We start from the raw sequence: 68,464 nt of genomic DNA, 5'->3' as shown, positions 1-68,464 counted from the left end.
ATTTTGTATGAAGATAATGCAGCATGCATAGCTCAATTGAAGGGAGGATTCATAAAAGGAGATAGGACAAAGCACATTTCACCAAAGTTATTTTTCACACTTGATCTTCAAAAGAATGGTGATATTAATGTGCAACAGATTCGTTCAAGTGATAATATGGCTGATTTGTTCACAAAATCTCTACCAACGTCAACCTTCAAGAAGCTAGTATACAAGATCGGGATGCGAAGGCTCAAGGATCTGAATTGATACTCTCATCAGGGGGAGTTAATGCGCGTTGCACTCTTTTTCCCTTACAAGGTTTTTAACGAGGTAACCAATAGGCGCATTTCTAAACATGTGTACTCTTTTTCCTTTTCTAGAATTTTTTTCCCATTGGGTTTTCTTTTAGTTAAGGTTTTAACGAGGCACATTATCTATTGAAGAGACATTCAGGGGGAGTGTTATAAATAGAATTCTATTTATGGTGAATGTCCATATTTAGAGAGATTCTAGGGTTTATTACTTAGTAGCTAAGTCACCATCTCCCTATAAATAGAGGGTTCTATTCCATTGTAGTTCATCCCAAAATTCAATAAGAATTATCTCCCTACTTTTTTCTGCAATATACTTCCTCTTCTTTTATTGTTCATAACACTATATAGATTTTGCTCTTATGCCACTTTTCTTCCGTAGGCTTTTGTTGGTTACATTTGCAAGTTGATCTTCATTCAGGGATAGTAAGACAGAAGGTAACTTAAATCTTGAGTTAATTATTATCGTGATTATGTACACGTTCGCGTGACATAATTATGATTCCCAAAATAAATCAAAGTATGCGTTCGCGCGACTTTGGCCAAAACAATCTTCATAATTAATAAAGCGTGATTAATCGTGTACACGTACGCGTGACATGATTTTAACGCCCCAAATAAAGCGAGTTTACACACAGGTGATCCGTTTCAAAGATAAATCCATAAACGTCTTAATTAAAAAGCGGTGAAAGCTAAAATGTATATAGGTTCTAAAATGCATAATTAAATAATTGATCAAGCCATGTATGATTAAAGGGACCGTGCTAAAACCACGGTACCCGAGAATGCCTAACACTTTCTCCCGGGTTAACAGAACTCCTTACCCGGTCTTCTGGTTTCGCGACTTTAAAACAGAGTCAAATTTCCTCGATTTGGGATTTAAAATAAACCGGTGACTTGGGACACCATAAATTATTCCAAGTGGCGACTCTGAAATAAATAAATAACCTCATTTCGATTAATGTCACTTAAATTGGAAAAACTCCCTATTCCTATCGGGAAAAAGGAGGTGTGACAGCTTTGGCGACTCTGCTGGGGGCAGTAACCCAGAACTTCTAGTTCAGGGTTCAGAATTCGAGCTTGTTAATGTGATTTATACTTGGCTTTCTTGATTGTTGATATTACTGTGTTTGTGGGCCTAATGTGCTAATTGCCGTTTATTTACCGCTTTAATATTTTTTGAACTGTATTAAACTGTCTTCTTACGCCTCCCTTCTGAGTCTTCTAAAAATATGGTGCACACGTACGCGTGGCCCACTTTTCTATTAGATGTCATACCAAATAGATCAAGACTGGATCAGCAACTAGGCCGGGTAGACTTTGTGCTCCCGGTACATTGCCCCCACCTCGACTCGAGCTGTCCGCTTAGGTAATCCAGGTCTAGAACACACCCCAAGGTTTAAACCTAGAATAACATAACCTCACGCCGGATCCCTAGTAGGTACGCTTGTTTGCATCACGTGCATTTGACTTTGGGGACTCAACACAGGGGTTGGGTCCGTCTAGGACATGTGCATCCAAATTAAAAGACTACCCTGATGCATCCTACGTGCTACTTGCGCATCTGTTTGTTTCGGCTTGCATGTTGAGTGGCTTAAAGAAAATCAAAAAAAGAAGAAGAAGAAGAAGAAAAAATCAAAATAAGAAAAAACAAGAGTGAACGGTAGGTATTTTGAAAATTTCCGAAACTCTGCCGATATTTTGAAAAAAAAAAAAGAGAAAGAAAATAAGCCAATATTTTCAAAAGTCATGCTTCCCCTGTTCCGTCAAAACTGCCGAACTACGCGGATCTGATTCTCACCGGATGTGAGATACGTAGGCAAACTTCATCGGTTCCGGCCCACAATTTTCAAAAATTCAAAAAATATTTTTCTTTACTTCTTTCTTTAGAAAAGTCTTTCTTTGACCCCAATACAAAAATATTTTCTTTTAATCTCTTCTCAAAATCTAAAATATTTTCAATTTTCTTTCAAAAAATGAAAAGAAAATTCAAGATTCAAAAATATTTTCTTTTTTCTTTAGAAGTATTTCTTTCATAAATTGAAAATAAAAGTCCAAAAATCCAAAATATTTTCTTTCTTCTTTAGAAGTCTTTCTTTTAAAAAAATTCTTAAAAAAAATAACAAACAAATCAAAATCTTAAAATATTTTCTTTCTTCTTTATAAGCATTTCTTTTGGAAATTTCAAAAAAAAAATTCAAAATCCAAAAAAAAAAAGTTAGTTTATTTACTTTATTCCTGAACTTTTCGAACTACGCAAGATCTAATTTATGTTCCCACATGATACGTAGGCAACCCATATCAGGTTCGATCGAATGGTTTTTAAAAAACAAGAAAAAAAGGAGAGAAAAGAAAGAAAAAAAAAAGAGAAATAGGGAAAAAGAAAGAGAGTGTTTATTCTAACATGCTTGTTGTTTTGGAATAAAAGCTAGGCAAAGATGGTCGGTTTGTTGGTTTGCAATGGTAAGTCATAAAACAATCAAAGATCTCTCAAAAATAAAAGCAACTTCTCAACCAATGGAACAAGCACCATTGTTGTTGATCCAAGGTCACAAAAAGGCAATTAGGCAATTTGGCGGTGAAAAATCAAAAATGACGGTAAAATGAGGTTGACTTTACCAGATTTGAGCAATAGGACATGGCATGCTCGGGATAATTGTCAAAATTTGAGTGTTGAATCCAAAACAATCAAAATGGTTAAATGTCGTAGTAATGCTGATGTGCGAATGTGTGGTTAAGATGTCGCTTAGTAACTGAAAAGTCACTCCTCTTTTAGCCATGGTAGCTTATTTTGTCATCTTTTCTTCTTCTTTTTGTGTTATCGGACCCTGCTATCCTTTATTCAATAAAAAGCAGTCAGTCATTTTGTGTTCATTTTGTGCATAGTCTTTTTCACGCCAGTTCTAGTGACATGACATGCATGCGCAAATTTTGGCTTGATCCTAGAAAACTGATTTAGTCTTGAATTGGATAAGTGAGAAAGAGACATTTTTTAAGATGAATAGGGACATGAAACATTTGAAAAATAAGCATGAGCCAAGTTTACATGGAACCAAAGCAGTTATGCTCATAGAAGTATCTCTACCTTTTGAATCATTAAGAAGATCGGGCTTAAGGATGATCGGACGGGTTGAAGTCTGTTTAGCACTAAGAGATAGAAAGTGTTTTTCAAAAGAAGGTGTATCCCAGTCAACTTGAAATGGGTAATTTTATTGGCAAAATGCATCTTCTACATCAAGACAAAATCCAAGAAAAGTCACCCAAATTGACAACGGTCATTCACAGCGAGGAAAATATTCCTTATACAGCTTTGCACTGAAAAGACTCAGAAAGCAACATGTCCATCAATGTCGTAATTGTGAAGGGCTAACATGATTGGCATTCTCGAGGCTAGGAGACCCTTTTTCTGCTACCCAAACACTCTATACCTTTTGTTACCTCTTTTGAGCATGTGTTATTTTCTTTGACCATCCTCTTTTGGAATCAAGTTTAGATTCAAAAGTCCAAAAAAATATAACAATAAAAGTCCATGCCCCAAGAGTACAAACTGGGGCAGTTCTTAGAAAGTTCAAGTAAAAAAAAAAAGAAGAAAAGAACTGTCATAGGTCCATGCCCCAAAAAATAGAAGTTGGGGCAACTTGTTTTGAAAACAAAAAGAAAAAGAAGATAGAAGAAAAAGAAAAAAAAGAAGAAAAAAACAGAAAGATGGATGAAAAAAATTATTAGTTAGGTCAGATGTTTGAACTACGTTTGACCTAATTCCTTTAAAAAGGATACGTAGACAGCCTTACACGGTTCGGTCCAACCAAATCAAAAAAAAAAGGAAAAAATATCCTGTATCTAAAACTGGGGCATGAGTTTGTTTTAATTTTGAACGAGTCGATTTCAAGAGTTGTAAGTATACAACCCCGTCATCTTGAGTCTGTTTTGAGCTTTCATGCCGGCATTTCTTCCTACCGATATCCAAAAGCCTTCCAAATAAAGACCTCCTAATCAGTCTTAAGAATGCCAAGAGAAGCATGCAATGAGCAACGGTTGTCACGCGACATAGAACGCTGTCAAGTTGCTCACACAAGAAGTCAAAAGAAAAACAAAAGAAAAATGAGAGAGTCTTACTAGTGAAAACCCTCGCGGGCACTGTAAGGCGACGGTAAGTAGAGATAAATAAATGAGAGAGACGTGTTGGTTAAAACTTTTCGGGGCACCACTAGTCAAAGTGAGTCGTGAGGCAGATGCAAAGAATTGACATGAACAAGCCCGACTTCAATGGTCATAAGAATGGTAAAAAGGAAGATTGGATCAGTTTGATAGATCAAGCCGTTAATCCAAAATGCATGTCATGATCATTACGGCTAGTTATTGAAAAAAAAACCCTTCCTTCTATCCTTCCCGACAGGGGCATTTCTTGTTAATATTGTTTCTTTGCATCATTGTATCCTTCACTCTAAGTCCGTCCTTGTCAAAACAAGTAAGAAAAGATTTCAAAATCTGTTATCAGCTTTTCAGTTGCATAAAGTAAATTTGGCCAGCACACTCAGTTGTTACTGTCAACATGCTTTGAGGATTCATGCAAAGGCTCCCCCAAAAGACTCTTGTCAGCCTACTTGGCACAAGCAAAGATAACTTGTGATTCTCTATGACAGATAAATTGCTCAAAAAGTAGTAAGTCATTCAAGATATCAGAAAAGGTCACCTAAGCAAAGATCTCCAGTTGGGATAAGGCTGATTGAGCCACAAATACACATGGTACTGGCTGTAAAACAATCAGGGTTGATGCAGAGCAAAAGTCTCTTGAGATTGACTGAAGCTGATTGAGCAAAAGCCAAGCTGCCCAAGACTCAAGGCCACAAATCGACTACCACTTTCAAATCTGACAAAATTTTCTTTGTTTGGAACAGGAACAAAGCAGTACAAGGAAAGTGGTTCAAAAAAAAGAAAAAAAAAGAAGAGAAAAATAAGAGAAGAGGAGCCGGCAAAGGGAAGTTTCTCAAATCTTTGCCTTTATTTGTCTTGCTAGTGTGCATAAAATCTTGTCATTGTTCCTCACCTTTTCCTCCTAGGGTAATACATCCTAGTCTGATGGATTTTCTTCCCAATAGAAATCTTAGTCTGATGAATTTTCTCCTAGGATAGAAATCTTAGTCTGATGAATCTTTTTCCTAAGATAAAAAACTTAGTCTGATGAATCTTTCTCCTAAGATAAGAAAACCTAGTCTGATGAATCTTTCTCATAGGATATATGTCTTAGTATGATAAATTTTCTCCTAGGATAGAAATACTTAGTCTGATAAACCTTTCTCCTAAGATAAGAAAGCCTAATCTGATGAATTTTCTCCTAGGATAGAAATCTTAGTCTGATGAATCTTTCTCCTAGGATAGACGTCTTAGTCTGATGAATCTTTCTCCTAAGATAAAAAACTTAGTATGATGAATTTTCTCCTAGAATAATTTTTTTTTCTAAAAAAAGAAAGAAGTTTTGATTAAGAAAAAGAAGAGAGAGGGTCATTTGTTCATGCCCTCGAAAAATAAGCATTGGAGCAATTTGTTTAAAAGAATGATTATCTCAACAACAAAAAAGAAAAAAATGAAAATGATTTAAAAAAAAAGAAACTGTTATGAAACAATAAAAGAAGAGGAGTATTGCAGAGAAAAGTAGAGAGAGAGAATTCTTATTGATATTGGGATGAATTACAATGGAATAGAACCCTCTATTTATAGGGAGAGGGTGTCTTAGCCACCAAGTAATAAACCCTAGAATCTCTCCAAATATAGATATTCACCATAAATAAAATTCTATTTATAACACCCCCCCTTGAATGTCTATTCAACAGATAATATGCCTCGTTAAAACCTTAACTAAAACAAAACCCAGTGGGAAAAAAATTCTTAAGAAGGAAAAAGAGGACACATATCTAATAATACGCCTTTTGGTTGCCTCGTTAAAAACCTTGCAAGAAAAACCCAGTGGGACAAAATTTTGTAAGGAAAAAAGAGTACAACGCGTATTAACTCCCCCTGATGAGAGCATCAATTCACATCTTTAAGCATTTGCATTCCAATCTTGTGCAGCATCTTCAAAAGATCTTTGGTAGAGATTTGATGAACAAATCAACCATATTAACTTGAATGAATATATTGCATCTTGAAATCATCATTCTTGATAGAGATGAAATATCTTCATATGATCTTGTTGGAATCGTCAGTTCAATATCTTCACATAGAGGTGAAACTCTTGCTAACATATTATCATGCCTATAGTTATAGCAAGATACATTTGTGCACAAATTGCATTGAGGAAGTGGTACTTCAAGATCAAGAATTGTATATGCTTCAAGCAACTTAAATCCTTCACGGATTGTCATATAAGTTAAGTCATATAAGCCATATAGTAGATTTTAGATGCATATCAAGTTTTCATGTCATGCTAGACATATAAAATTCGAAAACTAATTGCACATATCATTGACTTCATACTTTCAAGTGTTTGAACTGAAGGCCCAAAACTATATGTCTTTCGTATGAAACAAATTCTATTCGAATTGTGTCTCTTTCATTTGGCCAGTATTTTTGTGTCTATATTCGACATACTTAAGATCCTCATCTATACTTAGCGCTAACATAGATGTCGGTGACGAATATTTTATATCGGTTCCAGCTTTATTTTCATAAAGACATGACATAGAGATCTCTTCATTCATATTTTCAGGTACCTCAATCTCTCATGAGATTTTATGAAGTGTTATGTCATGTGATCTTCTAGAACACTTGTCCCTTTATTATGATCATTTTGATCATTTGCTCATCTTCTTTATCAAAAAGTTTATTTGAAACTGATTTGTCTATATGCTTCAAGCGTACCATAGACTTTGTCCTTCTAGGACTTAATATGAGCATTTGCAATGAGAATATAGTTACTTTCTTTGGGTCAGCAAATGCGTCTGGCATGCTTTGCAATATATTGCAAATGAATTATCTTTTTATGAACTTCAAGTTCATATTATTTTATTCGAGGATCTAGATGTACACATGATAATTCATTCCACGTAACCTTTTCTCAACAGTTTATCGTGTCTCCCCCTCATGTTAGAAAAACTAACTTGTTACCTCAGCTTTGAGAATCCCCCTTTGTGCGTTATGGTGTTAATCAAAATATACACCACACATCAATAACAATAAGATGAAATTATTTGGTTCCTGACCCTAAACCACTTGTGAGGGGAGAAAATAATATACTTTGGTATATAACGTATATCAAACTGATATAGATAACTTTGTTCTCATAAGCAATAGTTTAGCTATTAAGTGGAGACACCTCAATAAATTATTTTGCTAAACCAACTGTGATGTAAACCAACTTATCAAGATGAACTTCTTGAATAGAAAATCTAGAAATTATGCTCGAAATTAAATTATTGAGCAAGTTACCTCGCAAAATACCATGTTGCGGGTTAATAATAATTGCACATGTAACTATCTCATAGATGCTTCTTATGTGGTATACATGACATGTGAATAGGCCCATATTCACCTTTGAGATTTCCAGCATTCATGGGATTCAATCCCAAGTTTAGTTGGTCAATTAATTAATGAGAACAAGCAATATAAGAGAATTCGTAAAGAACTTTCTAGTTCCTTAATATTTACCCATGTGAATTCTCCATTATTTTTGCACATCATACTTAAATTGATATGGCTAAACCAATTATGCCAACTGAATAAATTATCAATATTGATAAACTTCAGGTTTACACCATGACGTGTGCAATTATCAATAAACTCCAAGTTTATTATGATATGGGTTTTTATATCAATAACCACTTTAGTGTGGTATTCTTTTATTTGTGTAGTACAAATTGGAGAATAAAGCGGGTAGCTTTTCACATACATATTACCCCGCTACAAGTTGTAGTAATAGAAGATATTAAATCTTTCCTTTATTTATAGTCTCAATATAATCAACCGCTTTCGCGTATAATTTGGAAACTGAATTAGTTTCTTTGAGACTTACTACAACACGATACCTTATTTGTATTTCTCCAAAATAGTATAATTGGCTCTTGTAGAGTTCTCAATTAATTTTGTAGTACCACATATTCATCAACACCTATATGGTGAATATCTCTTTTAAAGAGAAAGTTATACCATTATGGTTATGGTCAAAATTATATGCAAGATCTGTTTCTTGCATTACCGTTGTCTTTTAACAATCACAATGTCAAAATATTTTGGCGTACAATAAGTACGTGACCAGTGACCATTTATGCCATAATAATGACATTATTTTCTTATATCATCTCAAACCTCCTCCTAGAGGTGAGTGCGTGGTATATTCATTACCACTAGCACGTTCATATTCTTTCAAGAATGAATATGTATTTATAAATCAGATGTTGTCACATTCACATCATGAATTGACCATAGTCATCTGTATGTGCTTTACGAAATCTTATGTCAAATCGATGACAAACATTACTTTCACAGAGTGAAGGATTATTTTGACAATCCTTATTATTCTCATTATCACAATGATGACGATTATAAGTCCGTCTATTGCCACGTCCACATCCATTGATACCTTCACGGTAATAATTTTATCTTCTTTCAGACTTATCATATATTGCTATCACATTCTCTTAAGGGAATGACAATGAAGCAATTTCAATGGGACGGGTTTCCACCTCTTTGCCCACAATCATACATGAATTTGATCATGGCAAGGCATAGAAATTTTACCACTTCAGGTGGTTATAATTTCTTACAAACTCCGTTAGAGTTATAATCAAACTTTGTTGTCTTTGCTTGTATATAAAATCAAATTATAGAATTTTAAGAATTTAAAAGAGAAAAATAAAGTAAAATACTTACCTTAAATCCAAAATTTAATCATGAAGGAAGTTCATGGAATAATTGACAATCATTATGCTCAATCCCAAAGCTTCTACTCAATTGGTTAGAGTCTCGTGCTGATAACGTGTTATGAAACAATAAAAGAAGAAGAGTATTGCAGAGAAAAGTAGAGAGAGAGAAATCTTATTGATATTGGGATGAATTACAATGGAATAGAACTCTCTATTTATAGGGAGAGAGTGACTTAGCCACCAAGTAATAAACCCTAGAATCTCTCCAAATATAGACATTCACCATAAATAAAATTCTATTTATAACAGAAACCCTGAAAAATAAAAATCCTTCTTGGTTCGTTTTAGCATAGGGTATATAATTCCCTAGTCTCGTTTTCCAACATGGGATCTCTACTCTCTAGTTGATTTTATTTTAGACATAGGGTCTCCACTCCCTAGTCTCCTGATCCAACATAGGGTCTCCACTCACTAGTTGATTTTATTTTAGACATAGGGTCTCCACTCCCTAGTCTTCTTCCAACATAGGGTCTCCTATGCCTAGTTGATTTTATTTTAGACATAGGGTCTCCACTCCCTAGTCTCCTTTTCCAACATAGGGTCTCCACTCCCTAGTTGATGTGAGCGTAAATGCAAGGTACACCACTCCCTGATCTCCTTACGAGTATAGGGTACACCAATCCCTCTGTGTTTCCAACATAAGGTACACCAATCCTTAGTTGAGACATCTTTTTGACAAAAGGAATACCATCCAAAACACACACGCACAAAAAAAAAAATCATCATGATCTTTTCAGGGTAAACCATTCCCGACCTTTTATTGCTTTCAATAAAGAAGTAGTTTAGAATTTATTTACAATAACTCACAAAATTTTCCTAGTGAAAACTGGGGCAGAAAATTTCGTTCATTTGCTTGTTTTGGTGTCTAAGCAGGTTTTACCTCAAGACACGGGGTTCGAGATGACCAAAAGAAGAAGTCACAATCCAGAATGCAGAAAAAAAAAAGAAAAAAAGAAAAAGAAGTGAATCAAAAATGAAGAAGAGAATGAAAAGATGTGAACTGCTCAAGACATGACTGAATGAAAAGATGTGAACTGCTCAAGACATGACTGAAGTCACGAGCATTGCATTTTCCGATTTTATCAGAAGAGGCCGTAGAAGAACGAACTAGCACCTGCAACTAGCAAGCATCAATGTTCAAATCAAAAGTCTGCATGAAGAACCATTCAAGACTCAAGATGAAGCTTCAGAAGACTTATAGATAGTAATCTTGTAACTCATAGCTGATAGACTTGTTTAGTTTCTTTTTTTTTTTATAATTTTGATTTTGATGTAACAAACAGGACCGCGGACCGGAGCCTCGACGGAACCTCACTCGACTCTCCAACTCAGCATTCCATCCTTCTCCTTGAACTACACACGACCTGATTCCCTTATAATTCGGGATATGTAGGATGTCCAAAACCAGGACTCGGTTGCACTCTTTTCTTTTAGTTTCTTCCCTTTTTAAAAAAATAAAAATAATAATAAATAATGGCTTGGTCAATAATTAGTCATATTGCTCATTTTTTTTCTTTGCCTGAAAACTCTTCATGTTTCCAAGCAAAGAGGGGCATGCTGTGAGCACCTAATTTTTTATCATATTTTAATTCCTCACCATTTTTTAGAATGTAAATATATTTTAAGTTTATCTACATATTTTAGCATGTATTTCACTTTTTAGTAGGTTTATTTGATAAAATAAAAAAATACAAAAGATTCACATTTTTAGAGTATTAATTTTGTTCTAATTTACAAAAAGAAAGAAAATTCACAATTTTTTCTTTTTCCTTTTAATAAGTAAGTGAGCAACTCTACTTCTTGCAATTTTATCTTTTTCCTGAAAAAACAAAAAAAATCATTTACGTTAACTCACAAGAACCCACTTTGCACTAAAAAATTATTTAATACATCATCTGCACTATGCCAATTTGATAAAAGGACTCCACTCGTTCCATCTTTCACAAGCACACATTTTCGTACCAATTTTTATCCACATCACCTCAACTAACAAACTTTGATTCCCCAAGAATATTCTCTCACAAAATTCTCATCTAGCTTGCTCTCCAAGATCACTTGTCCTTATATATCTAGAGAGCATATGCTAATTGGCAGGAAGGGCACTCTCTCTCACTTGATCTCACAAAAACACACATATTTTCTTGGGCTTCAAGCACACACCTGTAACCATATATAATCTCACTCAGTCACATAATAGAGGAGGAACCCTGGAGCCCAAAAGAAAAAAAAAACTGCGTAGACAAAAGAAAAAAAACGCAGCTGCTTCATGTGGGAAAAACGCAACAACTGCTGCCTTTCTTCTTCCTCCGAAAAAAACACTCTCAATCACCCTAAACACACCTGAAAATGCCACCCTAAACAGCCCAAATCCCAGCTGAAACCTCTATCATCTCTTTCTCTAAACTAAAAAGAAACACACAAATACAGAGAAAATGAGGGGCTTTTTTCTTCTTCTTCTTCTTCCTAACCACACTCCATCTTCTTCCTCATAAAATACCACCATTTTTATCTCCAAAACCAACTCAAAAATCATCCCTTTCTCAGCCAAAAACGTAACTGAAAATCATCTCCATCTCTATTGTTCGAGGTTGTCGTCCAAGTCTTACGACGAGGTCTCTGGTCCGGATTCTATTGATGAAGTTTCACTTTGGCTATCAGAATGATACTCTGCTGTACAAATTCTCCTTTTGAATATTGAAGAAAGTTTATTGATTTGAGTCAGGATGATTTTGTAGTTTGGGGCATTTCCTGTTTTTGTCGTGGATGGTACTGCGTCACCGCTTAAGTCTCAGGCAAGGATTGCACGATTTTTTTCGGGCATCAGAAGGAATAAGGCATTTCAGAAATGCGAACAAGAATGTGTTGTGAGTTAGTATTAATTAATTTCTTTGACTTTGAATTGATCACTCTCTTAATAGCCGGTTTCTTTGGGTATCTTTTGATTCCTAAATTTCTCCCTTGCAATTCAGTATTCTACTTACTTGCCTAGGGCTCTATCATCTATAAAAAGTAGTTGTCACCTGCAAGTCTTTGTTATTATAGCAAGGGTGGGCATTGAGGAATTTATGGATAACATAATGTCGAGAAAATTGAATTTTGGTGGTAGGATTAGGAGACTAACATGCATGGTTAAGGAGCTATTCACATACTTTCTTTTGAAGCACCATGTAAGATAAGCAATCATATTCTTTTATAGTATTGCACCATGCCTTAATGTCTCAAATTTACACCGAAAAACATAGGGCAAAAATTGCAAATTATAGTGTGTTCCTTTTGACTATTTTTCCAAAAAAAAAAATGCAAATACTTTCTATATAGATTTTCCTCTTATGCCACTTTTCTTCAGTAGGCTTTTGTTGGTTACATTTGCGAGTTGATCTGCATTCAGGGATAGTAAGACAGAAGGTAACTTAAATCTTGAGTTAATTATTATCGTGATTATGTACACGTTCGCGTGATTATGTGATTCCCAAAATAAATCAAAGTCTGCGTTCGCGCGACTTTGGCCAAAACAATCTTCATAATTAATAAAGCGTGATTAATTGTGTACACGTACGCGTGATATGATTTTAATGCCCCAAAGCGAGTTTACACACAGGTGATCCGTTTCAAAGATAAATCCATAAACGCCTTAATTAAAAAGCGGTGAAAGGTAAAATGAACCTATGTTCTAAAATGCATAATTAAACAATTAATCAAGCCAGGTATGATTAAAGCGTCCGTGCTAAAATCACGGAACCGAAAATGCCTAACACCTTCTCCCGGGTTAACAGAATTCCTTACCCGGTCTTCTGGTTTTGCGGACTTTAAAACAGAGTCAAATTTTCTTGATTTGGGATTTAAAATAAACCGGTGACTTGGGACACCATAAATTATTCCAAGTGGCGACTCTGAAATAAATAAATAACCACATTTCGATTAATGTCACTTAAATTGGAAAAACTCCCTATTCCTATCAAGAAAAAGGAGGTGTGACAACGTCGATCCCATGCAGCCATGCACTTGATTGCATATCTTCAATGGTGATTCCCAACCTAATTGAACCTAGGGCTCATTGCCCCTTGGTTAAATCATTGGATCATCACACGACTTTCCGAGAGTCGTTCATGGGGATACCAAATTCTTTCACAGAGCGAATTGGAAAGATGTTCACTGAGGATCCTCCATCAACCAAAATTCGATTTTCCCTTTCATCACACATATAGCCAACCAGGTACAATGGGCGGTTATGAAGACTATCACCTAGTAGAAGATCGTCATTTGTGCACGTAACTTTTTCCTCGCACGTATTAACTTCTTGAGGAATAGACTCGATGAGCTTTTCTGAAGATGGTGACAACGGTAGGTCATCACTCTTTCCTTCCCCTTTATCAGCATTGCAACAAGAGGCCTCAATACCATTACGAAAAATATTCATGCGGAACCAACATGGCAAGAAATCCTCCAAGGTCACTGGATGTCGTGGCTTTTGAGGGTGGTGCACCTCTATTTTTGTTTTCTTCAAACGCCTAACTGGATTCTGTTTCATTGGTCTTTTTACCATCATTTTCCTTATTGGTTGTTCTATCGATTCTTTTCATGGTCTCCTTCTGTGGCGCCTACGACGAGTCACCAACGTCCAACCTTCATCATCATCCGGTTGATCGACTTCAGCTTTGTTGTTCTCCAATAATTCTTCATCTTTACTTTCTTTAAAACCACATAATTCATCCGGGCTGAATGAGCCAAAGGTGATAGAGACTTGGTTTGCGCTTGCTTTCTTATCTTCAAGCACGATCTTCTTTTCATGAGCCAAGTCCATAACTTTGTCCTTGAAGACAAAGCACTTCTCTAGAGGGTGGCTCACAAGTCGATGGTATTTGCAGTGATTTGGGTCGTCCGTTTTACCAGCTTCATTTGGCCGCTTCATCTCCGGAAGTTCAATGAGATTTAACTCGAGGAGTTCTTCAAAAATTGTTAGCACATCAGAATCCAGAAATGGGTACTCCTTCTCTTGCATTTATTTTAAGGTCAACTTCCCATTTGGTTTATCTTGAAAAGAAGTGGATTTCGTACTCTGCTTCTTGCTCACCTTCGTTGTGAACTTCACAGGTGATGTTTTGAAATTCATAGCTTTTTTGTTTTCAGACCTTGGTACAAAGTTGCTCCATTTCTTGACTTTTTGCTTGTCGTTCCCTTTGCAAGGCTCATAGATAGGCAGCCTTTCATTTCCAGCGGAGGCCATGCTTAACTCCATATCGTTGGCACGACTCGCAAGTTCTTCAAATGTGCTAGGCTTGATACCTTGCAAGATGTAGCGGAGTCCCCAATGCATGCCTTGGATGCACATCTCTATGCCAGAAGCTTCACTAAGCCTCTCTTTGCAGTTGAGACTTGCATTTCTCCAACGATTGATAAAGTCGATAACTGGTTCACCCTTTCGTTGACGAGTATTTGTAAGTTCTATCATATTCACAGTACGACTCGTGCTATAAAAGCGATTGAGGAACTCTTGCTTTAGTTGATCCTAACTATCAATAGATCCAGCCTCAAGGGTTGTGTACCAGTCAAAAGCATTTCCTTTTAGCGAGCGGACAAACTGCTTGACGAGGCAATCTCCATAAGTCCCAACATTGTTGCACGTCTCAACAAAGTGCGCCACATGTTGCTTTGGATTACCTTTACTAGCTAACTGTTGAAACTTTGAAGGTTGATAACCAGCAGACATCTTCAACATATCGACCCTTGCAGTGTACGGCTTTGCATATGTAAGGGAGGACTTGGCAGTAACTTCATACTTGTTCTTAATGGTTCCTTCAATAAACTCCTTCAGTTGATCGATTGGAATCATCCCTTCAGATGAGACAGGGACAGCCTTAGCGGATGCTACTTGTCTTGGGGGAGAATCACTCTCTAAAACTTCTGGGAGCTTTCCAGGTGCGTGGGTGGATTCTTCTTCCATAAAGATTCCCACCCTATCCGTTAGCTTGTCGATTCTAGCATCTTGATTTTGCATGCACTGGGTCAAGCCAGCGATTGCTTCTGTCAAGTTTGCTAACTGCTCCTCCACAGATGAAGTGTTTGTCACCATGGCTTGCATGATTGTCATGGACGATGGAGAGTAGCATGGATTTTCACACAGATTGATCCTTGATTGGCTCACGCTATGTGGTGTAAGTGGGGGAGGATCCATCACTTGAAGCATCGTCATCTTCCTTCACAGCAGAGTGCTTGGATCTAGAGAGATCAAGCAGAACAAGAGTTTTCTTGATCTTTTCAGCAACATCGCTTCCTCCTTTGGGTGCGTTTGTGGAAGATCTTGCTCCTTTTGAGGATGAAGATCCTAAAACAAGGGTTGATGCGGACGATACTTGGGGTGCTTGTTGTCCTAACGAGCTTGCTTTGCTCCTCGTAATTGGTCCAAAGCTTCCAAAGGTAACATCGAGGATGCTTTCCACATCAACATAGCACCTGAAATTAGCAGCCTTGGTGGAAGTTGAGCTGGAGTTGATTTTCTTTGAAGCCATTTCAATGTTCTTGAACTTTGGTGATTGAAAAGTTGAGATGAGAGGTAGAGATTGTCCCACTAGGCGTGCTAGAATTTGTAGACAATAAATTTGCGTCAAGAAAATAAAATCAGGACCGAAAAATATTGCGACAATCATAGTATTTGATTTCAAATAATATGAGTGTACAATCTCTATGAATCCTCTGATCTTGTTTCCAATAGTAAATAAATTCAAGGGCCTTTGAGATTGATCTTGAATATGTAGTAGTTGCCACGAACGATGATCTTGTTCTTGAGCTTGAGCTTGAGCTTGATTGCTTGAACTTGACCTTGATTGGTTATTCATTATTGAGCTTGAACTTGATTTGTTCTTCGTTCTTGAGCTTGAACTTGATTGCTCGAAGCTTGAAACTTGTGGAGGAATTTGCAGTGTTTGATCCACGAGCTCTTTCTTGCTTCTTGTTATAACTTCTGATGTCTTTTCTGAGTTATTAAGACTCCTGTTTATAGTTGTGGGAGGGAAGAGTTATGACAAGAACAAAACTCTTTCCGACCAATCAGATTGAATAGTGACAAGGCCGCATTTGATTGGCCAGAACATGTCACTTGCACACGTGGTGTGATCATTGGCCTTTTAATTTGACTTGGCATGCCTTATCATTTTGACATGTGGCATGATCATATTGGCTTTTCCATTTGACTGTCATGCCACGTCATTTGACATGTGGCACCAAACTAGGCCTCTAGGAAGATGATATCTCGGGCCTAATAAAGTGGGCTCATAACTTGTATCCCAATTAAATGGGCTAGCCCAATATATTTGGACCCATTTATTTAACCCATATGCATTTGGACTTATATAAATAATCTAATTATATTAGCCCACAATATTTAGTTGGACTAACATATTTAATATATAGTCCAAATTATTTTCTTGAATTTAAATAAATAAATTTTGTATGCCTACAATACCCACATAAATACTAGAGCATATTTAAGACCATAAATTCTAAACATCTTCATTTCTTTCTTAAAACTACGTGTCATTTCAAGTTATATATAATCATATAAGTTGAAGCTGGTAAAATTTACATATATCAAATGAGTCATAAATTTTAGAATGTGTTAGGTATCAAAAAGTGGGATAGATATTTTATTTTTATTTTTTTAAAATATCCTTGCACCTAGTAAGCGCCCAAGTAATTAGTTTAACTTTGAAGTGCCAATATTTTTTTTTTTGGTAATTAAAATTTCTATTTACCAGGGAGAAATATGTACAAGAGAAACCAAAACCCGTACATTCCATCCTACTCTTCTATGTTCCCCATCCCTCCTTTATCATAAGCATATATCTATCTATTACAAGGATGCCAATTAAGACTATTCATCCTTGCTTCTATGTATTTGTTACTCCTGCAGTGAAGTTCTTGGACAATCTTCATGCATATTGCTTCCATCCCCTGATTTTGCCTGAAACTTGCATTACGTTCCTTCCATACATAATACACAGTTGCAGCTAGGGTCATCTTGAATAGTTCTGACTTTGGGTTCCTTGTCCTGGCTTTGTATACAGCCCATGCCAGTTCTTGCTCCCATCCCTGTACTCCCCTACTCATTCCTTGCCAAGCTAGTATCCTGTTCCATAGTGCTTTTGAGTATTCACACTCAAAGAACAAGTGTTGAACACTCTCTTCCTCTGTTCTGCAGAGTACACATTCAGTTTCTACATGCATGCCCCATTTCTGAAGCCTATCCTTCGTGTATAGTTTACCATGAGCTGTCAATGTTAGCAGGAAAGTCCATCGTGGGCATCCTGCATTCTGGCATACTACCTTCTTCCATCTCACCTTTTCAAATGAGCCACACAACCTGTGATATATTCTTTTGATACTGCATTTTTTGGTTCTCTTTACTTCTTCATAATTGAAACCTGCCTTCTCAAGTGTCTCCTGTGCTTTAAGTATCTTTCCCACCATCCAAGATGCTTGCTTCACCTGAATACCCCATACTTCTCTGCCTTTAATATAGTAACTGTGAATCCATTGGATCCACAATTTGTTCTTTTCTCTGCATAGGTCCCAGTAGTGTTTACATACTGCTGCTTTATTCCACAGTGCTATATTCATTATGTTAAATCCTCCTGCTGTATTGGGTATGAAGACCATATACTGCTGTAAAACCAAAATTGACTGGTTTTGATTTCACTCTAATCTGCCCATGAATAATCTGATCATCTATTTCACTAGGATCAAAAATGTAGATTCTAGGATCCCACATTACCCAGATTCTTCCTTTCTCTCCTGTTCTTGCATTTGAAATCCATTCCCAACCTGGAGCTATCTTTTTGATTATTTCTTTGGTTTTCATTTCTTTGACCCTATGTTCTACTAATGCTATAACAGCTTTATTGTTTATTCTAATGAACTCCTTTACTTCTTTCTGCTTGTACACTTTATTCAGTCCTCTAACATTCCAAGTAATAACACTCATACTGGAATGAAATAAGGATGGTGGTAATACCACTGGTCTCCTTGGCTGCTAGGTTGGCTAGTACCTGTTTCTTCATTTCTCTGGTTAGTCATCAAGCTCTGAAAACCATTTGTCTTATCAACACTATGGTCCTCATTTTGTTTGGATTTAGTTGTTCTAGCCGCTGATTTGCCAACCACTATGATCCACCCTGCTTCCTTGCTTTGCATTTCATCAGTTCCTTGTTCCGGATTAGCCCTTCTATTGTCTGAACTTTCTTGCATCTGCTCATTTTCCTTAGTCATATTACCTCCTTCTTTTTCAGTTCTGACCCATATCATTCTACCCTTGGTTGCCTTCTTCTGCTGCACATTTCTTTGTTGTTGCATTGGCTTCCTATTTTCATCACAGTCATGTCCTATTTTCAAACATTTACTGCAACGCTTTGGTTCCCAATCATACTCCACCTCCTGTACTAATTCCTTCCCTTTAGGGTCCTGTAGCTTCACCTGCCTTGTAAGGGGCTTGGTGATGTCCATTTCTACAAGTAATATAGCATATGATAATTGCTCCAGTTGTACATTCATCCGCATAGATAGGATTACCTAGGGCACTTCCTATTTTGCTTAATGCAGTCATACTCCACCAGTTAATGGGTAAATTGGGCAACTTAACCCATAATAGGATTGTCTTTAACACTTCATCATGGAGATTGAAATCCTCCGACCATGCCTTCATAATAATTGGCCTATTATTAATAGTATGTGGCCCAGAATACAATACTTGGTCCCTTTCCTCCACGCTATTGAATCATATAATGAAATAATCTTCATTATGATAGTAGATCTGAGGTTTCTTAGAGTACTTACCCATTGAATTCACAAATCTGTCCATAGCTCCAATAGTGGGAGATTCACCTATCACGTATATCACAATAGCATTCTTCCATTTCTCAGTATCCTGCTCTATATCCTCAGCTTCAATCTTCACAATTTTTTCACCATTCTGCACAATTAGGGCAATAAACTGGAGGTTCATACCCTTCATAGCCAATTTGTTCCCACCCACCATATTCGCCCATGTTTTAGCCCTATTTTTGCCCTGCTTGCCATCTTCTTTAGCTTTCTCTACAGTACCATAATTGCATGGTACTGTTCCATCGGTGTTCTTCTTTGTCACTTGTTCTTTACTTCCCACCTCATCTCCTCTAGCCATACCTGTTGTTGGAGCTGGAGTATTCATCCCTTCCTTCATTTTCCCTTTGGATCTAGCTAGATCTCCTTCCTCTTTGTTTTCCACAGCTTACATGTTTCTAGACTTGGGTCTTTCCTCTGGTTCTTCAATTCGTATCCCTTTTGGAGATACAAACAGTTCTAACACTGCATTTCTAGTTGCTGAAGAACGCTGCTCATCCGTTGCATTCTTCTGTTGATTCCGTTTAGGTCTTCCCCTCCCTCCCATGGCTTCCGGCGTAGGTTAGCTAGCCACGTTAACTTGCGCCGAGAGAAAAGTTAGAGAGAGAAGCTCAGATTTTAATACTGAGTGAAGTGCCAATATTTAATAATTAGATAAATTATTTAAGGCAAAATATAGAACGATTTATGAAACTAATTTATGGATTATAGTTTAACATTTAATTTTTTGAATTACATTTTAGAATTCTCTTAATTTTCTATTTCCTTCATCAGGAAGTTTTATACCGTGAGTTCTAGTGTGCCTTATTAAATGTTTAATTATGTTACATTTTATTTAAATTTCACATAACATAACATGACACATATTATATAATTATTGATTTGATGAGTGTACTGAAATGCAGTTATAAACTTATCTTCCATTGTAGTTGGAGTTATAAATTTACTGTTCAATCTTAAGAATTTTGATCATATAAAAGTGCTATTCATGCCCACATCCATTATTATAATAGTATTTTGAGTAGTTGGGTCACTTTACTTTAGTGGTGTGCTCTTTCCAACGTAAAAATTACACGGGGCAAACTTATACCTATTTTTTTTAGAAAGTTTTAATTTGTACCCACTTTTTAAACAACTTCAGCCCCCTTTCTTCTCCTCCTTCGTTTTCTTCTTCTTCTTCTTTCTTCTGCTGTTGTTGGTGCTGCTATAAAACTTCAGTTCATGGGATGATTGCCATAAGTATGTTTATCAGATTATTTAAAAATAAATTATAAATAATTACGTAAGTTAGTAGACAATAATTTGTGAATATTTCTACGTACGGGAAGTTTAAGGTCACACTTAGTGATTCTTTTCATGATAATTCTGTTCTTTTCACGTTTATTTGTTTCCAAAATTTTATGATTTAGATACTGTTGGCAGTCTGATTATTTTATAGTAGTCTGATTATAACAAAATTAATGAATCCAGGACAAAAAAACTTCAGCTTATTTAGTGCTGAAGTTTTTACAAATGAACTAAATAACTTCAGCATCTTCTGCTGATGTTTTTGAACAAGCTTTACAACAAAACTAATGAATCCAGGACGAAAAAACTTCATCTTATTTAGTGCTGAAGTTTTTACAAATGAACTAAATAACTTCAGCATCTTCTGTTGAAGTTTTTGAAAAAAGCTTATCTAGGACAAAAAAACTTCAGCTTATTTAGTGCTGAAGTTTTTATAAATGAACTAAATAACTTCAGCATCTTCTGCTGAAGTTTTTGAAAAAGCTTAATGACCAAACTAATTAAACCAGGACAAAAAAACTTCAGCTTATTTAGTGCAATTACAAACAAAAACTTTAGCAAATAGAGAACAAAACTTCAACTACTATGCTTAAGTTAAGCAATTACAAACAAAAACTTCAGCTAAATAGAGAACTAAAANTTTAGCTTGAGGCGTGTCAAGGACACTGTCCTTAAGGATATTTCGCCCACACCGTGATAAATTAGGCGTATCCCCCAGGATTCAATAAACTCTTCTAGTATAACTAGGAGCAGAAACAACAAAGATTTATAAGAAGAAAACCCAGCACAAAAGAAAGAAGAAGAAAAGTTTTTACTATTTTTTCACACTACTCCCGTGAATACAAGTAGATAGCTTTATATATACCAAAGACATCTTCCATGAAAGAAACGTTATAAATTTAATTCCAAAAATTCAATGCCAAAACGTCATTTGAAACCAAAACGGATCATCAAGAACCAAGAATTCAATTACAAAAAGAAACTGTTATAATCATTGCCTTTAAGAGGATATTATTATCACAATTAATGTTACCAAACGGACAAGACCTTTGATCAATTTTAAGATTACAAAAATTATAACTGATTTCAATAGTCATTCAAAGTTAATAAGCATTGAGATATTAAAAATATTAAAATACCCATTCTTTTTGAGATATTAATAATAATATTTTTTTTAACACTAAACGTACATGATTTTGAAAAAATGCTGTAATTGTAAATGAATGTGCTCTTTTTGGAATAAAACAAAAGTAATGATCTTTATTTAAATATTATTTAATAAGTAACTGACAATATGAAAAACTCTTTCTTTTAGGCGTAGCTGTCTTGACAAAGGAAATATTGAGTATGCATTTCTTGCAAAACATATTTGTTTGATACTGTATGCTTTTGCGGGGAAAAAAATGAAGTTAGGAATAATCTTCCTTGAAAATTTTTGAACTCATGTTAATGCGAAAAGTGAAAAGCTGAGTTTGCAAACTCAAACTTTTCAAGATAAACACCACAATGAATGCAACTTTTATACAGAGACGTTTGCGAAATTCATGTTAATTCACTACTACCTCTAAAACTATTGGCAAATGCCAATCTCCTCCTCTCATTGCAGAAAGCCAGAAAAGGTTCAAATTCACTGCTGTAATAATAAAGTACTGTTGCTATTCCCGGGATTAAATTAAGTTAATAATGGTAAAAGAAGATGTTGCGAATTTATTGTTTAGTTCCTGGTAAAGTTGGCGTCACTGGTTAAGTTGTTGCCATGTGACCAAGAGGTCACGGGTTCGAACCGTGGAAACAATCTCTTGCAAAAATGCAAGGTAAGGCTGCGTACAATAGTCTCTTGTGGTCCGGCCTTTTTTTTTTTTTTTGTTTTTTTCCAAGTCATGAATGAGATGGTAGTTTTACTTATTGCGAAACTAGAAGGAAATGTCACCAGTGTATGACAGAGAAGAATCCATAATCAGTTGGTTCTGATTAAGTCTGAATATTCCCTCCCAGCCCTTTACAAAAGAGGACACTACAGGTCAAATAAGCAAAAATATGCTGCTCGTTCAACTTCTTTTTCCCAAGAATTTACCAGCTCGCAACTGTTGAATATTATCTCTTTCTCTTCTGAACCAGGCCTTAACATTCTTTCCAGCCAAGAAGGTCAACATCATTTTCTTCAGCCAAACATTCTAGGATCGGACCATTTATCCACATTGCAGATTTTCTGGGAAAAAAAAAATATTGCCTTTAGTAACTCCTCAATGGAAAGACAACATCTACAAGAAAGAAAATCATAGAAAATAAATATTGGCAATGACAAGCCAATGCTTGTGTTTATCTATTCCTTCCGATTTATTTTAACTATTTGCAATTGATCTGCACACTGTTGAGTTGATCAGCATATTTATCTATTTTCAAATGACACTCTGAACAGGACTTCCGCAAAATGCTATCTTTCAGGTTTCTGGAAGCAGGTTTGATCCTAATACTAAAATGTTGGAAAAAATATTGATCATGGAGAATAAGAATTACCTTGAGGCGTGTCATAGGCAATGTCCTTAAGGATATTTCGTCCATACAAATAAATAAAATTATGCGTATCCCCCAAAATTCAACAAGCTCTTCTAGTATAAACTAAGAGCAAAAACAACAAAGATTGAATAAAAAAAAAACCAACACAAAAGAAAATGGAGAAGATATTTTGTTACTTTTTTTCTTATCTATTCAAAGTGAACACAAAGGACTTATATAGTCCAAAAAAGGGGATAGAAACAGTTACCAACATAATAGCCATTATGGCTATATATACAAATGAATAGATTTGACTTTATAAATACAAATATAAGGAATCCCGTAATAGCTATTCAATGGTCATATTCAGTTTGTAGAAAATAAATTCAAACTTAATAGTTACTCCCTCTATTCCAATTTATGTAAACATGATTGACTGGGCACGAAATTTAAGAAAAAATGAAAACTTTTGAAATTTATGGTCTTAAACATGTTAAAAAGGGACCCAGAAAGGGATTATAAAAGCTTCTCATTAAGGGTAGAATTGTAACTTTAAGCTAAATTGTTTCCAAATTTAGAAAGGGGTCATTCTTTTTGGAATGGACCAAAAAGAAAATAGGTTCACATAAACTGAAACGGAGGGAGTATCATTTACGAATATTAAAGAGATATAATCAAAATAATTAGTGTAATAAAGGCCGATTAACATAATATTAAAAGAATTAACCTAGACATGATTTTGAACATTTCTTTTTGAGATATTAAAATTATGTTTTCTAATAATCCCCCACATAACTGAAAAAGGATATTAAGGAATATAATAAAATATGAAGTTTCGCTGGATTTTCACAAATGAGCATAATGTTTCGAATCTGGTGTCTCTTGGACTACGAACCAGACCTACATAAAATAATATTAAACTTAAACAATTGGTAAAGTTTAGAACTTCTATGAACCAAGAATTTTTTGTAAGTTCAGTATCTTATCTATCATATTATACCCAAGAATTGTTGTTTGTCGCAATTTTCTGAGCGCCTCGATTTTATGAGTGCTTTAGAAAATTTTGCCTTAAATTTCATAAGAGCAACCCCACTCCACACTCATATAGGCCCATCCATCAAGTGTATTCTGCAACGTAATACACCATCTATAAAGGACTATGGATTATTGCATTAAGAGTTTAATAACCTAACCTCTCATTCATTTAGATACACACACACCATAGGAAGGGACATAATTTAATAGTGCATATTTGATCAACTAATGACATGTTATTACTGATATGAACCTACTTCATGGGATCTCCAATAACATAGGTTGGATTACCATTATTGTTGATATAACTCAAATTGGTGATAGTCATATTCCCCTCGATGTTGCATATATTAGTTTTCTTCCCAAATGTTTAGTCCGAGGATCAGCCAAATTCACTTCTGACTTCACATAATCTATGGAAAAAATTCCATTTTTAGCAGCTTCTTTATCACAGTATGTCTCAATCGAATGTGTCGACTCTTTCAATTGAAGGATTTATTTTTAGCAATGGCTATTGCAGCTTGGCAATCACAATGCATAGACACAAAAGGTGTCGATTTTATTCCTAGCCAAAAGGTTCTTTAACCACTTGGCCTCATTACCAGCCAATCCAATGCCACAAACTTAGACTCCATGGTAGATCTAACTATTATTGTTTGTTTAACTGATTTCCATGCCACGGCACCTCCACCAAGGGTCAATACATATCCACTAGTGGATTTTGTCTCATTTGAATCAGAGATCCAGTTAGTATCACTATATCCTTCTAATACAGTGGGAAAGCCACTATGTTTAATACCATAGTTTACGATACTTCTTAAATATTTCATTACTCTTACTAATGCATTCCAATGGTCATGATTCGGGGTTTGAGTATATCTACTCAATCTACACACATCATATGCAATATCAAATCTAGTAAAATTTATCAAACGCATTAGACCAGAGGCGGACCTACGTTAAGAGTAGGGGGGTCACCGGAACATGTTGGCCTTGGCGAAGTCACTATATATATCTTTTGTATATATAGGTATATATATGGAGGACCCCTTAAATATTGGGAGAAATTCAAAAATAGCCATAGTTTCAAAAGTAATCGAATTTTAACCATTTTTCATGTAAAGATAAATTTGAACGAAAACACTGTTCAAAATCAGCAAAAATACTTCCGTATAATATACTGAAGTTCCAGGATAGTATATCGGTCCAGCATAATATACTGGAGATTGGAGCACCGGTGCTCCAGCTCAAGTATATTATACTGGAACTTTCCGCATATTGAAGTTCTAGCATAATATGCTGGAAGTTCATACACAAGTGCACCAATCTCCAGTATATTATGGTGGAACTTTTGCAGCAATATAGTGGCTATTTTTCAATGACTTTGCAATCACTAGCTATTTTTGAATGACCAGTCCGAAAACTGGCTAGCCCGTGATATTTTTGCTTAAATATTTTAGTGGTACCCCCAAAATCACAAAAGGCCACATGGGAAAGTCAGTTGAGTGTACTGCTGAAACCTCCTACTCGCACTTGTTGTCTTGGGATCGAATCCCAACTCTTGCTTTTTAGGTTTACCTTTTACTTTACTAATTTCAATGATTGTTATACTTAATAGTCAACTGATTTTTTTCTTTTATATTTTTTAAATTCAATCATTTAATACTTGATCATAAAATCAACTTAATTAATTTTATCCTGTTTCAAGTCCCTCCCTCAAAATCAAGCTCCAAACCAAGAAAATTACAAACCCTTCCCCATCACTTTGACAAAGTAGCAGCATCTAGCAATTCCGGCGCTAGCGACTAAGAATTTACATTTTGTTGATAAGTTATCATAATCGCTAAGTTTTACGAGTAAAATCCAAGTTTTATTTTGTAAAATTAAATTTAATTTTATATCAATCGTTTCTTTTCAAATGAGGCATCAGACGAAAAAATTCTATATCAATAGCTTCATTGCTAAAAGATTTTTCTTTCCTTGGTCTTTTGCTTCTTCTTAATTTCTCACTTTTAAAATTATTTTGAATAATAGGAACATGAGAAATATTATTACTTTGCGTAATAGGAACATGAAAAATATTCTCAAGTTTAAAGGAAATATACTTTCAAAAAGTTCAGCATTTTTTGTTTCAACAATAATGTTGTGTTCAAGCACATCACTTTTAACTACTAAAAATCTATATGTTTCACTACTTTCAACATACCCAATAAACATACAATCAGATGTTTTAGATTCTATCTTCCTTTTCTTATTATCAGGTAACAACACTTAAACAAGGCACCCCCACACTTTTAAATATTTCAAGTTAGGAGGATAGCCTTTACAACTTATAAGAAGTTTTACCCATTTTCTTATCGGGAATGCTATTTTGTAAATGACAAGCAGATAAAATGGCTTCACCCCAAAGATTATCGGGGACACCAAAACTAGCAAGCATGCTATTTACCATTTCTTTTAGGGTTTTATTTTTCCTTTTCGCTACACCATTTGATTTTGATGAATATGGAGGTGTTATCTCATGAATTATGCCTTCTTTTGTCACAACAAATCATTCAACAAAATAAATTCACTACCTCTATTGGATCTAACTCTTTTAATTTTCATATTTAATTGATTCCCTACTTCTGATTTGTAGATTAAAAACTTATCAATGGCTTCATCTGTATTTCTTAACAAATAAACTTTTGTATATCTAGAAAATCGTATATAAATGTCACATAATATTTTTTTCCCTCCCTAGCCATAGTTTGTTTCAAGTCTCCAAAGTCAGTATGAATTAAACTTAACAATTCAGATTCTCTATGTACAGAAGCACATGATTTCTTAGTTTGTTTAGCTTCTACACAAACTTCACACTTATCGATATTTGAAATAAGACCTTCAGAATGCATCTTCTTAATATAAGATAAACTAACATGTCCTAATCTAGCATGACATAAATTAAAAGAGTCAATCAAGTAAGCAGAAGAACTAGCATTTTCATTCATAATATTGAATACAAATAAGCCATGGTTACAATAACCCTTGCCAACAAAATTATTATTTTTGGTTAACACGACCTTATCAGATTCAAAAGAAATATTCACTCCCACTTTTCCTAATAATCACATAGAGACCAAATTGGCTCGGATACTAGGAACGAGTAACATATCATTCAATGTCAGAGTTTTGCCAGATGTGAGTTTGAGAAGAACTTTGCCTTTTCCAAGAACTTGAGCAGTTCTTGAGTGATCGAGATGGATAACTTCTTCTCCTTCCTCAACTTGGGTGTAAGAGACAGAGCCTTTTCTGTTAGCACAACATGTGCCTAGTGTCACAAGAATCTAACACCCAATCTTTCACACTAGCCACAAGGTTCACTTCGGAAACAACTGATCCACTTTGGCTTCAGTCAAATTTACTTTAGCCTTGGCGGGATTGTCATTCCCAGCCCTTTTCTGGCAATGAGTAGCATGATGGCCAGGTTTGCCACACACAAAGCAGTTACTTTTCTTTTTGAAGGTCTGATTGTTGGTTTTGGGCTTATAACCATTTCTTTTGTCATACCTGTTGTTTGATTTGCTCTGAAGTTTGTTGTCCTCCACAAGGTTAGCTCTAGTAGCAATCTCCTAAACTTTGTCAGCACCAACTTGCTTGCAGTTAAAATTATCTCCACCAAAAACCTCAATAACATGAGAAAAAGGTTTGGCATAGGTACTTGGTGATGGAATAGCACTAGAAACAGTAGGTGTAGCGGGTGTAGTAACATCAACAACATTAGCAGTGTTATTCTCCATAATAATAGCGGGTAAATATCCTTAAGATTGTTAGAGAAAATATTGATTTATGGGTAATAAGAATTAGCTTGAGGCGTGTCAAGGACACTATCCTTAAGGATATTTCGCTCACACAGTGATAGAATAAAATTAGGCGTACCCCCAAAAATTCAACAGCTCCTAGTATAAATTAAGAGCAGAAACAACAAAAGGTGAATAAAAGATAACCCAACACAAAAGAAAAAGGAGAAGATATTTTGTTACTCTTTTCTTATCTATTCAAAGTGAACACGAGTGATTTTATTTTGTGTCTCACACAACTTACATTAGTTGTAGAAGGCCTCTTTTTATCTCACATTTGTGGACCCATATCTTACACATCTGGGTCCACAAAATTCTGGGACCACACAATTGTGAGACAAAAAAAAGGCCTCGCACAAATAGTGTCAGTTGTGCGAGGCACAAAATAAATTTTTTTGATGAAATCACCATTGTGACGTTGTAATGATGCTAACTACAGTCCGGCTTCCTCATCATTTGGGTGAAAGTGCTGGAGAAGGTAACAGATCTGTGCAGTGGCATGACGGTCCATATATATTTCTGTTTAGGCACATTTTAGCTTTAAATTTTGTTGATCTCAGTCCTTCGCTGTTCGTTTATTCACTTACCTCTAAGACAATTGACAAAGGCTAATATCCTTCTTTCATAGCAGAAAACCAAAAAGGCTATTCAAAGTACTGCTTTTTCTGTGTCCAAAACAAGTTAAATAATAGTAAAAGTATTGCTTATTATACGAAAAAGTCGTTTATGTTTTTAGTTCCTGAAAGAAAGATCATGAATGAGAGTGGTAGTATAACACTGTAACTAGCAAAGGCTGATATTGCAAGCGGTGACAGAGAGGAAATGGGGCAGACCTGATAGCACTTGGCAATCAGGCTTTGCATATTTGCATTTCATATGTTCCCATCTGTGGCTGTCTCACATGGCCTCATTTCTTTCTCTCAGTGTTGGTATAACAGAGTACCAACTATTTACGAGGCTTGTACCAGAAAAACTAGAAGACATCCTTTAACAAGTAAAGATTCAGGATGCCTAGAGACCCTTGCCTATGACAACTCTTGGTTGCCATGAAAGGCATTGGCATTCTTCCCTGCATCTCAAAAAGGAAGAATAGAGGGGGAATGTAGGCTCTGCAAAATGGTTTTCATGGTCTCTAAGCTAGCAAAGAATGAAGGAGAGCAATTGATAAGATTCGTTATATCAGAGTATGCTGGCAAAGAGATTAAATTAAAATGACATCACAAATAAACGAACCAGAATTTAGAGACATGACCAACTCCCTATGCAGTGATATCAGAACAGAACCATCTGTTAAGCTGATGAAACGAAGAAATTAATGTGAGGACAAAGATGTGAGCAAGAAACTATTACTAGCAATGTGATCAGAGGCATCAAAGTTAAAAATCTGAAAAGTTGAATTATTAATATTGGGAGATATACAAACTGTAGAGTTTATAGCTATATGCTGCAGCGACTAAGCTTGTTGGGATACTTTTCGTTGAACTTGATAACCAATCTATGAAGTTCTTATTTCAAATATCTTGAGCATATTCCAAGCAAAAAACATTATCGGTATCTTTGGATACTTATGAATTTGAGTAACAAGTATCGTGAAGACGACCACAACATTTGCAACAGGAGCATTGAAGATGTATCCACGTTCACAATCAATTACTTAGACTCCACAAAATCTCCACAGTTTCCTAAGTTGAACGCTGTTGCAGATATCTTGAACATATCGGAATTAGAGTGGAATCTAATGGAGAAACCTAGAAGCTAAGTGAATTCTCCATTTTAAGAGTTTCCCCACCAGTTAGAATTTGATGTCTGACATGCTCAAAAAGTAGAATGCATTATCCAAAAGGATCAACCCTGTGTTTAGATTTCCAGTTATGCCAATACTGCTTGGAAAACAGTCATATCACATCTAGTTATATTTAAGAGAAGCTAACCTTTGGGCAGGATCGTTGCGGTCTTTGAATATCATTAGCAACATGCTTCGGCCTTGTTCCAAAGGTGAACAAGTCGTCAAAGCTATGAAATACCAAGATTTCAGGTTCAACAGACAGCCACAACTATCACTCCCGTTGATTTTGATGTTCTGCAGGAAATGTCATCAGCTGGCTTATCAAAGATGATCAGAAAATCCTTGACCTAGGAACGGAAGTTCAAGAGAAGATGAGTATGAGAGAATTTTTTCTATTCAACTTTTTGGAGATAATTTTGAGGTTTAGGTAAAACCATCAGACATTAGGACAAAAGATGAAGCAGAAACTTGATAATGTTTAGTTAGGAATCCGCTTGACCAATTGGTAGACCTTTCATAGAAAGAAGACACGGGACCTATCTTGCTTTGCTTTAATTCAAACATGATAATAGACCAAAAAGATAAAAGAACATTTGAAAATAGAGTAAGGATGATATAAGAACACACAATTAACAATAAACTAAAGAAATAGATGAGAGTAGAGAAAAAAAGAATTTGTTAACACCTCGTACTATGTTTTGTTCTTTAGATACCACACATCTTAAATAGATAATGAGGTTAATACTATACAAAAATCTGACATATGTATGAATGTAGTAAATGATTGTTTGAGATACATTTACGGTGATGACTCCTCTGTTGACAGTTATACCGTGCAGTTATTGGGTCTACTTGACTTCTTGTTCATATCATTAACTTCCATATGAGTGAGTTTGACTGCTGGACAATACCATTAGTTTCAAGCAAATATATATTATGATTCTTGTTACTATAATTTCTGTTACTCGTGGATATGAACCTTATAGCGCTCTGGTTAGTCTCTTCTTCAACCCTTTCAAAGCAGAGCAAAAGAGAGAGGAAACATACTCCATAGATCCTTGGTCCACAGTTGCACAACCCTCAACTTGCTTTGCTTGGAATACCTCAGAAACAGCAGTATTGTCATCCAAGTCAACATTGTCTTTGCTGTTTGTATTGTCAGAATGAGTCTGCTGGGCTTCTGCAAGAGTTCTTAAATTTCAGCTGCAGAACAGATATTCATCTTTTGTTCACAACAGACAGAAGATTTCATATACCTGTTAATACACTCGACACCACAGAATGGTTCTTTTGAAGGATCTTCTGACACATTATGGTACCCTGGAAATCAAGGAAAGTGTAATCCAAGAAGTTTACTCTCTCCGATTCTTTCATCACTGAGAAACCAAATGAAGCGGTCCATGTGTCTAGGACAGCAGGAACTGCTGGCAAAACTAGCCTCTCAACTCCTAATTCCATGAGTTTCTGGGGAAAAAATACCAAGCATTCAAATCAAGCATTCAAGTCTGACTATACAGCATCTAAGTAATTTATTTGGACCAATGCAGTTCACATAACATATTTGCCCTACTAGCATCACTTTTGCTAAGTCGAATGTGAAACCCTAAGACTGTTACTACCATGACATTGTGGACATTGGCTAACGAACATTTCCAAATATCAGATCTTTTCCAATAAAATGTACGTCAACAACCCCTCATAGGGATATCTGACCATTTAACCCGCTTAAATACATAGCCTAAACATCTTGAATCGGCAGCACTGGATGAGGAAAGTAACCTATAACTAATATTTACAAGAAAACACAACAGAAGATCTTTTTATACTTTATATAGCTTTCATGGACATCCCTGCATCAGAAAGAATATGCTCGGGACTCTTTTAGAGATGTTCCTTTGGTATCCCTCAGCTTAAACACACCACCACCATCCCACAAGAAAAAAAAAGAGTCAAAGCTGGACTGGAGAAGAGATGCATACCTTTTCGAGCTCATTCATTAAAATGCGACACATTCCAAGTCGGCGATGCTGAAATTGTGTTGCAACAAGAGGGATCTCTGCCACCTTTTCTCCATAAACCCTTTGAGATGACAGGAAAAGCATATAAAAATTTTGTTTATTACTTTCAGAATTATGGAAAAGTGTACAAGGAAGAACACAAAACTGATGGTAATTTGTCCTGAAAATATATAACAATGTGGTACCTTACAGTCGCTACTGTAATCAGTTCGTCATTTCTTTCTAACAGCACAGTGTAAAAACCTTGAAAATTTAAGCGGTTTAGCTCTGACCTGCAATTTCAGATTTTATATGTTTGTCGTTAGTCAAAATAATAAAATTCCAATCATATTTTTTAATAAAAACAATTAAAGAATATTACATGTCTACACGAGAGTTCAACTAATTTTGGAGATGAACAACACATTGTCTTAATATACCTAGAACACAATACTACCTTTGAAAGAACAATATTGGTACCCAGCAAACTACAGCCAGGTACTGACTTCATGATTGGTGCAAACCTCTACTAAAGTATGTCACAATGAGTAGTCATGTTAAAGCATATCAGAAAGGTCTGTTTTACATAAAATTATGCAGTTGAACGCAAACGCTTGGTCTATTTTTCTATAAGTAAATGATCAAAACTATTTGAAACGAAAGGATTAAAATTAAAAGTAGACCACTAAGATTGTGCTGAATAGATTACATCAGAAGACCAGACTGACTCATCTTGAAAATCTGAATCTTACCATCTACTGAAGATAACATCTTCTACAATATCTCTCCTAGTGTGAGGTTCTTTGACAGGTTCAAAACATTCATGCATCACATCCAAAGCAACACTAAGTCTGCTATAATTCTCCACACTGGACTCATAATCCACAATATCAGAACCAGAATCATCAGGTTCTATATATTTCAACAGTGTCCAAGTTAGGTTATCATCCCCCACTATAACTGGCTTTCCCAAAAGATGATGCATACCCAAAAATATCTGCAAAAAAAATAAAAATCGTCTCAGATACAATATTTCCCCAGAGTTAAAACCCAAAGAAAATGAAAAAAGCACTACTTGAGCATGTTATCACAATGTTTCTCAGGCATTAAATATTTTCCTAGGTTGCAAAATTAAGACCAGTCAAATGTAGCATTTATCTCATCGCACAGTTGTTTCAAGTGTGTTTTATAACTTCTCAACGGATTAAAAGTGCACTTTGAAGAAAGCATGCTTCAAATACCAGCTCACAGCTCTTGTTGCAAAACCAATTTCCTTCAGGATAATTATCCAGCTTTCCAGGACCCTTGCTTCTAACGCACCGAGCATGATCTGCATTGGATCAATCTTAAATTCTTAATCAGTAAATAAATACATATATGGAGATATGCATGCACACACATACATACAGTTCTATATTTCTGACCACGAAAATGTTACAGGAACATACTAGGAAGATCAAAAAATGTAGCAGGAACATATGAGGAAGATCAGACAGTTCCTTACACTTATGCTCGCACTGACAACAAATTAGAACATTGTTATCTGTAAAGTGGTTTCTGTTTGTATCAAATCCACTATGACCACACACTTTACAACAGCATGATGGGCAAAACCAGTCACCATCTGGAACCTCCTGTTTAAACAATTTGCAAAATAAAACCAGTGGAAGAAGTATATAAAAAGATATGCCTCGCTCTATAACCATGATCCAGTACTATTTAGCTTTTTGATTGAGGATTAAGAAACAAAGTAGAATACTTGAATATAACAATAAGAAAGCGATACCTTCATTCCAAGACAATCAGGATGAAATGAAGAAGGGCACTCATCACATAGAATTAGTTCACCGCCATAATGACACACGGAACATATATAGTCATTCGTGCTAAAACGACTACCCTTCTTCACAGCACGTGGTTCTTTCCTGGTGTTTTTTACACTCTGTTTACGTTTCATCTGCAGTTGGCACTCAAGAAGAGACCTTCCATCCTCTAAAAATATATTTGCTGAAGGTCTGTGACAACTGCTTCCAGCATGAGTTTCAAAGTTATGAAGACCATAAATTTTTTGGCAGCAAGTGCATTTGATTCCTTCACGAGTTATCTGCCCATCTGCCATTGGATTACCATACTTCTTTGCACAATATAGTACCTTAGTACGTGGCAGAACCACATTATTGTCTATCAACCAGGATAAAACTGTTCGAGATGTTTTATGAGAGGAAGAAGAAGGAGCCGCCTGCCGAGTTCTTTTACTTGATCGCATCACACAGGCTGAAGGATGAAGTCCTATACCATTTCCTTTTTTGAGTGAGGGCCAAGATTTTTTTCCTTTTGATACAGGCAAGCCACTTATGTGGATATCTTTTTCATCATCATGCTTTCTCTTCTTTCTTGGTTTGGTCATGCGACAAAATTTGACTTTACCATTTTGAAGGGGTTCTCTTAACAATGAGATAGGAGATGTCCCCACTGGAAACTTCTCACATGAGCTTTTCGCAGGTGAAGAGTTACTCTTGAACTCCATAGCAGTTGATGGAGAAGACACTTTTTCCGGTAAGTGGCTTTCAGCTTTCCACTTCTGTGCGCACCATCTGCAAGCTTTTCGAAGAGAGGCAAATATTTTTCCTTCAGGAGAACAGTATCGCAATTTTCTGTCTTTCTTCCCAGCAAAAAAGATTTTCCATCCAATTGCAACTAGGTGTTTCTTAGCTTTCAGAGATGTATCCCCTATCCTCACCCCATGTTTATAGGACTTCCGATAGGCACTGTCTAGAGATTTCGGAGAACAATAGTCAATTACAGCTTGAGGGCAGATTTCAGGAACAATAGTTGTTTCTTCAGAAGGAGATGGCAATTCAGGCACCTCACTGCGTGTTGGTGGTCTTGCCGCGCAAGGAGACTTATCAGGTGATCCATATAAATTTCTTTGTTCAACTGGGGGAACCAGCTCACAAGCTTTTGACTCTTCCAACACCTGGCAAACTTGACTAAGTGACTGGCATATCTTTCCATTAGGAGCAATGTAACGTTTCCTAATGATTCCGCAATCCATTACGAGTTCAAATTTCCAGCCCAAAAACAAGAGATGCTTCTTAAATTTTTTTATTGAGGACATAGATGGCATATACTTTGCAATTGCATCAGGGCAAAAGTCAGGTTCATCTGCCGGGGTCTGCCCCTCGAATCTCTTCTTTTTTGTAGTAGGTCTACCCCTGCGACGCTTAAAATTCGTGCAAGTCAGTGGTTCACTTTTGGTACTGGACAAAATACCAGCAAAGTCATCATTAGGCGGAGGTAAAACAGAGAAAGCATGAGGTGATACAGACAGTAGTTCTTTTTGGCTAAGAGGAACTGACCTACAAACATCATTAACACACAATTGAACATCCTTTTTGCTAGGCGCAAAACCCTCTGAAACAAACTGCTTAACAACAGGTTGAAGATGGGACACATTCGGATCCATAGGCTGCATGCCTGTAGTATCTAATTTGCAAGTGGCTTCAGTAACAGGTGCATTCGAGTTATCAAAATATGTTTCAAGGTTCAGTTTAGCCTCAAGGGTAACTTCTGAAACTTCCAGCAATCGGCCTCTCTCTACAAAGTCCTGTGAGGAGTTCAGTTCAGAAAAAAATTGCTTGATAGCTAACTTGGTATTATCATGCACAACTTCCTTCACCAAATTCCTCCAAATATCTCTCAAAGATGAAGTCCACTCAAGATTCTCATAATCCTTTTTCAGCTGCACTTCATACCAAATTTGTTTGACTGAGACTAAAAGGGGGTGTAGATGCTCGATCTCCTCAATCACATCAAGAAACATCCAGGAACCACGAGGCTCCCATTCTTCTGTAACCTCATCCCAGTCTTGAGTTATACGCAGCTTGTCCACTTGAGCCTTCATTTCATCACCCATATCTGGAAAGAAAATTTTCCGTTCCACAGCACAGTCTTCATGGTCAAATATCACACCTTCCCACCAGGCATCTTGATAAAACAAATCTACACACTGTCCATAATGTAAATGCCATCTGCTAAATTCACATGGAGGTGGCAAAGGCCTAATTAGACCACGATAATGGACTGGCTTTTGATCAGCGGGAGTTACCCCATCAACCATAGGAGAAACCGTCACAAATTCAACCAAGTTGCCAGAACCATCATCTGACAGAAGGTGATCATATTTAACTTGACGAACCAAATCATCACAACCAATCACAGCACCCGCGTGCCACGAACCCAAAAACCCATCATCAACACTCCTCACCTGCATAAATCATAATCCAGTTACAAGAACATTCAAGACGTATCGCTGTCCCCCCACTCTCCCTCCATTTTGTTAATGCAAGTAATACACTTTACAACAATCAAAATACCAAAAACAAATGACGCCATTGAACTAATAACTGGAAGGGAGATATTAAAGCAGTCCATAGAACTCCCTAATATTTTCCTCATTGATGCTGAAATTGAGGTTTGTATGTACAATGGTCAATGAACCGCAAAAATTGAGCACACCCTTTTACTAGTTCAATCTAATATAATTTCAGGTCATTCACTTCACGAGCAATAAACAAAATCCACATGCAATGGCGATGCAGGTTGCTATCCACAGTGTTATCAATTGTTTGCCTAATTACATATACAAATATACAGCAAGGAAAGATAGATAACACAATGTGAGTAAATCAACCTTAGAAAGCTATCCTTTCGTAAACTTAATAACACCAGTGAAGCCTAAAGGTCAAGAATTCAGTCAAAATTTTTATCAAACCCCAAAATCCGGAACTAATACAACCTTATGAACCACAAAAACAAAAACAAAAAACATATACTCCCTCTGCCCCATTTAACATTTAATTTTTATTCAAACATTTCTGATTATAAAAACTCTGATCAGAAGTATTGTACGTAAATTTAATTTCTAAAAATTGAGAAAATCATGTCCAAACTGATAAAAGTTGAAACAAATGAATCAAAAAAAAAAAATTAAACAGAGCATTGAGTTTACCTCAACTTTTTGATCAACACCCAGTTTCCGATGAGTTCCTCCATCTACTTTGCGCTTCCTTTTCCTCAAGACTCGTTCTTCATTTTCTGCCGTCATTGAACTGTGCTATGCAAAAGCGTTAGGGGAATGAAAGGAATTACACTGAATCAGTATCCCACAATTAGAGAGAAATATATATATATATGCATAATATTAATAACAATTAATTCGATTACGAAATTGTCGGATTACATTATTCTCTTTTTTTACCAAGTAGTAACACCTCTTCTTCCAGTTTTCTCTGTCTGTTCGTTTTGGGAATATAACTATTATTATTATAAGTTGTTTTTTTTTCCCTGCAGTTTCGGAAATAAGTTAAAAGTATGTTCAGGAAAGGACATATAATGAGGGTGCAAAATTTGATATGTTTATCCAGTGGGGACAAAAGGAAAAAGAGAATTGACGGTTGTGATTTAATTAGTACAAAATACCGTGCCAACATGGAATTGGAACACGTTCATTTTGTACTCATAAGATAAATTATTGTACTACTAATACTTTATGAATTTTTACCTTTTCTGTTGTTTTCAAAATTGATCCTACTGTATGTGTCTTTCAAGTAGTATTTTTACTTCAGAAAGACATTAATAGGTAAAAATTGCACGGGGCGTCCTATTTAGTCGCCCTCATTTAACTTATATTTATTTTTTTTAAAGTTTTAGTTTGTACCCATTTTTTAAATAATTTCAGCCTCCTTTCTTCTCCTCCTTCATTTTTTTCTTCTCTTCTTCTTCTTCTTCTTCTTCTTCTTTCTTCTGCTGCTGTTGGTGCTGCTATGAAACTTCAGTTCATGGGATGATTGCCATAAGTATGTTTATCAGATTATTTAAAAACAAATTATAAATAATTACGTAAGTTAGTCGACAATAATTTGTGAATATTTCCACGTACCGGAAGTTTAAGGTCACACTTAGTGATTCTTTTCATGATAATTCTGTTCTTTTCATGTTTATTTATTTCCAAAATTTTATGATTTAAATACTGTTGACAATCTGATTATTTTATAGTAGTCTGATTATAACAAAATTAATGAATCCAGGACAAAAAAACTTCAGCTTATTTAGTGCTGAAGTTTTGACAAATGAACTAAATAACTTCAGCATCTTCTGCTGAAGTTTTTGAACAAGCTTTATGACAAAACTAATGAATTCAGGACAAAAAAACTTCAGTTTATTTAGTGCTGAAGTTTTTACAAATGAACTAAATAACTTCAGCATCTTCTGCTGAAGTTTTTGAAAAAGCTTTATGACAGAACTAATGAATCCAGGACAAAAAAACTTCAACTTATTTAGTGCTGAAGTTTTTACAAATGAACTAAATTACTTCAGCATCTTCTGTTGAAGTTTTTGAAAAAAGCTTATCTAGGACAAAAAAACTTCAGCTTATTTAGTGCTGAAGTTTTTATAAATGAACTAAATAACTTTAGCATCTTCTGCTGAAGTTTTTGAAAAAGCTTAATGACAAAACTAATGAATCCAGGACAAAAAAAACTTCAGCTTATTTAGTGCAATTAAAAACAAAAACTTCAGCAAATAGAATAGAGAATAAAACTTCAGCTACCATGCTTAAGTTTAGTAATTACAAACAAAAACTTCAGCAAATAGAGAATAAAACTTCAGCTACTATGCTTAAGTTCAGCAATTACAAACAAAAACTTCAGCACACTTGGTTCAGCACACTTTCTACCTCAGGCCCGTCTATTAAAATGCTGAAGTTTTGCGTGATTGCCTTTGCTACTTTAGCCCCGTATGCTGAAGTTACGCGAAAAAAGTGGGTACGCTTGCAATTTTTTTTGCAAAACGGGCACAAGTTAAAACGTGATAAAAAAAGTGGGTATAGATGCAAATCCCCCTTTCCATCGAACAGAGTAATTTATGCAAAATCTAACTATTTTTTTCTTCTAATTCCAATGCAACTTAGAGGACTAATTTTTCACTTTACCGAACCAAAGTCACTAAATTATATAATTATAATTATAATTATATATATACAAGAGCCCGTTTGGACATAAGATTTATTTTTTTTCAAAAATTTTTCATTTTTTTTCGAAATTAGTGTTTGGCCATAAAATTTTCAATTTTCACTTGAAGATGAATTTTGTAATTTTTCGAAAATTTATAAAACTACCAAAATTATTTTTCAAAATTTTCACTTATATTACTCGCAAAACTTAAAAAACAACAAAAAATTATATTCATGTCCAGACACAAACTCTAATTTTCAAACATAATTTTTACTTTGAAATTTTTTTCACTTTTATTTTGAAATTTTACAATTCTTATGTCCAAACGCCCACTAAAATTTAGATGAAGTGAAATTAGCAGAGGGACTGCGGGAAAAAGTGGAACGCCGGGCGGATTATCCGGAATTTCGATTTATGAGTTGCAAAAGTTGAAACGATTTGACTGAAACTTCTGCTCTTCCACGCCATTGAACAAGTGTGCTAGTAGTTCATACATTACACTGATTTAGGGTTTTAAAGTAAGTTTCTTCTTTGATTTTTGGTAGTAAATGAATATAGTTCAAAAAGTTTATAGTTTCTTAAGCATTTTCAACAGTGGAGCTTAAACTTATTATGTATAGTGTTGTTTATTTTGTTGCGGTCAAATCCTTTAAGAGCTTACATGCAGGCAATTAGACTTTACGGAATAAGCATATCTTGATTTTGAATAGTGATACTACACATGAAATTGCTTTGTTATGAGTGACTGAACTAAATTTGGGGTCAACTGGTTTTCTGGGCCATTTTATTTTATTTTTTTAGTTTTATGTTTAAGAGATCTGAAAATAAAACACATGATATTGTTATTTTCTTCTATTCAAATTGTAAATGTGTTATGTTGAATCATTTCCTCATATATTTAGGAAATAGATTTTTGTAATTCTTCTGACGGATTGGGCAATCAGCTGAATTTTTGGGTCAGGGTTGGTGGGAGGGGGTTCGAGCCTTGGAATCAGCCATTGATTGCTTGCATTAGAGAATGTTGCCTACATTCCACCCCTCGGGGTACAGCCCTTCCCGGACCCTGCGCGAACATGGGATGCTGAGTTGCCTGGTTGGTGGGAGGGGGAAAGCTGGTAAACTGTTTCCAAGATAATGAAATAGTTTGCTGTATAATTGCCATTTATTGGATTCAATTAAAACAGGCAACTTTCAGTGGGCTTACGCTAATTTGCATAGAGCCTTGTTGCAGGATGGCTTTTAATCTCGAACCTTTCTATTTTTAAGCTTCAACTGTTAGTCAGGGAAGCATTGTTTTTTTTCTTTTGCATTTGGATTATTTGCACTGTGAGTATAGTAAGAATCATCAGACGTAATTTGAGGTTTATTTATCACAGCTGAAGATGGCTAATGATGCTACATCTGGGAGAAAAAATAAGGATAATGAGAGTAATAACTCAGAGAACAAACTGGTTGGTAAAGGATCATCAAGTCGTGGTTCTGGAAAGACAGATGGATCCACAAGAAGCTCAGCTCAGGAAACCTCATCGAAACAAAAGGCTTTAAGCCCTGCAAGTACAAGGAAGTCTGAGCGTCTAGAGATGCGGACACCATCTACTCCTCCTGCTAAGAGGAAATCTGTGAGACTTGAACAACAGAATAATCCGACACCTTTAAAAAGGTCTGAGAGGTGCTCTACTACATCAAGATCAAGGTACTTAGGGAGAGAATCCAATTCGTCTAGTACAAAGGAGGAGAACCAGGAGAAGACTGCGAAGAAGCTGACAACGGAATTTGAAAATGTTAGCACTAGCAAGAAAAATGCTGCAGCATCTGTTGGCTTAAAAAGGAAGAGACTGGATGGCAGACCTTACAAGTTATTATTCAAAAAGCAAAAGAAAGGAGGTACCGCATCGGTTAAGCCAATTGTTCTCTTGAAGTTCTCATTTTCTTGTTTCAGTTTTCCTTGGCCTTTTTATTGTAATAACAAAGAGAAGTAGCACAAGATCAGCTCTCTCTTGGGATGCTGGGAAGTGTAAAAGAAGCTTCATGCATTGCCTATAATTTTCATTATGAGTGTTGTTGAAATGCAAGTGTTAAGATTGGTGTGTGATCATATATGGTTAGATAAAATCAGATATGATCACATTCAGCAAAAAGTGCAATTAACATATATAGATGATAAAATGAGTGAAGATCGCGTGAGATGATTTGGTATTTCCTACGCAGACCTCTGAATGCACTGGTCCATATGTTTAAACCTATGTTGCTCGGACTCTCCAAAAATGTGGCCGGATACGTGTTGGATCCTCCAAAAGCAGTGCATTTTTGAAGTATCCAACACGGGTGCGGCTACATTTTGGAGAGTCCATGCAACATAGGTTTAAACTATGATATTCGAAGGTGTTAGCTTATCAAAAAAGAAAAATAAAGGATGATTGAAGGTGTTAAATGGGATGATGTAGGGACTATAATATATCTGAATCCATGCAGATATAACAAAATTTTAACACAATTAAAGAAAAAGGTCAATATAGGCGACACCACTACTTGGGATTAAGGTTTAGTCATGACTCATTACGGTACGCCTATATAAGGTGTTAGATGTATAGAGATGTGTACGTCAATAGAAATCGTAGATAACCTCAAAGTGTTTGAAAACCCCAAGTTGTGGAGTATTGGAATTCAATGAGCCCAAATGGAGCGAAATAGACAGTGATTCATGTAGCCTACACCAAGTAGCTAGGATTGAGGTGGAATTGTTGCTGTTATCGTTGTAACGTAAATAGACTTGTTTGTCTGTAACACTGCCTAACTTCTTTTGTACTTAATTTTGCTTCATAACAGGAACATAAACTCAGACCTCTTTCATAGTTACCTATGCCAAGTTGTTCTTCAGTTGCTGAACAGTAACATCATCGATTCCACAACCAACACCTTACTTATCACAAAAAAAAAAAAAAAAAGGAATTATTCCGCAACTTAACTATTACCTTATTTTCAAAAAAAAAAAAAGAGGAACTATTCCACAACAGCTGACAGTTGCAGTTGTGCTATCTAGGTTGTTTCTACTTCTAAAATATTTTCATCATGCTGTAAAATAGTTGTAGGTAATGTTATATATGGATAAGATGGTGTTCTCCTCTCATATAGTGTATGAATCAGCAAGTTGTTTCTTCCATATTTTCATCTGTCAGATCTTTCTGCATCTTATTTGCATTATTTCTCTTGCTTGATGACCTTTGCATGTTGTTAGTACCTACAAGTTTAGATGTTCCTTCAGAAATGTTTGTGACTGGCGTCCCAATGTGTCTCACACACTTATGACTTATTATTGGGATAATTATTATTTTGTGTGTTAAATCGCTCTGCTGTAGATGAACTGAAATGCACTCAGGCATATATATTCTTACAGCTGTCCTTATGTAGTTCGTTATAAGTTCTATGAAAGTGATGTGGTGCTTCATTTATTCTTCTCTCTCTCTCTCTCTCTCTCTCTCTCTCTCTCATTTTGGGTGAGGTTCTCCAGAACTGTTATTTTCTAATGGTGTTCTATTTTTGGTACTGGGCCATCGATTGGTGATATCTTGGATGATTTTCTGCATCAAATATTTGGAGAAAACTCTTATGAAAGAGTTGAGACGTGCCTTGGCCGTTAACAGATTTAACAATAAGGAATCGAGCTATTTATTTTCTATTCGAGAGTCGAGTTTGCCATTCTACCGTTTAACTCTCATTGGTGGATAGTGTTATTATATGATAGTGACTGGAATCTGACAAATGATATGAACTCTGGGCGTTCTTTATTAAAATTTCCATCATACATGAATTCTACTATAGCCTTATATTCTTCAAGAAATTCCTCCTTGTTCTTGAGAATTTTTCTTCTCCTTTTTCAAAAGGCTTTTTGATATCCAAAGGGTATGATCATTTTAAAATTTCTGAATAGGACTACTCATCCTTCGTATTGCACTCATTAGAATGATTATCCTTACTATTCTTCTTTAGGCCTTTTAGCCTAGTACAATTACTAAAGCAATCAAATATCAAATGATGCTGCAAATCAATTGTTTTATCGCTGATTAGTTGAAATTTTAAAATTAATTTTGCGATTGGACTTGTCTTTTGATGGCCGTATTGAAATTATACTTTGTTGAAGCTTCATTGAAGAGTTAGATTAACATTGAATGCTGAAGTTAGTAATCTTAACTGTAATTTGATTATTATAAATACTAAATTCATATATGTTTATCATTTTTCTTATGAACAAAAGTGAAATGTTTAGCAATATTTTATTTTCAGTAAATTGTGCGCTTCACTTATCAGTTCTTCAAGCCTCATAGACCTTGTTGCTTTTCTGCACTTTTCGTTTTTTAAAAACTGCTCGAAAAGAGGTATCTCTTCACTCAACAATTTTGAATAGATTATCCTCATGTTAGTATATGTTTGTTGCACCATATATTTAACTGTTTCTAGAAGAACATACTCTTGCTGATAGATTACATGTGGCGCCTTTTTAGTAACAGCTGCTAATATGTCTTTCTTGGGTCAGATCATTGTGAAGATGATGGTATTGATGGGGAGCATGGTTCTGGATCTCCATCTAGTTTGTTGCGTGAGGAAGACCTGGTTGCGCCTGAAGAAAGAGGAATCCTATTCAATGAGCAGAAGAGCCTCCATATCCATCTAAAAGCTGAGATTGCAAAACTTTTTGGAGTGATAAAAGTTTCGGTATTGACTTCTATATTACACGTCATATAAATTTTTTAAATCAGTTTTCCACAGAAGGAAATGCTAATCTCATATCTACAAATGGTGTAAAATGCGTGTACTCTGTGAAATGTTGCAAAAGGGTCAGTTTTCTGTTCAGTTGAAAGGTGTACGCCCTGGTTAACTTACCTCGGATATTTACTCCTTTGTTTAGAGTTTTGTTAGTGGCTTTAACCAAATTGTTTGAGTAATAAAACATTTACGAGCACTTATGGGACGCCTTGTGTTTGCTGTTGTAACTCTTTCTTTAAAGCCCTAACAGACAATATTAGTTCAGCTCTCGGTTAAGTGGTTAGAAGCGCGTTGACCAAAAACATAAGGGCGCTGCAATTTGAGAACTTTCTTCAATAACTGTCAATGAGACTGTCTTACGTTCTACAAATTTTAGACCTTACCTAAATCCAGTACTTAGTTTTCACGAATGACGGTGTTTGGTTAAGCAATCTTAAATTTTATTATTCTCCTATAATCGCTTGGTTCGCCATTGGCTCAAATAATCTTCCTTTTTTGTATGAAAGCTATTTCCATTTGGCTGTCCTCCCTTCCTAGCTTAGTACATGTTTGGTTATCCAAATTTTCATAAAAATGTGCCGGCGCCATTTCCTTAACCTGAAAGTGAATCTTACTACGATAATTTGTTCGTCCTTTCTGTTGCATTTCTGCCCCTCACACCTCCTGAGAGCTTTAGGTTCTTCGATGATGCTTTTGAAAAGCATTTTGTGTTGGCTTATGACTCTATTCTTAAGAAATTTATCTTGCCCTTCCTAATCTGCCATGACGAATCTCTTATCATGTATAGTTTGTTCTATTTCCCTTTCCCTTCCTTCGGTTTTTAAAGGGTTGGGGTTGTGGGGAGGGCTGGTATGATATATCAGGAGAAAAACTTAAGTTACGTTTGGTGCTGTGTGTAAAGGAAAATAAAAAAGGTATTCTGGCAAGACTACCATACTCAACTTCCAACTTATAAGTACTGCTTTTAAAATTTGAAGTCACGACCCCGGTCTTTCACTGTGTTGATATGGCTCTAAAATCTAAATGCAGGAAGTCATCAAGCATACTGCAGAAAAATTTCTGGAATATATTATGGAGAATCATCGTGTTAGTAAGGAACCTGAAACAATTTTGCAGGCTTTCCAGATATCTCTGGTTAGTATCTTTTTTTCATCCACTTTCACTGTCTCTTTGCTTGTGTTTTTTATTCTTAGATTATACTAGTTATGTAAATCATAATTTTACCCTTTCTGTGTTGAATATCATATAATTTTATGTGTGGTGACAGATACTTGTGGATATAATTTTATCAGGATTGCAGTGACAAATATATTGTAGATATAATCGTATTAGGAAATTTTCGTTATCTGGCTGCTATTACTACTTGTTGTGTCTGCCTCTTTTAAGTTTTCTTTGAGCCGGGGTTCTATTGGAAATAGCCTCTCTACCTTCACAAAGGTCGGGTAAGGTCTGCGTATATTCTACCCTCCCTAGACCCTACTTTGTCGGATTACACTGGGTATGTTGTTGTTGTTGATAATCGTATTAGGAAGCTTGCCAGCAATTTTAATGGTCTTTCTTGTGGACTGATGAATTATAAATTTCACCTATTTTTGACGCGCACACATGCACATATGTAGTAATAAAGTACTTCTGAAATTTTTCATACTTCAAGTTCGAACACATCTCTTTTGGGCATGGGACTTTTGGAATGCATTGATTGGACTGCACCAGTTCAAACACCTCTCAGCTTCATAAGTGCTACAAAAGACTTTCATATCCAACAAAAGCTTCAAGTTTCAATGCAAATCATGTCTAACCCAATGCTAGGTTCTTTTGAAGTTTTGGCAGAACTAAGGCAACTTCTAACTGAAGATTTTTGCGGATTTCTTTGTGTTGTTTCTTCTTATTTACATTTTTATTTAATTTTTGGTGCTTTGCGGAACCTGAGGGCAAGAAAATTTGTTTGCTCCTTGCCTCTATATCCATCATCTTACGTGCTTCTCCTTTTAAGTATCATACTTATAACTCTCTTGATTTAAAATCCTGCTCTAAACTCTCCTCTTTATTTTTTCTTCTCTATGTGCAAGTAACTCTAGCTATTGATTATTTCCAATATTACTTTGCACGAATGGGATTTTATACTGGAATCACTTTTCTCACGAAAAAGAAAAGAGAGAAAAGTAGTTACTATTCACTTGTGGAGGTTACAAGTTTAACATGCTCAATTTTTGCTAATTGTAAAGTAGTCGTTCGTGTATAAAAATGCTTTGTGGAAAGGTATTGTCTCATTTCATAACTCTCTTTGCATCCTGAGATATCTTTATTGTTGCCTTAAATTTACATGTTCATTTTAGTGAATTTACTGAACTTGTGTTCTCATTGATGTCTACTGTAATTGTCAGTCTTGGATCGCAGCTTCAATCGCGAAGCAAAAGATTGACAAAGACAATATATTCTTGCTCGTAAAACAACAGTTACAGTTTAGATGCACTAAAGAAGAGGCATACAATGTCTATCTGAAGCTGCGTTCCTTAAAGAAGATATTTTTGCAGAGATTGGATCAGAATGCTCCAAGATATCCTATATCATCATCTGTTAAAGAAGAGCCATATAAGGGAAGCATGTCGCAAGCAGTAGTATCTACCCCACTGAACGTGAAAACCGATATCAAAGACAGGTTACTAGATAAACGGTTCAGTGGAGAAGGCAGTGTAATTCCTGAGGAAAAACTTATGGACAGTCAAAGGGAAAAGGTCTTTAAGGAGGTTCAGTGCAGACGTGACAGGCAAATATCCATGCTGGGACAAAAGCAACAAGAAAAACTTGAGGAGTTCCATAGAATCTGGGAGAAGAAAAAGGAAGAGCTAGAGAAGGAGTACAGAATGGAGATAGCTGTTCTTCGCTCTATACATGGTCAGACTGCAGCAACTAAGGATAGACAAAAAGCATTAGAAACTGAGTTTGCAAGGAAAATGGAAGAGCACAAATGCCAAAAGGACAAGCAACTCAAAGAGCTTGAGGCTAATTTCTCTGCTATGAGGAATGAGGAGATGCATAATTCCCATTATGCGGTTGATGAGCTCCATTTGCTTGGATCTGATTCTGGGGACGGCATGGGGTGCTCCGAGGAAAGTTTAAATGTCTCTGACAGTAATCCCAAGACTGTTACCCCTGTATGTGGACAGCATGTTGAGTTACAGTGTCCAGACAATGTTGTCTCTAGCATGCATGGCGACGTGACAGCATCTGATGCACCTGCATCTTCTCAAGACGAGTGCCATGTTCTTCCTGTTCTATCTACTAAAGTCTTAGAAGCTTCAGTTTCAGAAGAGCAAGCTGAGATCACCACCACGGGGAGAACATTGGTTGCTGCAATTGAGCAGTCCGATGAAGCAGGTAATTCAGGTGGCAGTGGAGAGGAAATTGCTTGTAAGGTTCCTCTACTTTCCAAAGAACATACTGGTGAAGTCGCATCAGACAACCGAAGTCAAGGCTGTTCATTGGAAATATCTGAATCTCCTCTTAACAAAGTTGTGGGACATGATCAAATTTCTGAAATAAATAACATTAATCAAGAACTGGGTACAGAAAATATTATTCCGGAAAATAATTCTGATTCGCCAATTGATGGAAACCAGAGAGACAAAATTAGCTCCATTGATGGAAACCAATCAACTCCGGAGGAATCGTCAGCAGACTTGCCTTGTTTAGAAGCAGTTCCTTCTTCCGACAATGCTTGTTCTTTGCGGCAAAATTCAGTATGTTTGCTTTTGTGTTGCATGTTTATATGATGCATGTGTTGGATCATTCTGTTGTCTGTTTAGGTTCTAAATCTGGATACAAGTAGTATAAGGCTTTCTGGGGGCAAGTTAAAACGTCTCAAATAGTGAATATGTGTTCCGTTTAGATCATCTTTGACAGATCAATTTCCATGCGACCTTAGAGTTTGATTTCAATCCATAAAACAGTGAAGTAAATTAGTGTTATCAGGTGCAGACGTGCTGTGCAATTCTGTCTCAAAAATTTACATGTTGTGACAGCATATGCATTTCGTTTGTAAGTTATGGATATAGTCAGATTGATTTGTGACACTTCTACTTGATCAGGTACATTTGGATGAATGTTCCAGGTCTTCAGGAGATAATGGAACACATGATAACAATGTGCTACTTAGTGAAAACCAGATTGGAATACAAACTGAACTTGTTTCTGGACGGACTATAAACAACACTTCTGAAGCAATGTTAGCTGACAGTTGTGAGCAACATCGTACAGTAGGTGATGGCATTCCCGTTGCTACTCCCATTGCCACTCACCATACTCACAGAGAGAGTGCATCTCAAACCCATGTTGAAAGAAACTTTATTCCAATCCCTGGATCCTCCCCCCATGCAGCAGAACCTTTACATCAAGCTGTTTCTCCAGCTGGAAAAAATCTGGTGCCTCGTGCATCTGTTGTCTCAGACATAAGTGTTACCTGCAATCAATCAATCTTACCAGCAGTCAGCAGAGTGCATCCTCAATCTATTACTGATCTTCGTGCATCTTCTCAGAATACTGAAACGGCGTTTCAAGTGGCTCAGAGTTCCGCTGAGCTTCCTAGTCAAGCAGTCTCTCAACATAACGTTAATGTTGCCTTTTTTCAAGGATCTAGCAATATGCCAGTGCATCCTGCCCATCAGATGGCCACTTTGAATTCAGCTCTTCCTTTCCATTCTGACCCCCTTCATATAATATGGGAAAGGGAACATAAAGAAAGAGAACAAGTGACAAAAGGCCACGAGGATATGGTTTGTGTCCAATATCTCCATAATTATATACTGGGGGACTCCATCCATCATTTATTTCATTTTGTTAAGCTGTTTTCCTCTCTTTGAACAGAAATTGCATCTGAGAGCTGAGTGCGAGAAGGAGATAGAGGTTGTTGCTGCACCAATTCGTAAGAAATATGATTTAAAGCTTCAGGAGGCTGAGGCAGCATATCTTTTGAAGAAGAATGAGCTTGATATGAATCAGAAAATAGTTCTCATGAATAAGGCTCTGGCTAATGCTTTCAGATTTAAATGCATAGATCTTGAAATTACTGCGCCTCCAGTTGTGCAGCAAGGTACTTATATATATTTTTTGTTTATGTGTTCCTAACCATTAGTTGATATTTCCTGTCGGAAAATTTGAACTTATATTGGTATCTGCATTAAATATGACGGGGGATTTGAATTCATTGTTTCTCGTGACCCCTAAACGTAACCATAATTTGTTTTGTTCCAGTTGTGCCTCCGGCTTATATGCAGCATCAGGTATGGCGGCAGCATAGTTTGAGGTCTTCTCCTATGACTGGTTCATCTTCTGCCAGCGAGCAAGCTTCAGCCCGAGCTTGTTTAAGATCTTCCCCAATCAGTGGTTTGTCTTCAGCTCGCCTACCTGTGGGGGGCCAGCAGACTTCTGTCCCATATTCACCAGTTGCTGATTATTCAATACATTCTGGGGGAACCTCTCGGCCTACATTAAGATCTCCACCTGCAGCTGATCAGCAGAGTGCTGCTTTTAGTCATTCAACAAGAGCTCCTACCGGAATTGTAAGCAGGCCGCCTCTCATTAGCATAATCAACCCTTCCAGGGGTAATCCTCGATTAGGTGGCGAGATTCGTGCTCCAGCCCCTCATCTTCAGCCTTTCAGGGTACCTACATCAACCCTTGTTAGCAGCTCATCGATCCTTCCAAATGGTGTGCAAGGTCATCCACGACCTGTTAAGGTGGCTGCATCATCTTCTTCACATCCACAACTTTCATCTCTACGATCAACATCACTCCCGTTGCAAGTTTTGCAAGATGAAATACAGCCACCCATAGTGCCACAATTAGCTGTAGATCTTTCTAATTCTGGGAGTACATCATTGGACCATGGACTTGGAGGAATGCCTGCTATACAGAATGCATATCTCTCTGCACGGGAATTGCTTCTAGACATGGAGAATCGATCTCGTGCAAACAGACCTAATTTTATGCTACCTTTATCAGATAGCTGTAACATTGATTCAGTAGACCTATCTGACTTTCATTCACTGGGCAGTGTACAGGGAGGTTCTTCCTCTGCAGGGGAAGCTACTAATGTAAGTTCAGCTGTTTGTCTGTCCGATGATGACTGAACTATTGATAATAAAGAGGATTTGTTTGTCTGTTTGTGGGTCAGCTCTTCTATCTGTATGTGTAAATACTTTCTTTTAGAAAATTGAAAAAGGCAGAATGGAAAAGAATGCTGTCAGAGGGCACTGACAGAGGTCTAAGCAAATTTAACCTTGGGAGAGGAAGCTTTGGGGAAATATATGGGTACGCACTTCCTTCTCCACCCTGCCCCCTCAACTTTGTTATTTTAGGGTCCCATGAGTAATGCAGCTGTATATGCTCCAATTTTCTGTCTGTAGTTGTTATTGCAATATATCTGTTCCTTGGTTTAGGTTTCTCATGAATGTTTGTTTGTCTAATAATACCATGTTTCTGAAGCTATGATTGTAGCGAGGCATGCTTAATTGATTCTACGTTGACACTACCAAAGCATGATTTTCATCTACTTTATAATCCTGGAGAATTGACTATTGAGCTGCTCAAGTGTAATGTGTCAGTGATCTGAACATTTCTGGACCTTATTTTTCACTTCAGAGAATTTGGCTTTTCATCCTAGGAATTAGTGGCATTAGCTTGAGCTTCAATTTTTTCCTTTTGAGAAATCTAGTATATGTAGATTCAAAGGATAAAGATAGATTGGAAAGAAGCAAGTAATACTAATTTTGCAACCAAGTTAAATTAACAAAGGAGTTGGGCCTTCAATGAGATCAAACCACAAACTTGAGTAAAGATTCAAATCCTTGCTAGAATTCCAATAAACAACCTAAATTATTAAGCTGAAAAGAAGGAGATTACAACTAAACATACCTTAAAAGAGGAAGTAAGAGTTTACTAGTAGAACCAGATACCCTACACCTCTCAAGGGTTTCAATCTTCAATCTTATAAACTTAGAAAAGTACATGAAAATTAATATTTATATGGTCTTGTGAAAATAGGCCTAAGACCCAAAATAGAAATCTAGTTGGCTAAAAATAGAAAGAGACTAAAAAATGTGAAGTATATTGAACACAATGTGCCGCTAAATTATTGGTTGCAGAACCTACATTTAGATACTTCTCTTCCGGATCCATGATTGCATAATGCAGACACCCTTTTGCTCACATTTTCAGACTCTTTCATCCATTGTTTGTGAATCGGAGATTTATGTTTACCTGAGGAGAAAGAAAATCTCACTGGTAAGAGGAAATGATAAACTAAGAAATCTTTTCAGTTATCGCAGTTGGGCAATCACATGGAGGATAAGTATTTGGTGGTCTGATGTAAATCGTTTGTCATGTACACTCTTTGATCTCATCTATCAAAAGAAAATGCACACCTTTTGATCTTCAGTTCACTAAAAGACGAAAAAGGGTCTGTAACCATACTCTTTATCCCCTTCCCCCTCTTCCTTTTAGTCTTTTTCTTCTTTTTTCCCTATATATATTATTCGTGATGATAAGAGGCATTCTAGTGAAAGGTAGCTCTATCAGCAGCTCAAATTAAGTGACTAGCTTCCTGAAGGGTGTTGTTCTGTCGTGTGTAGCGGGTGCCAGTGAGAAAAAGCCAGAAGCTGGGGAGAAGCCAGAAGATAACGGACAAGATTGCAGTGCTGCAAAAGCTAGTTTCTCCAACTGGCAAGGTAATTAACTGCCAGAAGCAGCATGCCACATTTTCCCCTTTTCAGTGACTTACCAGCTTCACTCTTTCTCTAATTACATATCCAATACTCAAAAAGACATGACTCGTATTGCAGGCTGACGCAGCTTCTGTCCTCCATGAGGCTTACAACTCTATCAAGGCTCTTCAAGATCAGATTCAGGTTCTAACCAGTTTCAGTGCATTGAAGTAAAAGAAGAAGCGCGTTTTTTTTTCTTTCCGTTTAGACTTGCATTGTGCATGATTTACTCATTTGTCTGCAGAACTTGTGTAATATGGAAAGCACTTCTCACAACCACAGTGATTCCCTTTTTCACGCACAGGTAAAATATGCTTAATCGTTCAATCTAATGCATAAATTATTGTTATCTCCTTGAGTTATTTATGAATGAAGTAAACAGAATAGCAGGGGGGAACAAATTGATGTACAAAGCAAAGGTATTTGTTTGGTTCCACTTCCAGTGTCACTTATGCAGAAACTAACAGACGAAGACGTCTTCAGCGAAAACATGCAGTCATGAATGATATTGTACAGTGAGAAGTAAGAAAAGCTGTTTATAGTTTTGTTAATGAAGTAATCAACTAATCATCTTAGTTTCAATAGAGGAAATAACCCATTTTCTTTTTGTTTTTTCCTCTCTCGTAATACTTGAGGAAATGATATCATGATGCTGCCTTGTGATATTCTTTCCTCAATTTTACTAACTTTATAGGCCAACTTTCGCGCTTGGTATGATGGCAGTCATTGTTTTGGAGTATGTTTTCACGAAAAAGTTATTTTATGGTTTGATTATGAGGAAATGTTTTTCATCAAAAGGGGAAAGTGGCTTCCCTCACTTATGGATGGAAGTTGTTTCCTTGCAGGACTTTTAGCTTCATATTATTATCCTCAACTAACACTTAAAACATATTATCAATCGTTATTATAGAAAAAGAGGGCAGCCCGGTGCACTAAGCTCCTGCTATGCACGGGGTCATGGGAAGGATCGGATCACAAGGGTCATCCTTACCATGCATTTTTGTAAGAGGTTGTTTTCACGGTTCAAACCCGTGACCAAAGGGTTACGGTGACAGCAACTTTATCAGTTACGCCAAGGCTTTTCCAATCGTTATTATACAAAATTCATCAAAATACTCAGACTCTTAGACAAATTATCAATCGTTAATATACAAAAGGAGGGCGTCCCGGTGCATTAAGCACCCGCTATGTGCGGGGTCGGTGGAAGGTCGGACCACATCCTTAACCTGTATTTCTGTAAGAGGTGGCAACAACTTTACCTGAAGGCTCCCCTTCCAATCGTTAATATACAAAATTCATCAAAATATTCATTCAACTTGTTACTATTATTAGGAAATTATTTTTCATTCACCGATCAAGCATTAGAAAACATGTCTAGAAAACATTTTAATTGAAAATTTTCATAGAAATGAGTTCCTTCGTGCCAAACACAGTTTATTCTAAACATATCTGTGTGACTTGTTATTTTTTCTATGTAACTATTAAACACTTAATCTAATATACACCCCACCTCTATGTATGGGCCAAAATCCACATTGTCGAAATAAGTAAAAATGGCGTGTAGTAGCCACTAATTAAGGGTGTCTTTAATTTTTATCCACTAATTACAATGCTCAGCAAAAATAGCAACTACTAATAGGGAAAAGACACATTTACCCTTTCTTCAATGCGCTTATAATGCCAAAATGCCCAAAAATCCTTTTTTTTCATTCAGTCGAGGGAAAAGAATTTGAGAGGGGTTTCAGGGCAAGTTGCGTATTCTTTGCTTCTTCATCATCCTCTCGCATGCAAAGGATCTTCAGTTAATCTTCCTGCTCCTTCATCTTCTCCGCCATCTTCTTTGAATCGTTCGCGACTGGTAATGTGTGTTTTTTTTAATGCATTTTTGTATTTCTAAATGTGTAATCGGGTTCAATGCCGTGTGAAGTATGTTTGAAATTGCAAAAAATGATCATTATATGTTGATTCAGTGTCGGAGATGTAGTGTGATTGTGTTATTCAGAAATTTTTAGGGTTGAAATGTGAAATCTGTTTGTGGTTGATTCAATATATTTGATTATGTAGGTATATTTCATAAAAATAGTCGTAGAAATTCCTAAGCTTACTGTGTTTATGAATTTTTAGTTAACTGTGTTCCTGAAATATAAGAAAGAAACGACATTAAATTTTGAAGTTGGAACTCAAAGTTAAGGACTGATTGTCCTTAACTTTTGCACATGAAACTTGAAGTTAAGGACCAAATGTCCTTAACTTTTGAACTACAAATTTGAAGTTTAGGACCTATTGTCCTTAACTTTTGAACTTTAAACTTTAAGTTAAGGACTGCTTGTCCTTAACTTTTGTATGTGACACTTGAAGTTAAGGACCAAGTCCCTGCAACTAATTGTAAGTCCTAATCTTTATTTTCTTTTTCCTTCTTTTGTAGTGTGATAATGGAAGGAGATCGTGTGTTCGAGTTTGATGATTGGCGTAATTTTATGGTGTATTGGAAAGGAGATTTACAATATAAGGAAACAATTAAAGGTTTTTTGTCTAATAGCAGTGGAAGAAATTGAGGGATGGTATTTTTGGCAACTTCTTCCGATTACAAAGTGTGAAGTTCTCTGGTAAACTTATTCACTGTATATTGCTTTCAGAAATTGTATATAATGAACCCGATTCAATGACATCAAGGTATTTGATCGTGAAATTAAATTTACCCGCGAAGCATTTCACATAATTACTGGTTTGAAGTCTTATTCGTCGCTCGACATCAAAGGTTTACATGAGAAAGAGAATAGGCTTTAGAGTCTATTTCCTTGGAAAGGATAGAATTGAGTTGGGTGATTTGTTTAGTTTTATTTCTAGTCACCCACATGGTACAACTTCATCATTTGTTGGCAGCGATGATGATGCTTTGAAGTTGGCAACAATCTATTTTGTTGAATCTGTTTTGATGGGCAAGCGGAAGAATAGGAATGTGTCCGATCAGATAATGAAAATTGTCGACGATGATGCACTCTGCTCTTCCTTCAACTGGGGCTCTCTTTCTTATGAGACACTATTAAATCATTGAAGAGTTGTTTGAAGCCAAATGAGAATGAGATTGAGAAGGAGAAAGACAAAGATAAAGAGAAGGATAGCTACACTATAGTTGGCTTTCCTTTTGCCTTTTGTGTTTGGATTATGGAAGTACTTCCTATTTTCCAAGAAAAACAATTTGTGAACTTCAAAGAATCTGGTTATCCTCGGATGTTATGTTATTCTGAAATGAAGTCTCCACAGTTTGATGCTCTTTGTAGAAAATATTTTCATAATGAAAATGTAAGTTAATGTAGTCACTATCTATTTTTTTGTTTATTTGTTTTAGTTGTGAATACTTATGTTTACTTTTTCTTATATAATAGTTGTTTAAGTTGATCGAGGTGTCACCATTCATTCCTGTTGAAGAAGAAGATACAGAGCCTCTTAGTGTGGAGGATCCAATTTCACAAGATCAAAGCTCAAGGTCTTCTTCCACACAATTTGACGAAGCCATACTTAAGGAAATTGTTAGAGTATGTGTTTCTGCCTTTGAATAGTATTAGTTTTTTATTTATTTCTTCCTTACGAACACTTTTTTTTTATTTTATGTTTTTTTGATTCAGAGATTATCAGAGAGTTTTAAGAAGGATTTGCAAGCTGAAGTTACTAGAGTTTATCAGAAAATAGCTGTAGCAGAAAAAAAGATTTAGAATGAAATCATGGTATTTTTAGTTAGTCTAACTTTAGGACTTTGTGTCATTAAATTTTGAACTTGGAATTGAAAGTTAAGGACTGCTGTCCTTAACTTTTGAACTTGGAAATCAAACTTAAGGACTGCCTGTCCTTAACTTTTGAACTTGGAATTCAAACTTAAGGACTTCTTGTCCTTAATTTGTGAACTTGGAATTCAAAGTTAAGGACTGCCTGTCCTTAACTTTTGAACTTGGAAATGAAACTTAAGGACTTCTTGTCCTTATGTTTTGAACTTGGAATTCAAAGTTAAGGACTGCCTGTCCTTAACTTTTCAACCTGTAAATCAAACTTAAGGACTGTCTGTCCTTAAATTTTGAACATGTCCTTAACTTTCTAACTTAGATTCTTTCTCAGGATTTAAAGAAAACTCTAGGATCAAAGCTTGATACTTTGTTGAACATTTTTGGGAAAGCTGATCAAATGAACACAGATAGAGAATCTAGTGTTCCAATTAGAAAAGATGGAGTTGATGATCATTGTCGTGCTACAGAGCCTATTGTTACAATCAACGAAGATGCAGGCGGTGATGAACGTGATGATATGGATGTGGATGCAGAAGTGCAGTATGAAAGCGATTTTAGAGATGCACATCTAGATGATGAAACTGAGAACGTTGCTGATATTGGGAAAGGTTAGATATAGATTTTGATTTTTTTTTGAAATTTATATTGAATAGAGAAATACATATAAACTTTTTTGTGATTACAAATATTTGTAGAATCTATTGATGGAGTGGAAGTTGAAGATGTAGATGAATTTCAAGACCGGGAAAATCCANTTCAGCTTATTTAGTGCTGAAGTTTTTGCAAATGAACTAAATAACTTCAGCATCTTCTGCTGAAGTTTTTGAAAAAGACTTAATGACAAAATAATGAATCCAGGACAAAAAAATTCAGCTTATTTAGTGCAATTACAAACAAAAACTTCAGCAAATAGAGAACAAAACTTCAGCTACTATGCTTAAGTTCAGCAATTACAAACAAAAACTTCATCAAATAGAGAACAAAACTTCAGCTACTATGCTTAAGTTCAGCAATTACAAACAAAAACTTTAGCACACTTGCTACTTCACGCCCGTCTACTAGAATGCTGAAGTTTTGCGTGATTGCCTTTGCTACTTCAGCCCCGTATGCTGAAGGTACGCGAAAAAGTGGGTACGCTTGCAATTTTTTTTGCAAAGCGGGCACAAGTTAAAACGTGACCCAAAAAGTGGGTATAGATGCAAATCCCCCCATTAATAGCATGTTTGGCCAAGCTTCTAAAATTTGCTTATTTTGAGAAGTGTTTTTTTCAAAAGTGCTTTTAAAAAAAAAGTACTTTGGGTGAGAATTGATTTGTGTTTGGTTAATTAATTTGAAAAATATTTTTGAGCAGTAATTAGTGTTTGGCCAAACTTTTGAAAACTGCTTCTAAATGTATTTTTTCCAAAAGTGCTTCTCAGAAAAGTGCTTTTAGAGAGAAGCTACATTTTTCTGCTTCTTTAAAACTGATTCTGCTTCTCCTCAAAAGCACTTTTTTTCCTTCTAAAAGCTTGGCCAAACACCTCAATTTTTTGGCACAAAAAAAAGTTTGGCCAAACAAGCTATAAATATGTTTTAGGAAAAAGTAGATGACTAAAATATCATTTATTCTTTTTTAAATCTCTTATTTAATGCTTACTAATTACTATTATTTCACGGATACCCATTTATGAGGCTATACTATTATTGTTGTTGTAAATTAAAAAAGAAAATAGAGTAATAAATGCATCTTCTTTATCATAATATTAAATATTTAAAAACAAATTCATATTTTGCCAAACCAACTTATAGGTGAGACTAGATAGAACACTAGAACTCTTTAATCAATGTTGAAAATCAAAGCATGTATTTTTAGTTATTTTTACTATTCTAAAAATTGTTGGGTTTTTCTTCTCTTTCTTCTGCATACTTTTAGCATCAAACAAAGCAAAAAGTAAGTGTGATTTGCTACCGAACTTTGTGTTCGCTGAAACACTGGGGTTTGAAGTACCACTACACCAGTGTGTAATTCGTTCTATCATGGGAGGAAATAATCCATAACCTTGGGTACTAGGAGGGGATTAAATTCCTTAAGGAAACACTGTGAATTCAGTGGGCTCGAATTGGTTTTATGTCATTTCTGTTTATGTTCATCTCTGTTTATACTCATTTATATTTCCAGAATTATTTTACAAATACAGTCTACTAACAAAAATAACGACATTTAACTATTATAATAATGAGATAAAATAATAAGTATTCTTTTATCTTTAAAAAAATATTTTGTAGTCGAGCGTTAAGTTCGGAGTTGTCCATGGTAAGAAGCTTTACCCCAAAAAAATTTAGAAGCTTCAAACGATACATATCTCCGAGAAAATCAATCTTTTTTTCTTATCCTACAATTAGTTTTCAAACATTCTTATTATATAAAGTGTGTTCAGAAGTATTCTACGTAAATTTAATCTCTAAAATTGGGAAATCACGTCCAAACTGATAAAATTGTACGTATTCAAAGAGGTTTCCCTATTGCTTCAAACTTTTACTTATTCCTTAAATTAAAATTAGCAAAATAATTCATGTGTGGAATTTACTTTTGAGTATAAGAAACCTTAATATAGACCTGTATTATATACCATATATATCAAATAATGCTTTCTTTTCCACCCTCGTATTTTATGTATTTGGAGAAAAGACTCAATTTTCTCAATATTATATTTTTCATCGTTTAATTGTTTGCTTACTATGATATTTTCTGTTACACTTATAACTAAGATTGTTTTATTTATTTATATATTTAGAAGGAAAAGGTAATTTTTGAATTTGTACTCCTAACTAGTAGTAGTTGACATTAATTATTAATTATTATGAATGAATAAAAAGAATTAATGACATAATTAAAAGAAAATAAATGGGGATAGCAGAAGTAAATGACCTTAAAGTAGAAAGGATTAAATATTTTCCTAAATTAATTAAGGCTTCACTTTCCCTACCTACCATCCATACCCAATCACATTCCTAACTAATCACGAGAATAATATTCCAACCACAAAAAAAAAAATGAAATTCTAATTAGAAAGAGTGAAACAACACCTAATAGTACTAATAAAACATTAACTGTACGTACACCAATGGCTGTTTCATTTTAAGTATTATTTAATTTCAATGTGGAATAAAGCCTTTGAAATAATTGAAAATTTAGTGTAAGGAAGTAAAATAGTGATTTTGACGCACAAGAGTCATATACAAAATACAATTAAGTATTCTTTGTAACTTCAACGTCAAATACTCGTATTTTTTCAAGTTCAAACAAATGCTATATAGGAGTACTACTTTGTAAACGGGGCACATGTTTCTTGTGTGTGTCCCCTACAACCTGAAACTCTCCAGCTTTTGCAGCTGCCAACAGTTAGTGCACTATAATCTACTTAAATAATATTTTATCCGTCTCATATTATGTGTCGTGTTTCTTTTTACACGTCCTTTAAGAAATATTAAATAGAAAAGATTTTAATTATTTTATATTTATTTATGTCTTAAGATATAATTTCTCTTCATTTATTACTTACTCATAGTTAAGGTATTTGTAGTATTCAAGAACAATTATTATTAAGGGTAGAATAGGAAAAAATAATTAATTTACTCTTGAATTTTTAAAATAACGAATAATTTGAGATAATTATTTTTAGAAATCGCTACAAATAATATGAGACGGAAGGAGTAAATACTACTAGTTGATGTTAATTACGTAGTACGTGCTAAGCGTAGTAGGGGATTGAAACCACGTTAGGTTTGTAGAAACTAGTGTGCCAAACTTCATTGGAAAGTGAAAACTAGCTAACTTTTTAATGCTCGATCGAGTGCTGCACGTTTATTTGTATTTTATTATAATAAGGAAATCAAGCAGATGTACAAATCTAAACCTTTTCGCCTACTTTTTTGTTTTTGGTAAAAGGAAAAAAACCTCATATAAGTTTTGTGAGGTGTCTTAATTTTGGACAGACAGATCATTTGGCTCTATGTAAATTTTGTTTTAATATTAGCTGGCAGATGGAAAAGTTGTCCACCACTTCTTATTACTATTATGTTAGGTTTCTCAAAAACTTCCCTTCACCGAGCTTAACTTCCAAACCACCATCCTCCTTGTTTAAAAACAAAACAGAATCTTAAGTTTCTTAACTAAAGTCTGATCTACTATTTCTTTTGTGATCATGGGATTTTTATTTTTTGTTTTTATCTTTTAGTTAGTTTTTTTTTTTTTTTTTGGTTAAACTTTTAGTTTGTTTACTTCTAGAAGTGCGGCTCAACAAAAAGGTTATTAAAATTTTTGCTTTAGGCCAACTAAACTTTTAAGGTCTCAAAACTATTTAATAATGAATTTTATGATTTTTGTTACGATGCAAAAACTATATAACCGTTATTCAGTACACTATATAAGAATACTCATCTATCTATATTTATATTTATTTATATATATATATATATATATATATATATATATATATATATATATATATATATACTATATTAAAAGCACGAAAACTCTTAGCGAAATATCGTTCGCCTTTTAAAAAAAGGGCGGCCCGGTGCACTTAACTCCCGTTATGCGCGGGGTCCGGGGAAGGGCCGGACCACAAGGGTCTATCGTACGCAGCCTTACCATGCATTTTTGCAAGAGTATGTTTCCATGGCTCGAACCCGTGACCTCCTGGTCACATGGTAGCAACTTTACCAGTTACGCCAAGGCTCCCCTTCTCATTCGCCTTTTTTACTCTTTAAAAATAAGTTTCACACTAAAAGCACGAAAACTCTTAGCGAAATATCGTTCGCCTTTTTTACCCTTTAAAAATAAGTTTCACGCTAAACAAAATCGTAATTAATGTTATAAATAGAATTTTATTTATGGTGAATGTCTATATTTAGAGAGATTCTAGAGATTTTTACTTGGTGGCTAAGTCACTCTTTCCCTATAAATAGAGGGTTCTATTCCATTGTAATTCATCCCAAAATTTAATAAGAATTTCCCCTCTCTCTTTCTCTGCAATATTGTTCTTGTTCTTTATTGTTTTATAACACGTTATCAGCACGAGACTCTAACCAATTGAGTAGAAGCTTTGGGATTGATCATAATGATTGTCAATTATTCTATGAATTTTCTTCATGATTAAATTCTGGATTTAAGGTATGTATATTACCGTATTTTTCTCTTTTATTCTGTAATTTAATTTTAAATACAAGCAAAGACAATAAATTTTGATTACAACTCTAATGGAGTTTGTAAGAAATTATAACCACCTGAAGTGGTAAAATTTCTATGCCTCGCCATGATCAAATTCATGTATGATTGTGGGCAAAGAATTGAAAATCTGTCCCATTGAATTTGCTCCATTCTCATTCCCTTAAGAGAATGTGATAATAGTATGTGATAAGTCTGAAAGAAGACAAAATTATTACTATGAATGTATCAATGGATATGGACGTGGCAATAGACGAAATTATAATCGTCATCATTTGTAGTAATGAGAACAATAAGGATTCTCAAAATAATCTTTCACTCTGTGAAAAATATTTGTCATCGATTTGACATGAGATTTTGTAAAGCACATATAGATGATTATGGTCCATTCATGATGTGAATGTGACAACATCTGATTTATGAATACATATTCATTCTTCAAAGAATATGAACGTGCTAGTGGTAGTGAATATACCGCACTCACCTCTAAAAGGAGGTTTGAGATGATATAAGAAAATAATGTCATTATTATGGCATGAATGGTCATTGGTCACGTACCTATTGTACGCCAAAATATTTTGGTATTGTGATTGTTAAAAGACAACGGTAATGCAAGAAACAGATCTTGCATATAATTTTGACCATAACCATAATGGTATAACTTTCTCTTTAAAAGAGATATTCACCATATGGGTGTTGATGAATATGTGGTACTACAAAATTAATTGAGAACTCTGCAAGAGCCAATTATACTATTTTAGAGAAACACAATTAATTACCAATAAGGTATTGTGTTGTAGTAAGTCTCAAAGAAACTTATTCAATTTCCAAAGTATACGCGAAAGCGGTTGATTATATTGAGAATATAAATAAAGGAAAGATTTAATATCTTCTATTACTACAACTTGTAGCAGAATAATATGTATGTGAAAAGCTACCCGCTTTATTCTCCAGTTTGTACTACCCAAACAAAAAAATGCCACAATAAAGAGAAGTTTATTGATATAAAAACCTATATCATAATAAACTTGGAGTTTATTGATAATTGCACACGTCATGGTGTAAATCTGAACTTTATCAATATTGATAATTTATTCAGTTGACATAATTGGTTTAGCCATGTTAATTTAAGTATGATATGCAAAAATAAAAGAGAATTCACATGGGTAAATATTAAAGAACTAGAAAGTTCTTTACGTATTCTCTTACATTGCTTGTTCTTATTAATTAATAGACCAACTAAAATTGGGACCGAATCCCATGAATGCTGGAAATATCAAAGGTGAATATGAGCCCATTCATCTGCCATGTATACCACATAAGATGCATCTATGAGATGGTTACATGTGCGATTATTAATAACCTGCAACATGGTGTTTTGCGAGGTAACTTGCTCAATAATTTAATTTCGAGCATAATTTCCAGATTTCCTATTCAAGATAGTTTATCTTGATAAGTTGGTTTACATCATAGTTGGTTTAGCAAAATAATTTATTGAGTGCCTCCACTTAATAGCTACACTATTGCTTATGAGAACAAAGTTATCTATATCAGTTTGATATAGGTTATATACGAAAGTATATTACATTCTCCCCTCACAAGTGGTTTCAGGGCCAGGAACCAAATAATTCTATCTCATTATTATTGATGTGCGGTGTATATTTTGATTAACACCGTAACGCACAAAGATGTGTTCTCAAAGTTGAGGAAACAAGTTAGTTTTTCTAACATGAGGGGGAGAAGATACAACAGTTGAGAAAAAGTTACATGGAATGAATTATCATTTATACATCTAGATCCCCGAATAAAATAATATGAACTTGAAGTTCATAAAAGGATAATTCATGTGTAATTTATTGCAAAGCATGCCAGACGCATTTGCTGACCCAAAGAAAGTAACTATATTCTCATTGCAAATGCTCCTATTTGAATAAGTCCTAGAAGGACAAAGTCTATAGTACGCTTAAAGCGTGTAGACAAATCGGTTTCAAATAAACTTCTTGATAAAGAAGATGAGCAAATGATCATAATAAAAGAGGCAAGTGATCTAGAAGATCACATGACATAACACTTTATAAAATCTCATGAGAGATTCAGGTACGTGAATATATGAATGAAGAGATCTCTATGTTATGTCTTTATGAAAAATAAGGAGGTTGGAACTGATATAAAACGTTTGTCGACGACATTTATGATAGCGCTAAATATATATATGAGGATCTTAAGTCTGAAGAAACAATTCAAATAGAATTGGTTTCATATGAAAGACATGTAGTTTTGGACTTGCAGTTCAAACACTTGAAAGTACAAAGTCAATGTATGTGCAATCAGTTTTCGATATCTTATATTGCTAGCATGACATGAAAACTTGATATGCATCTAAAGTCTATTATATGGCTTATATGACATAACAATCCCTGAAGGATTTAAATTGCTTAAAGCATATAGAATTCATGATCATGAAGTACTACATCCTCAGTGCAATTTGTGCATAAATGTATCTTGCTATAACTATATGCATGATAATATGATAGCAAGAGTTTTCACCTCTACGTGAAGATATTGAACTGACGATTCCAACAAGATCATATGAAGACAATTCATCTCTATCAAGAATGATGATTTCAAGGTGCAATATATTCATTCAAGTTAATATGGCTGATTTGTTTATCAAATATCTTCCAAAGATCTTTTGAAGATGGTGCACAAGATTGGGATGCAAATGCTTAAAGATGTGAATTGATGCTCTCATCATGGGGAGTTAATGCGCGTGCACTCTTTTTCCCTTACAAGGTTTTGTCCCACTGGGTTTTCCTTGCAAGGTTTTTAACGAGGCAACCAAAAGGCGTATTGTTAGATATGTGTACTCTTTTTCCTTCTCTAGAATTTTTTTCCCATTGGGTTTAAGGTTTTAACGAGGCACATTATCTGTTGAATAGACATTCAAGGGGGAGTGTTATAAATAGAATTTTATTTATGGTGAATGTCTATATTTAGAGAGATTCTAGGGATTTTTACTTGGTGGCTAAGTCACTCTTTCCCTATAAATAGAGGGTTCTATTCCATTGTAATTCATCCCAAAATTCAATAAGAATTTCCCCTCTCTCTTTCTCTGCAATATTGTTCTTCTTCTTTTATTATTTTATAACAATTAAATAATTTTTCTAAATTTTAGGACTTTAAAACCAACTAAAATTATTTTTCCTTATTTAAGTTATGTAGGAGCTCCTAATATTTAGGAATACAAAATTAAGATATTTTTTACTTACATAAGTTATTTTCTTATTTAAATTGTCAACTATAGCTCAATTATGTTAACAATTAGGACGTAAAAAGAGAAAAAATAAACATAGTCAATAGCAATTTGACCCTACTTGTTCGGACGACTTCCGGTAGTGTCGTGCGAGTCGGTTTAATCTTAGGGATAATTTCACATAAGTACAACTCACACACCTGACTTGCAACATAATAGCCTAGATATCACATTGCAAATCTATAGCCCAAAAATAATAGGCTAATTTCCGAAAAAATAGCTTATTTCACACAATCAACTACTGTTATTGCTCCCTCTTTATACAACCAGTTGTTTTCATTCTCTTGATTTCCTTTGATTATTAAGCATTTGATAAAAAAATGCAAATAAGCCACAACGCAACTCAAAAATCCTATCCTGAATAATACATATTATCTGAAGGCAAGAAATTCAAACACCTTTATGTGCAATTGCTGAAGCAATCCAACAGGATAAAAGAAAAAAAAAATTGATAAATAAATTGTAGAATTCCTCCAACGCGTACAAATCTGTTTCATATAGCACATATACGAAAAAGAAGAAGAGAAGGAAGTGTCAAACTTCTGTAGAGACCTCTTACACGCTAACAATGTATATACATCCTTACTAACTGAAAAAATATATATTTATACAATATTATACACAAATATACACATTTATACACAATTATACAATACTGTATAACTTGTATAAACATGTATAATAGTGTATAAGAGGTGTCTGTATATCCATATACACAATTATACACTATTATACAGTGTCGATACAACCTGCTACATAGTTATGATTTTCCAGAACTTCAAACTTCAGAATCTTCCAAAATTACTAGAACTTCAAACTTCAAAATCCTCCAAAATTAGTGGTTGTTTGTTGGTGCAAATCAAGTTTGAGAGCTATTTATTTTCAGATCTGTGTGTATTTTCATGTTTCTTTCAAAAATCGTCTTCGTTCTTCTGCTTGCCACCATAGACGACAGAGTCTTTCTTCGAGCCTTCTTCGAGCCATTAATGGCAGAACTGCGTGGGGGTAAAGGAGGGGGAATAGCGGGGGCTAGGTTAAGAGAGGATGAGGGATCTATGTGGGTTAGAGAGAAAGAAGTGAGAGGCGGTGAGAGAGAGAGGGGAATGAAGAAAGAAGAAAATAATAAAAACCCTAAAAGTATGTCTTTAATAGTGGGCTAAAAGCTGAAAAGTTTCTTTCAAGTTATGTACAACATGGGCTATATAGGGGTAAGAGCTTCAAATGTGGGCCATTTTCGGTTGGGCTATTAGGCCAAGTGACATGGGCTGTAATTCTTTCTTAATCTTATTACTTTAAGTAACGCTCATTTGCCCTCACGATGAGAGACTTTATCCCACGAATCTCGGCTTAGCCTTGAAATGTATCCCTACACCGGTCCGTGTAGTTCCATGGTAACAAACTCAATATTTGAACTAATCTTGATAGTGTCCACTAGTAACTCCAAACATTTGACATTCCACAAATAGATTCATAGCCTAGTAGCATCAAGGGATCTATTTTTACCAAATCATTTCTCATGGCTAAACCAAACCATTTAAACGAATATCAAATATATGACATGTTTATACGGAAAAGGGTCAAATATATCCATATACTATCTAAAAAGGTTTTAAAGTACTCTCCGTCATACTATTTTGTCATCTCAGCCCCTACCGTGATACTGTCACTCAAATATACCCCTCAATTGGATGGATTGTCACGTGTCCTCACAAAATTAAAATGACACATCCCTTTTTTTACCCGCTTCATTTAGCCTCTACCTATAACCGGACCCATAACACTTTGAAAGATGTTACAAGCTCAAGACAGAACATCTATCGTTAATGAGATCAACAAATGATGCAGAAACTGGCATACTGCCAGAATACTTGTTTCCACTAAGATTTAATATGCTTAAATTGTTCAAACCCATTAATTCCTCAGGCAAGATTCCATTGAGACCATTTCCTCCCAAGTTCAGATTTTCAAGATTAGTCAAATTTCTAAACTAGAAGGAATGGAACCATAAAACTGATTACTTCCAATGAGAAAATCTTCAAGCTTCTAAGTTCACCTAAAAATACAGGAATATTCCAGTTATTCGATTCCCTTCAAGATCAAGAACCTTCAAGTCACTGCACTTCATAATCTCAACTGGAAGTGCACCTCCGATCCAAATAAGCTATTCCCCATTCTCAATTCCTCCAATCTCCACAAATTCTCAATAGCACTCGGGACTTCATCAATGAACAAATTCCACGACAAATCCAAGGATGTTAACGCCAAATTATTCATTAAAATCAAAGTAAATTCACCTTTTATTTGATTATGTTGAAGATCCAAAATTTGCAAGGAACTAAAATAATTAGACTCCTCTTCCTTAAAAATAGTATGAACTCATTAAACCCAATTGAACAATCCTAAGAGAAGGAGTATAAATTGAAACATTGCAGAACAATGAAGCTAGAAACATGTGCTATTAAGATTATTTGAAGTCTTGTGTTATTATGATATTGGATCCAACCGGACAAAGTTTGGTGAATGCTGAAGGGTTTGCAAGGATTCGATTTCCCGAGAGGAGGATTTGTAATCGGTCGCTTTCTTTTAGGGAGATGTGACGGAGTCGCATCGGCTACGAACTTTGTAGACGTAGAATATCTGCCGATGCCGAAGAATGAAGTTGGTAAAATAGGGGCGACTTTGGGTCAGGTTATGGGTAAAAGTTAAATGAAACAGGTAAAAAAAAAAAAGGGGGGGATGGGTCATTTTAATTTTGTGAGGACATGTGGTAGTTTATCCAATTGAGCGCTATATTTGAGTGATAGTATAATTGTAGCGGTTGAGATGACCACATAGTATAACATATAGTATTTTAATTTTTTTTAATAGTATACGGGTATATTTGACCCTTTTTCGTATTTTATATTAAAGCGTTTAGCAATTTAACATCTATCTTTTAAAGATACAACAAGTGCTATTCAATTTAACAATTTTGAACAAGAAATACTTTTCATAAAAATATATTTCTTATGCTCAAATATTTTATACACTTATAAATACACGATTTTTTTAAAACTTATAATATTTGCCTCAAATGTCATTTGTAAATGGTCATGAGTTTTCCCAAAATAAATTTGGGATTTATTTTCAAAACTCATGTTTGGCCATAAATTTTGCTCATATTTTGGCTAAATTCCAAATTTCAAATCCCAAAATCAGCTATTGAGCTGATTTTGGGCCAAAATCCCAAAACTTGGGAATTATATACGTGTTTTTCCAAAATAAAGTTGGAAAATATGTTTTGAAAACGTATGTCCAAACACATTTTGATCTTCAAACCAAACTTCACCCAAATCAAATTTTTCAAAATAAATTTGGGATCTATGACCAAACGTTAGCTTCATATGCACACAACTCTAAGATATATGGTGACATCCTTAGCCGCTCGTGAATATTCACAAGCACGGATGCATATTTATAAATAACTCACTTTTTTCCCCACATTCTTCACGATAAGCAGCTAAGCTAAATAACATAGCAAATCACTAGGTTCCAAGTTAGAAGGGATTAAGAGACAACAAAATATATAGTTCTAATCCTCTCTCTCGCTCTGGTTGCCTCCGTTTGTGCCATAGTATTTTCTTCTCTACTAGGTTACTAAGAAATGAGAACTTGTATTTGCTAGAAGCCATAAAAAAGCAACGGCAAAAAAAATATTATTTCCTTTGAGCTACTTTGGGAGCTAGACTGCCTTCAGCTTTAAAACCCCACAAAATGTAGTAGACCAAAGTGATTGAAAGGGCTATTAACATCTAGGGGTGGCAAATGGGCGGGTTGGGCTGAATTTGGACGGATCAAGATGGATTAGGTCAATAAATGGGTCATTGCCCAACCTAGTCCAAAGTGTACTTGGGCTAAGATGGGCTGGGTCAAAATGGGCTAAACAATGGGCCATAATCCAACCCGCCCAACTTGACCCATGTTTTAGAGTAAATATTGTGTGGGGTAGCCACTTTTAAAGTGTTATTTACTTTTTATCCAGCATTTTTAATGCTTAGCAATAATAGTCACTAGTCTATTATAATTAATATGAAAATACTGTATTACCCTTTCTTCTATCTCTTTCATGTTAGGGAGAAGAACTGTGCCGTAAGAATTTTCTTCTTTAGTGTTTCTTAGCGAGACTTAGATTTAACACATTGTGAATTTTGGTTTTGTTACGTAGTAATAATTTTTATGAAAACCACAGAAACTAGAACAGAAAACTTTAAATACCTCTCAGATAGTATGAACTTCGGCTTTCTTCATCATCGCCCCCGATCCCTCTCTTGTGAGTTTCATATGTGTTTTTGGCCTGTATTTTAAAAAACAAAAGTAGCAACCAAAGAACGATGCTGAGTCGCTGACTAACAACTTCAAGTTTCTTTCGGGAGACCCTTCTTTTAGATATAATATGTGGGCATTTTTATAATTAATTTAAGTGATGCTCAACAGCGTAGTGAAATTGGCCTTGGATCCTATAGTCCATGAGAGTACTAGATTCAATTACATGTATATTTACTAGTACCAGTTACCTTAATTGATATTTATTTTTAGCAGGAAACTAGAACAGAAAACTTTAGAAAACAAACTTTCTGAGTTTTATTTATTTTTATTTTTCTTTTGGTTGGTTAGGTTCTGTAGTCTTTTACATTTTAGTTGTTTCTTTTTGTTATTAGCTTTATGTTGTGTAATTTGACATCAAAATTGCAATTATTATTATTTTTATTTTTTTTGTGAAAAGATACAAATAATGTTTGGTTTTATGCTACGTTATGGATCCTGAACTTACAGTAACAAGTTCAAAAGTTTCGAGTTCCAAGTTCAAAAGTTAAGGACACTTGGTCCTGAACTTAGAATTACAGGTTCAAAAGTTAAGGACACTTGGTCCGGAACTTAGACTAACAAGCTCAAAAGTTAAGGACAATAGGTCCTGAACTTACAGTTACAAGTTCAAAAGTTAAGGACAATGGGTCCTGAAGTCCTGAACTTAGACTAACAAGCTCAAAAGTTAAGGACAATAGGTCTTGAACTTGGGCTAAGTAGCCCAAAAGTTAAGGACAATAGGTCCTGAACTTACAGTTACAAGT

The 68,464-nt window shown here is 35.3% G+C and overlaps 3 protein-coding genes across 12 annotated transcripts; 1 reads left to right on the top strand and 2 right to left on the bottom strand.

Annotated features, from left to right (window-relative positions):
* LOC109231487 lies at positions 17,051-17,824 on the bottom strand. Its single transcript, XM_019397147.1, has one exon. The coding sequence runs from the start codon at positions 17,822-17,824 to the stop codon at positions 17,051-17,053; it is 774 nt and encodes a 257-aa protein (XP_019252692.1).
* LOC109230902 lies at positions 22,341-36,859 on the bottom strand. 6 transcript variants are annotated; one of them, XR_002068727.1, is made up of 11 exons: positions 36,533-36,754; positions 33,308-35,788; positions 33,026-33,155; positions 32,763-32,851; positions 32,274-32,518; positions 31,728-31,814; positions 31,504-31,603; positions 30,781-30,988; positions 30,572-30,704; positions 29,670-29,818; positions 22,341-22,577 (listed from the first exon to the last, which is right to left on the bottom strand). XR_002068727.1 is itself a non-coding variant. In XM_019396374.1 (10 exons), exons 1-10 carry the CDS (start codon positions 36,626-36,628, stop codon positions 29,776-29,778), a joined length of 3,612 nt encoding a protein of 1,203 aa, XP_019251919.1. In that variant the 5' UTR covers positions 36,629-36,754; the 3' UTR covers positions 29,071-29,775. The 6 variants fall into 6 exon arrangements, 3 of the variants coding, with proteins under 3 accessions (XP_019251919.1, XP_019251918.1, XP_019251917.1); XR_002068728.1 differs by lacking the exon at positions 22,341-22,577 and adding an exon at positions 29,071-29,589 and having other exon boundaries at positions 29,670-29,871; XR_002068726.1 differs by lacking the exon at positions 22,341-22,577 and adding an exon at positions 29,071-29,589.
* On the top strand, positions 38,875-51,829 carry LOC109230900 (helicase protein MOM1-like). 5 transcript variants are annotated; one of them, XM_019396370.1, is made up of 12 exons: positions 38,875-39,052; positions 39,911-40,418; positions 43,066-43,244; positions 44,325-44,429; positions 45,680-47,035; positions 47,384-48,067; positions 48,159-48,384; positions 48,546-49,387; positions 50,924-51,019; positions 51,134-51,199; positions 51,300-51,359; positions 51,438-51,829. In XM_019396370.1, the coding sequence occupies exons 2-12, from the start codon at positions 39,917-39,919 to the stop codon at positions 51,555-51,557; spliced, it is 4,236 nt and encodes a 1,411-aa protein (XP_019251915.1). In that variant the 5' UTR covers positions 38,875-39,052; positions 39,911-39,916; the 3' UTR covers positions 51,558-51,829. The 5 variants fall into 5 exon arrangements, 2 of the variants coding, with proteins under 2 accessions (XP_019251915.1, XP_019251916.1); XM_019396371.1 differs by having other exon boundaries at positions 51,443-51,558; XR_002068724.1 differs by lacking the exons at positions 51,134-51,199; positions 51,300-51,359; positions 51,438-51,829 and adding exons at positions 49,503-49,604; positions 50,612-50,751 and having other exon boundaries at positions 50,924-50,985.

The sequence above is a fragment of the Nicotiana attenuata genome, chromosome 8 (genome assembly GCF_001879085.1).
Source record: "Nicotiana attenuata strain UT chromosome 8, NIATTr2, whole genome shotgun sequence".
NCBI lineage: Eukaryota > Viridiplantae > Streptophyta > Magnoliopsida > Solanales > Solanaceae > Nicotiana > Nicotiana attenuata.
This window is presented reverse-complemented; position numbering and strand designations above follow the sequence as displayed.

Bases quoted from the DNA above. Each gene is read 5' to 3' on its own strand.
- LOC109231487 (XM_019397147.1), bottom strand. From the start codon at position 17,824: ATGAATATAGCACTGTGGAATAAAGCAGCAGTATGTAAACACTACTGG.
- LOC109230902 (XM_019396373.1), bottom strand. From the start codon at position 36,628: ATGACGGCAGAAAATGAAGAACGAGTCTTGAGGAAAAGGAAGCGCAAA. The intron at 33,156-33,307 runs GTATCGCTTTCT...TTGTTTAAACAG, and splicing joins CTGATTGTCTTGGAATGAAG to GAGGTTCCAGATGGTGACTG. The intron at 31,604-31,727 runs GTACCACATTGT...GTCATCTCAAAG, and splicing joins ATTACAGTAGCGACTGTAAG to GGTTTATGGAGAAAAGGTGG.
- LOC109230900 (XM_019396370.1), top strand. From the start codon at position 39,917: ATGGCTAATGATGCTACATCTGGGAGAAAAAATAAGGATAATGAGAGT. The intron at 40,419-43,065 runs GTACCGCATCGG...TTCTTGGGTCAG, and splicing joins CAAAAAGCAAAAGAAAGGAG to ATCATTGTGAAGATGATGGT. The intron at 48,068-48,158 runs GTTTGTGTCCAA...CTCTTTGAACAG, and splicing joins CAAAAGGCCACGAGGATATG to AAATTGCATCTGAGAGCTGA.